Source organism: Nymphaea colorata, chromosome 3, assembly GCF_008831285.2.
Source record: "Nymphaea colorata isolate Beijing-Zhang1983 chromosome 3, ASM883128v2, whole genome shotgun sequence".
NCBI lineage: Eukaryota > Viridiplantae > Streptophyta > Magnoliopsida > Nymphaeales > Nymphaeaceae > Nymphaea > Nymphaea colorata.
Genome location: NC_045140.1, coordinates 11,351,448 through 11,423,536, shown reverse-complemented (window position 1 = coordinate 11,423,536; position 72,089 = coordinate 11,351,448). Strand labels below are relative to the sequence as shown.

At 38.5% G+C, this 72,089-nt stretch overlaps 2 protein-coding genes across 3 annotated transcripts; both read left to right on the top strand.

The window, feature by feature from the left end:
* Positions 1 to 35,952: 35,952 nt before the first annotated feature.
* Positions 35,953 to 40,790, top strand: LOC116249650 (uncharacterized). 2 transcript variants are annotated; one of them, XM_031622833.2, is made up of 6 exons: positions 35,955 to 36,441; positions 37,448 to 37,548; positions 38,721 to 38,818; positions 39,366 to 39,565; positions 39,980 to 40,049; positions 40,532 to 40,790. In XM_031622833.2, the coding sequence occupies exons 1-6, from the start codon at positions 36,090 to 36,092 to the stop codon at positions 40,536 to 40,538; spliced, it is 828 nt and encodes a 275-aa protein (XP_031478693.1). In that variant the 5' UTR covers positions 35,955 to 36,089; the 3' UTR covers positions 40,539 to 40,790. The 2 variants fall into 2 exon arrangements, with proteins under 2 accessions (XP_031478694.1, XP_031478693.1); XM_031622834.2 differs by lacking the exons at positions 39,366 to 39,565; positions 39,980 to 40,049; positions 40,532 to 40,790 and having other exon boundaries at positions 35,953 to 36,441; positions 38,721 to 38,822.
* An 892-nt stretch (positions 40,791 to 41,682) lies between these two features.
* Positions 41,683 to 70,810, top strand: LOC116251241 (uncharacterized). Its single transcript, XM_050076871.1, has 12 exons — positions 41,683 to 42,149; positions 43,226 to 43,383; positions 44,471 to 44,693; positions 44,777 to 44,919; positions 45,026 to 45,225; positions 57,813 to 57,947; positions 59,788 to 59,916; positions 60,394 to 60,788; positions 67,396 to 67,612; positions 69,700 to 69,893; positions 69,997 to 70,171; positions 70,279 to 70,810. The coding sequence occupies exons 1-12, from the start codon at positions 41,749 to 41,751 to the stop codon at positions 70,309 to 70,311; spliced, it is 2,403 nt and encodes an 800-aa protein (XP_049932828.1). The 5' UTR covers positions 41,683 to 41,748; the 3' UTR covers positions 70,312 to 70,810.
* The last annotated feature ends 1,279 nt before the right edge of the window (positions 70,811 to 72,089 follow it).

Genomic DNA, 72,089 nt, shown 5'->3' with positions numbered 1-72,089 from the left:
TTTGAGCCATTGCAAATCTATCCACAAGGGATCAACCACCATAGGCAAGAGAAATTATATATATATATATATTGAAAAAGAGACTGATCAGCAAGACCAAACTTCCCACACAGCCACGTTAGATGCACAAGAGCAAGCAAACCACTGTCCAACTGTTGACAGCAACCCACGACCAACAAAAAACAGCAATCTGAAAAAAACTGATCGCAGGCAGAACAGGGCTGAATCTTCTACAATCCGCCAAAATTCATCCAGAGCTCGGATCGAGCTGAATTTTGGATTGAAGCTTGTTAGGATGATTATCTACTGACGCCCAAAATATGGGGGGCAAATGCCCAACCTAAGGTCCACTCGTTGTCAAGTCAAGGAGCTGGACTGTCGCCTGTCACAGGCTGTTTCAGAACAGGGCAGGGCAGCTCCTCCTCACGATCTCAGCAGGAAACAAGCAAATCCAGTCTTAACCAACCAACAACTTGTCTATTTATGTAGCTAATGCAGCTGTACCACACATTAATTTTCACACATCATGGATAACGACATCAGATAAATGTAGTCAACGTAAACTGCCACAAAAAAATCATAAAGAGCAGTCCTCCACTTGGCTGCCTTGATCATAGACCACATCAACCTATAAGAGTCCAGACGACTGGAGTCTATTCATGCATACTTCCCAGCGAGAATAGACTCCTCCACCTAGTTCTGTTGCTGGAAATCAGTCAACTAGAACAGATGAGAAGAGAAGAAGGAAGAGACGGAAGAAGAGGAAGGAGAACAAGACGGTGGAAGAGATAGCCTGAGAAGGAGAAGGAGGGTCGCCGGCTGTTCACGTCACGTTGCCAGATTCACGGACGTCTGCAGCCTATCGCCATCTGTTCAAGTTGCATCGCCAGTCACATCCCGCTCTGATACCATGTTGCAGCCTTGAAACGTGGAGAGAGAGAGAGAGGGCTGAAGACGTGAGAGTTGAGAAGAAAAGAACCCTTCCAATTCACTAACCCTAATCTCTATTATAAAGAGATAATAGAGATTAGGGTAGAAATAAGATTTACAGATTACATCAATTTAAAATAAAGAAAATATTAAAGAGATCTTATAACTCTTTAATATTACAAAGAACCACCTAGAAACATAAACATTCTTATTTCAACACTGTAAGATTTATGAAAACTAAAAAAACTCCATTAGTGTATGATGATAAAGAAACAGTCATGACCTGAAAGTAATAGAAAGAACACAGTACCTGCATTGCTTTAAAAATGTTCAAAGCTTCTACAGGTCGCCTTGCTTTTCCAAGGATTGCCAAGAGTTTTGTGTATACATATCTGCCACATAAGATGATATGATAAAGTAAATGAAAAAGAAAAAACATAGGTTCAGGCGCAAACCCCACCTTGCTAACTGTACAAATCACACAACCACTTGTTAACAAAAAGCACCACTCTAAAATCAGGTTTGAAACCATAGAGTGATTAAGCATGAAGGTCACAGACAAAAGTAGTATCAAAAGTTCAACTAGCGTGTGAGATTTTATCGATGCAAGCAGTTCTTCAATATCATAAAAGAGTAAGTTCAGAGTTTCCAAAGGATGTATACCTAAAGAATGAAAATGATTGTAGTGATGCAAGCACCTTCTTAATCTCAGAAAGAGAAAAGTTGTTTAGCTACCAAAGTCTAGGTCCCTAGGTTACCTATTGACCTGAAAGCTACAAAAGGCTTTTTACCCTTTTCAGACTTTAGTTACCATTAAACAACTAAAGCTACAGATATACCTCTCAGTAGAATCATTAGTACACTCATATATACTAATACAATGTCTAACATGTAGATGTATTTATTTCCAAAACTCAACATGTCGAACGCTTCACACAGTGTCTCGAATAGGGACCATGCACGTATGCATTCACAGTGCTCATGCACATCTGCACATAAAAGACATGCATGCAGAGAAAATTAATATTAGTAATAACTTGAAAAGCGGGACCCAATGCCTATACCACCTTCCTTAGGAACTTGCATTCAGGTATCTATTCCTTGACCAGAAAAACTAACTAATTGATCCCCATATAATAATGATATAAGCCATTGTGACATATTGTTCCCAGATGTACACAATTTTTAACAGAATGAGCCAGATAAATGATTTAAACATGATTCAACTTGTACTGAATATCATGCTGAGCAGCAAAACCATAAGACAGCAAAATTTGAACTTTAATTGCCAAAAACCAGGAATGGTCATGCTCTGGTAGACCTCGGGCAATGCGCGTCGCTCGGCTACCTCAACATTCAGTTTTTTGAAAAAAAAAAAAAATAATGATGTCGGGCTTCTCGGGCCGCCGACGATCACAACGGCAGGCCCGAGCCCGACCCGTTAATTACCGGGCCGGGCTGAGCCCGTTAACCTCAGCCCGGAAATCATTATTTCAAGGCCCGGGCCCAGGCCCGTAACGGGTCGGTACCGGGTACCCGGCGGTGGCCCGGCCCGTTGCCCAGGCTTAATTGTGAACATAGACCTATGGTAGAACAATGTTAAATTCATCACGTGTTTCTGTTTTTTTTTTCTCTTTTTTTACCCTAATAGATTAGTGACCGAATTTTGTCACTTGTTGTCTATTACTCCGATATCAGAGCTTACAACAGAATGGCGTAAAATAAGCACATGTTGTGATCACTTTTTTGTCAATAGCTAACTGCGTATGCCTTATGGTTCAGGTTTTTTTACCTTAGAGCTAATCAGGCAGACACTTCACATGTTCATTTTGCTGACTAGTCTCATTACAATATCACTTTTTGTGAGGGAGTTGTGTTTTTTGGGGAACTTGGCTGCACTTCTAACTTATATGTAATGCCTCATTTTGTTTTGTACATATATTTTTTGGAATAAAAGTTTGGGGTTCTATGCCCATGTAGTGTTTGCTGGACATATGTTTATTTAGGTTAGCTTTCTCCTCATGGCCTTCATAGTCCTGATTTAGCTTCTGGCTAAGTTGGATCTAGATAGTCCTGGTTCCGACAGAATAGATCAATATCATATTGCACGGATCCTTACACTGAACTGGAACTAGCATCCAAAACCAAAGGTAACAAAAAAATTAACATCATTATGAAATTCTAACTCATATATATATATATATATATATATATATCGCTCTTGACTCCAATATGAAACTGGTTTGGGTCTTCTCTATATCAGATCTTAAGATTTTTCTCTGGATTAATACATCATTGACACTGGAACACTACAAAAAAAGCATGGAAATCACGAACGTGGATTGGAGGCCGTCGGTGTGAAAGTCTCTTTTTACCAAGACGAAACTTGATTGTCGGTGAAGATTGGACTTCCACCGACGTTCGAAGAACGGCGTTGATAAACATTGGCTTGCACTGATGTGTCTAGACTACATGTCAGTGAAAGTTGATTTGTAAGGCCGGGAAGTGGCCGTTGGTAAAAATAATGATTTCACCGATGCCTATGGCTGCTCGCATCGAACGACAAAATCTGCCCTTCCTATTCTCTCAAACCTTAAAGTTATCCAAATTCCTACCAATATTAGAATCTGCCAAATTACTGATTTTTAATTAAAAAAGAAAAGCTAATGCAGATGAGCTTTCAAATGACTATCATGCATCGTTCCTGTTTTGCAAAAGAAGAGAAAATTGATCATCTCTTCCTACAATATCCAATTACTATTCCATTGTGATTTTCCAAAGTTGATGCTGGCAATAACATTACGTGCATGGGGGCATCAAATGACCAGGATGGCCTTGGTATGTAAAATGAAAGGTCGTCCGCAATATAAGGACAAAGTAAGAAAGAGAAAAATTGAATCCTTGAAATAACCATTTCTTTTTCAGAAATTACAAAAATGCCTGGGTGGTGCATTTGCATCCATGCACTAGGGCCATAATACACGGTCTACTCAAAAGTACAGAGAATATTGAGATCGAGATGCATGCACCACCTCATGCATGTAATAGATATACATTGAAAGAAAAAAGAAGAGGATTGGGGTATCTAGAAATTTTTTATGAAGAAATGTACATTTTAAGCTTTTAACTTTTTCACAACTCCTTTTAGTCCTTAGTTCTATTTTTTTAATTTTAATCATTACACACCCCTGTGCACAATTTTTTTGTGCACATGGTATGCGCATAACCAGTTTAAGAGAATCTTTCAAAAAGTCTCAAAGTTGATAGTATGAAGTCAATATGTTGGTTAAAGGATTGAATTCGATCCTTCAGGGGCATTTTTCCTTTTATTTCTGGTTATTTTTCCTTTGACAAGGGTAATTTTGACTTTTTTTGAAAAAAAAAAAACTCTTTTGGTCGTCCCCATTTTGTCCTTATAATAAAGGGCTTCTTGAATTGAATCTCCTTTACAAAGTTGGACAGGTCTGATGCATTAATGTCGAACATGTTGGGTTATGAACATAAGCCATAGCCACACATACAAAAAGAATGAGAGGCTACCTCATTCTTTATGTGGGTTATTAGAAAATTTTAATGTATTAATAAATGAATAAATTCTCTATAGTTGTTCGGCTTAAGACTGGGCTTAGGGAAAATAAAGGGGGTACTTAATTTCCAATTTATAGGTCCCAACACTCATCATATGCAATATTAGGTTGGAACATATGATGGCCCCCTTAAGCAAACCCTATAAAAGCTAAGCTCATCTTTGTTTCTTCTATTCTATCTTTTTCTCTCCATTTTTAGTGAACGGCTCCTCCTAAAGTTCAATTGTTGAAACAGAAACATATGATTTTTTTTTTAATCTTTTTACTCTCTCTCTCTCTCTCTCTCTTTAACTTATTACAACGTGGTGCCAAAAAAATATATGAAATTTGATGTGAATAGGACATTCTATCCAATGTACTGTTTTGGTGTCTGGTTGTTCTTCATCAAGGAACATATGGTTGTTCCTTGTTATTAATGCACTACAGTGTGGTAAGGGGAACGATCATCCCTGTCCTCATAGGCCGTGCCGTTCTTGAAGAATCAAGCTTCTTAGCTACATACTGCATGCATGTGTCTATGCTGCTGCACTCCTACAGTCTGACCCAGAAAAATATATTGTATGAGCCTGCCTGGAACCCTAACCCGCATCAAAACGATGCAAGAGCTGGTAAACATTGCAGAATTGATATATAATAGTTGTTGTATGAGGAGTCAGCTAGGAAGAGCAGTTGCCAAGCTAGGTTGTGTGAACAATTGCCTATACACACCCATGCAGATTTCTTGTTCATACATTAATGTCTCATTGTAACCATTTTCATTTTCTTATTGGAGGCAAAACAGCATTTAAGACTTACATACTTGAGCGACATAAAAAATGGTTTATGAAAGATGACACAAGATGATAACAAAGCTCTGTTTGAGAATCTTAAATCAACTGCAAAGTCATTCCTCGGTTTGGTATGAGATAGGTCTACATGCTTTGCATCTGCGCTGCGTTGCACTTTGTCCATAAAAGATCCCATGCATGCACCAAAGTGACCGACTTATATGAGCAGAATTGCTGCATTTTGTGGAAATGAACTATCAGTTTACCATAGAAACTAGTGCCAGTAATGCCATTCAGGTTTTTAGCAAATCTCTAGAACAAACGGAAATGATTAGGAATTCTAGAAAATTGAAACCTTAGTTAATTTTGATAAGTGGTGGAGCTACAAAAAAAAAATTCAAAGGAGGCATATAGATATTATTTATAAATTTTAGGCGGGAGAAGTGGCTGCTCATAATTTTGTAAATTCTAAAGGTCAATTTCAGCAAACCGAAGTAGATTTTAAATATGTTGAACATCCAAAGGAGGGCTGCCCTCTGATATACATTTGGCTCATTTTGTATGCACTGGCAAAGGTTTAATGAAGCGCCTTCTTGTAGATTAATTTTGTAGTCATGCTTTTCTTAACATACTGGTCTAACTAAACCCATGAAAGAAAAATATTTCCGTTTTGAATTTCAAACAGGTAAGACATATAGATCTAACTTCTTATATTGTGTCCAAATCTTTTGAACCAGTAGTCGATACGAAAAGAGATCCAAACGAAGTTTTCTTGAACACAAACAAAATGAATGTCAATTTCAATCTGGGGCCCCGCTCGTCATGAGCGGGGCTCGGGGGCCTTCAATAAGACCCTTGGGCCCAAGTTTTCGCAGGCTTGGCCCGGCCTAATACTCATTCTGTTTCTCTCAGTACATTTCTCCTCTGCCTCAGCACCACACGGTCCACACTAGTGAGGCGGCGACCAGAATGGTGATAGTCTGATAGAGATTCGGTCAGTGGTCGCCCTCCTCAACCATTTTGGTTCTGTAGTAGGACTCGTGATTTGCGTCTCTAACAAATGTCACAACCAAGCTGCTTAACTGAACAAGCATCAGTGAGACGGTGAATCCCCATTCTGATGTGAAGCCCATCTATTGAGGTCATTGATGCTAGCCAATGAAACTTGTTTTAACTGAGAATGCATGTTTCGTTAACCATATCCTATTTATATGCAAATACGTTGCTAAGATCAGCAAGATAGCTTTTTTATTAATTGCTACTATTTCTGTGTGTAATATACCACACACCCTCATTCCCAGTCCTCGAGCTCTACCATTCGTGTCATGTTATTTAACAGTGTCTGTTAGTTTCTTCCTAGGTCCTTACAACCCCAAATATCAACGTTGACAGACACTTGTACAAGTATCATTGTGCTTCATGGTAAGAAAGTATGCTATTTAAAGTTAAGGCGCCATTTTGAAGCATGGTTATTTGGTTTAATGTTTTTGGCGCTTCGAACAATCATAGTTTTAATCATTTTCTTTTTTTGCTTAAAAAACACAGAAATTTGTTCTTCAAACTGTGCAAGGCTCACATGTTGTCCCGTTTTTTTGTTTCAAATCTTGGACCTTGTGATGTAAATGCATATTTCTTATAACAAGAAGAACACAATGGTCTTAATAGTAAGGGTCAAGAAAAGAAGCTGCACTTAGCAGCCTTATTTTGGTTCTGCATGCAACTAATGTCAAAATAATGTGCTTAATCTTGGCCGACTTACTGCTATTTACACACTTCTAAGCTGCATTTGGGAGGCAGGGATATTAGATTCAATTAATGAACATGGAAGTGCTAATCATGAGACAGTAAACCAGTATCCAAGTTTATCATGCAAAGAATTAAGATCTGAACGTAGCCTAATTTAACTGGATCCAGTTTCACATTAACAAGTCTTTTATTTGAGATCAGATGGGCGAAGGCCTGACCTCAAATCTAAAGATCTCAGATCAAATTCAGATCTGACATAATCAAACAGACTCCTTTTGCTTATGAAAGAACTAATTAGTTGAAAGAAAAAGATTGGACACACCCAATGAGGCTCCTTTTGCTAGTTTAGAGGAACTGATAGATAAACACTGCATCTTAACATGGTCTGCAGAAAGTTAAACTTCCCACTCTGCCTTTTGCAATACTATGCTTTATACAGCTGTTGACACCTTTGTCACCATGGTTTCTGTTCTAAGTTTCAGTTCCTCGTATTAATGCAGGGTTGTGGACAGTCATATCACCCCATTGGTCGAGTGCTTGGGCCAGAGGTTGCTGCTAATATTGGCTTATGTTTCTTTCTCGGGAATCATGTTGCTAGTGCCCGGTAAGCTTTTCTTAAACTATTCGACTAACACTATTAAGAACAGTCTTTTTAATTGGTAGCATATTCTTATTCATTATATATATATATATATATATATATATATATATATATATATATATTATACTTTTATTCTTTTAATAATTCTGTTATATGCAGCATGACCTTAGGTATTTATATTTTTATCTAGTGTCGCTAAATTGAAATTGATGAATATGCTTATCATGTTGCACGTTTATGTTTTTTTCTATAATGTAGGCAGAATTTTTTATTACAACATTGAAATATGGCTTTTAATGGCAACGAACATGGTCTAGCTTTGGATGATGCTGAGGTTGAGGTGGAAATTTCTTCTAAATGAAAAAAAACTGCAGATGCATGGGTTGATTTTAAGCTGGTTAAGTACAAAGGAGAAGTGAGAGCTAAATGCATTCATTGTGGTGAAAGGCTTAATGGAAAAATCAAAGATGGTACTAGTCACTTAAATTGACATAGGATTGCATGTAAAAAAAAAAGTGTGAAAAAAATAACTGATGTTATCATTTGGGGGTGGTGAAGAAGACACAACACTTTCTACATTCAAACTTGATATGGATCATAGCCGAAAACTAATAGCCAAGGCAGTAGTACTGCATGACCATTCTTTTTGAATGGTAGAAGTGAAATATGCCAACAAATCTTATCAATCTTGCAATCCAAGATTTCTTCCTTTCTTAAGAACACTTAAGAGAGAGATTGTGTCAATGTATAAGATAGAAAAGCAGTGATTCAAAGAATTTATAAAAGACTATTTTTCTCGAGTTTCATTAACATGTGATATGTGGACTTCAATGCAAACATTGGGATATCTATGTATTACAAGAGAGTATATTGACAAAAATTGGAAGTGGCATTCTCATCTTTTTAATTTTATACATGTGCCACCACCTCACACTGCAACTAGTTTGTATGGGGCACTTTTAGAATGCAAATTTTCATGGGACATCCAACCGAAGTTGTTTTTTATAACAGTAGATAATTGTACTACAAATGATGGTGCAATTTCAATGTTAAAAAGATCCTTGGGAGGCACAGGTATTTTTCCATGCAGTGGAAAGTATTTTCAAGTTCATTGCAGTGCACATATCTTGAACTTGATTGTCCAAGAATGTATGCAAGACATGCTGAAGCAATTTTTAAAGTTTGAGAGAGCGTAATGTTTGTGAAAGGATTGTCAAAAGAATTACATAGATTCATGGATTGTGCTGGACAACTGGGATTGAGTCAACTAAAAAGATTATCATATGATGTGCCTACTTGTTGGAATTCTACTTTTTTAATGTTGAACCATGCATTATATTACAGAGAAGCATTTGAAGTATTAGCTGTGATTGATGCTAATTATATAGATTTATCTTCTATAGCTGAATGAAATTGTGTTAGTTCTCTTTGTCATTTTTTGAACATATTTTATGATGCAACTATTGTTTTCCCTTCCACTAAGAATGTGACAGCCAATTTGTTTTTTATCAAGTATATAAGATTTATGCACATTTAAACCAGCAATCGTTTTTCTTTGAATGAATATATCAAGTCTTTAATGAAAGAAAATTTTGAGAAGTACTGGAATGATTATAATGTCATACTTGCACTTGCACTCATTTTAGACCCAAGGTATAACTTGGTATATGTGAGACATTTGCTTGATAAGTTGGATGATGATGATGAAAGAGACCAATTTAACATAATTGAAAGCAGTCTTCATGAATTGTATGCTGAGTATGAAAATGTGCATTCTACAAGTCAAAGACGATCTTAAATTGCAAGTGCTAGTACTAGTAATCATGTATCTCAAGAAGATAATGATTTCAAGAGGTATTATATAATTTCTTTCTCTGCCCAAGTGCTTCACTCAGATTTAGAAGTTTATTTGGATGATAAACTCTGTAAGGTTTAGAGTGGTGAAGAATTTGACATACTATTATGGTGGAAAAAATGAAGACAACTACTAAATTTTGTCAAGGAGGGTGCAAGATCTATCAACAATTTCATTATCTATAGTTACATCAAAATCTGCATTCAGCACAACAGGAAGAGTTGTAAATGATTTTAGATGTTCAAGCACTCCTCAAACTGTTAAGATGCTAGTTTGCTTGTAGAGTTGGATTTGAAATCAATATAATGATTTGCATGAATGGTAATCTAATATGCCTAAAATTTTCTTTAAATGAGAAGATTGTTCTCGCGAAGCAAAATTTGATGCGACATAAAGTTTTATTATGGTATATATATTTCAATCATATGCTAAAACTTTGTCATGTATTTCATTATTTAATATATTTCTTTTCCATGTAAAGTCTTGTTTATGCAGTTTATTGGAATTGGAATTTTTCTTTAGTGATGAATCATAATGAAATATTATTATGGTATATATATTAACACATACTAAGTCTTTGACAATACATCTGTTTAATTCTCATTATGTATGCTTTTTTATATTTGTGTTCTCTTTTACATGTAATATAAGATAAAGAAGGATCTCAAAGTGTCCCTCAAGAATTTTAGAAGAGATTAATAAGTGATCGAAAAGGTTCTCAAGTTTTTTTTTTTAGAGTTGTTTAGAACTTATACCAGATGAATAAGAGATCAAAAGGATCTCAAATATTCTTTAAAAGTTGTTTACAAGTCAGACAGATGACTAATAGACCAAAAAGGATCTCAAGTAGTCCTACAGAGTTATTTTTATGTTCACTTTGTCAAATTTGTATAGAATCATTTATTAATATTTCAATTCTAACTCTTTTAGATGTTTGATTAATTTATGATTTGAATAAGATTTATATGCTAACAATTTTAGTTTTAAATATGTGAAAGAGATTCATTTAATCAGATTTATATGAATGAGAGATGTGTACATAGAATATTTCAAATTTTTAATGTAATTTTTATTGTATTCTTCTCATATTCATGATGTACGTAAGATATTTTAGAGATTCATGTGATTCCCATGCCATATTTTTAAAAGTCTTTGCACTGTCTAGGCGTGCAGGTCATATCCAACACAGTGCCATTTCCATGAACAACTCAACCCTCTATAAAGTAACAAGTGGCCAGAAAAGCTCAAGCCTAAACCTATTGCTATCTCAGGTTTGATAGAAATCTCAGAAATTGTGAACAAAGAACAACAAAAGAAGGCTTAAGGCAAATTTTTTCTTTTGACTTCGAACTGTAACATCACTGGTTTAATGTTATGCTTAGAACTTCAATGGTTCCAGATTGTAGGTTTATAAAAAAACTGTGATTTTACTAACATTGCTCGAGTTGGCTTGGCAGGCCCAGCCTCAAATGGCCACAATTTTCTCGGGTGGGTACTAAACAAAAGGTCCAACCCACGACCCATTTATATCTGGTCTAGGCCTGGCCCTGCCTGGCCTGTTGCCCAGCCCTAATTTCAATGTGCTTTGCCCTTTGATGCCAAATAGGATTAGCAGAATGATACATAGCATGCAAATTGTCACATATATGGATATTTGAAAATCCTTCAAAAAATAAGTAATTGATAGAACATATGTAATAGAGGCAAGAGCATGCTGTTCAACTTCGATACTGGGCCATGCCACAATGTCCTACTTTCGAGCAGACCGAGGGAAGAGAGAATCACCAAGGACAATGGCAAAAACCATTTACAGAGTTTTGGTCATTTGGATTGCCTACCCAATCTACATCTGAATATGTAATAATAGTAAATAAGGGTGATGGGTGTAGAAGAATACCATAATTGAGAGTACATTTGTCATGACGTAGAATCCATTTACCAGTATCTCAATGTGTATTAGTGGGATTTTGCATAAATTGGCAAACTTTATTAACAACATATACAGGGTTTTCCTATGAATGTGAGCTACTGCAGGGATCCAACAACTTGTCGATGTGTTGCAAGGTGAGAACGTTCTTCACCATCATAGTGAGATAAAGCAACCAAGGAGAAAGGGATGTAGTGACACATTTAAAATTGAGAAAAGCATATTGCATAAGGAAATGTACTATATACTTGTTTTCGGTGAGAAAGGGACCCTCTAGTGTAAAATGGGGTTTCAACTCCAAGGAAATAGTGCAGACAGCTGAGATCCTTAAACAACAAATTTTAAATTTAGTTGTTAAATACAAGAATTAACAATACCATGGGAGATTCTTGGAATCAAAATGTCATCAACATATCTAATAATAAACATTGTATGAACATGAGTGGTCTACAAAAAAGGGAGAGATGTCAATCTTGGATCCAACAAAGCCCAATGAAACAAGGAGGGAGCTTAGTTGACACCATGCCTTGAGAGCCTTCTTAAGGCCATAAAGGACCTAATTGAGTTTGCAAACATGGTTCAGGAATCGAATCCCTCAAACATACATAAATTTCTATTTTGCCCATTTTGAGCTTTTAATTGATAGTGATTGTGCTCATCTATTTCAATCTAATGTCTCCTTCATAATGTTTGACTATTACAACAAATGAAATCAAATTTGGATCCAACCACACTTTTTGAAGCCTATTGAAGTCAATTTAGAATCTTTCACCAGAATTAATTTCATCACTTTCTCAAATTTGATGTCTCTTAGCTTATGGATCCCACTTATCCTTGGTTAAAAACTTCAGTACATATATATTTCAGACAATTTGCTCAAACCTGGTTAATCATGTCTTGCTATTGATTTTCCCACATTTATATATATGCATATGTTTTCTCATGATATTACCTCATCAAACAACCACACATCTGACACATACCTATATCAATTCATCCAAGGGAAATACACTTAGCCCTACAAGCTCATGAGCAAAACTCAATCAGCCGGTCATTTCATTTACACTCTCCATTCAATATGAGACATATGAAATGTTCTACATCTTAAAATCCCTGCCTAAAAGGGACTTGAGCTCAAGTGTCTGCACACATAAACATTATTCCAAAAATTCACTAAGCATGGATGAGGTCTATTTAAAGTGATTTTTGAGTCACCAAGGGCTGACAGAGTCAATAAAACTATAAACAAATATGTCCATACAAACACCTATGGCATTTCAGCACTGAACTCGTGAATTCTTGCAAAATATAGCTCAAATCATCAAGAAAGACTATTGTTTTACATTTATTTGTACATGCTTGCATTGAACTCTCATAACAGCCTGCTAGATCGTGATCCCCATGTCAATCCAACACTCCTGATGAAGGAAATAGTGTTAGGGCATGTAGTAGACCTAGACGCCACTTTGGTCCAGCCCCAAACAACCTATTTTTTTCAATAAAATGCCTTCTAATGTTTGAAGTTTCTACTGTGCAAGTCAACAAACCACTAAGCCTTTAAATTTAACATGAAGAAAGCAAGAACTCCCTCTCATTTGTGACATCCTATTCATACAAAACATAATGATAAAATCAATCGATTAACGTAATAGATCTATGCTTACCTATCTTTAATGAAACAAAATTACCATCATGCATCATAAATCCATTAACTTTCAAGTCCAGCATGGTGAAATGATAATTATTCACGTTCTAAGGGAGACATTAAAAAAATAAGCAAAATCATATCCACCACCCAGATTTTTGGTCTCTAGATGCTGTCGGAGTCCTCGACAATCACCTTACACTCCACCAATGATGCAAAATCAAAGATAAATGTGCTAGAGGATGCTCAAACTTGCTGCTGTAGAGCTTTACCCAAAATATGGCATTAGCCAAGCATGAAATTGGGAGAGAGAGAGGGAGAAAGAGAGAGAGTAAACCTCCTCCTCTCCTGCCATCTCTCTTCCTCTTTTGTCCTCCTTCCTCCTCCGTCTTCTTTTTCCCCTTTCCTCTCATCTTCTTCCTCATCATCTTTGTTCTTCTTCCTACTCTTTGCTTTCTTATTTATTTTTTTTCTTAGCTCATAATGCCTAATAAGAGAGTTGGGCCGTTTTCTCTCAATGCCTGAGCTTTCTGTAGCTACGGGCTACTGTTAACCATGCACAATAGTGTATGTTTTGGATCCACATCCAAATTCGATCCAGATTCAGAATTTATCATATCTTAATTCAATTGCACACCAAAAATTTATCATACCCTAATTTAATTGCACTCAAATATGCATACCTAAATGCATGAGCCACTGAATTTTCTCAACAAATTTCATCTACTACACCCAACACAAAATTTATCTACACATGTCGGTCCAAATACTTTTTTTGCACATTTAAATTTCAAAAAATACCTCTTATATAACTGGGATTCAAATCCCACTTAGATATAGAAGTTTTTATATCAATTAGCATGCTCACATTGACATAATAATTTTAAGGCACCAACAATGGAACCTCTAATTATCTAGGTTTCATATAGTTTTTCAGTTTTTTCCCTTGAAAGGATGAGTAAATTTCTCATTCGAGTTGTAAGCCAACATCTTGCGCTAATTCATGAAACACAGCAAAATTTTCCAAAATTCCCTTAAGTAAATTGTTAGATATTACATCATCCGCCTTAAAATAAAATTTCATCATCGGAATATAGAATGTCTCTCATATCAAAGTAAATATGGGTACTTCCTTCTCATGTCGGCCTCCGGCTCTCAGCTCCTCAATCTTAAAAGGACATATATTCCTTGGGCTCAACTTCCCCTCTATGCCTAACTGGAAAACACCCTTAGTAGGTGAACTTTTTAAAAATACATAATCACTGACCTCAAAAGCCAAAATCTGCACTGATTATTGGCATAACTCTTTTCTCTACTTTGAGCTGCTAATAACTACTTGCTTATCAATTTCACTTGTCAGTATAATACTACAAAACCAGTACGGTTTTTTTCATCTTACTATCTCCCATCTCAGTCCAACAATTTGGTGATCTTCAAGGTCTTCCATAAAATGCTTCAAATGGTATCATTCAGATGCTAGTGTAATAGTTCTTAATATTTACAAATTCAATCAATTTCACATGTTTGTTTTATTCTCCTTTCCAATGCAAAAACATGTGTGCATAGCATGCTAGTAAAAAGATAGTTCTCTCATACTACCCAGGAGTCTCGGGGTGGGAATGTGTACTCAAACTGCACTTAATACCCATGTCTTTTGGCCTCCAAAACTTAAAGGTAATGCATAGATCTTGATCTACAATAATAGACTTTGGTATCCCCATGTAGTCTCACTATCTCATTAATGTGCAATTTGGCAAGGATTTATAATGACTAAATGATTTTAGTTGATAAGAAAATTGTTTAATCCAAATAACAATTACTCATATAGCATTGTGTTCTCTTTTGGTGAAAAGCAACATTATTGTGATGTCCATCATGATATCTTCCTATTTCTACATAGTAATGTCTGTTTTTCTACAACAAACCATATGGTCGCTAATGTTCCACTTTGATCCATTGGCAATTCAAGCATTTAGCTATATACTTTGTAATCTCATGCTTCTCTTTAGGCCACCAAAAATTCTGCTTCATGTCCTAAAATATCTATAAAATTTTGATTTACATGCTTCATCTAGCAATTGTTTCTTAATTGCCTCATCTTTGGGGACCATAATATTCCTTGAATCCATAGGGAATCATCTGCATCCTAATACCATGAGGAATATTATCTTTTTTTTCTCTCATATTTTTGGGATAGTCATTTTGTATAAGTTTATCCAATCGTGCACTCTATATCAAGGTTGTCATATTTACTTTGTTCCAATCACTTAGATAGGGCTGCCATGATATCACATCATGCAATGGCTTTCATGAGTAAGTTAAAGTACTCCACACTGTTGCATCTACATGTCTACTCAAAGTGTCTACCATGACATTCACCTTATACGGGTGGTAAGATACCTTGAAGTTGAAATGTTTCAAATATTCTAACCGCCTTCTCTGTCTTAGATTCAAATCACTCTAGGAGAATATGTACTTCAACAACTTATGGTCAGTGAACATTTCAAATTCGGCTCTATATGTATAGTGACTCTATATCTTCAACACAAATACAACTACTCCCAATTTTAAATCATGTGTGAGATATTGTTTTGCATTGTTCTTCAGCTACATAAATGTTTAACCCATCACCTTCCCTTGTTACACCAATATGTAGCCATAGCCAGTTTATGATAGATTAGTGTACGTCACACGTTCTGAATTCCTAGATAGAAGTGTTAAGATATGTAGAGGTAAGCTTATGCTTCAAAGTTTTCAAACTCCTATGAACTTCACTTTCTTTCTTAATAGTTTGATCATGGGCATAGCTATTTTTAAAAAATCATGTATAAACTTGTGATAATACTCTTCTAGTCCCAAGAAACTACAAATCTCTGTCACATTTTGTGGCGTCTTTTAGTTATGTATAACTGACATCTTAGCAAGATCTACAAAACACCATTTTTATATACTATGTGGCAAGAAAACATTTTCCACTTGTATCAACAACTAGTAATAACTTACCCTCATATCAATCTTAGAGAACATCTTAACCGTTTTGAGAAGATCCAATAAGTGTTCTAGGAAGAGTATACTTATCCTTAATTGTAACTATGTTCAACATGTGGTAGTTTTTATATATATATATCTATATATATATATATATATATATATATATATATATATATATATATATATATACCCACCTTTCTTTTTCACAAACAACACAAATGCTCCCAAAGGTGACACACTAGGTCATACGAAACATTTATCCAATAGTTCATGTAGTTGTATCTTCAACTCTTCTAGCACTGTCGGTGTCATGCGAGTTGATGCTTTGGATATAGGTATTGTTCCTTGTAGAAGCTCTATCATAAATGCCACTTCCCATGTATGAGGCACACCGAAAAACTCATCAACGAAGACACTTTATATTTGCTGCCTCATGGGCAATAGTTGTATATGCTTCTTTCTACAATCTATGTTGGCATAATGTGTATAAAGTCAGTCCATGCCTAAAATCACATTGAATTCACTTAGGCTTATGATCACCAATTGTACATTTAGGTGATACTTGTGAATAACCACGTCCACATCTGGCAAGGAGTCTTAAGCAATCATAGGGATAATCACTTTCAGAATGTATATCATTGTCTTAATTATCATGTATAGTGACGGTACAAACTCACTATAAATGATAGAGTGGGTTACCTTTGTATCAAACAACACTTTAGCAACATGATAACCCAAAAATAGAGTAGCTTCAATAAGATCATGGGCTTGTACTCCTCCACAGTAGTCGCATACACTCAGCCAAAAGAGTTATGTACTCCTGAGGGGCCAGCCTCGTGCTTATGCAGTTCCTTTTCTTTCAACCGAGAACAATCTTTGATGAAATGTCTCATCGTTCTATAGTGTAAACACACTTCAATTTTTCTTTAACAAGACCTTCCTCGATGCTTCTATGAGTAAGTGGAACATCTAGGTGGAGGCATAAGGTTGCAGTGGGCCTTAACATGGTGTCACTCCTCATAGGTCGGTTCCTTTTGTGAACTTAGTTGTTATGCTTCCCTTGAAGCTTTTTCCTTTTCATGTAGCCACTACGTATGGTTTGAACTCGGCCACCTTGCACTGATCGGCTCGACCTTCTATCATGGTCTTTCGGTGTTTAAGCCCAATCATCCTTCATGAACCTTGCGATGGTGACAACCTCATCCAGGTCACGAAGTTTGTTTACCATCACTCTACTTCATTAACCATCTTCGTAGCCCATGTACGAACTTGTTAGGTCATGCTTCATAAGTGGCAGAGGCATGCGGGCTATACACCTCTAGGTGCCAAAATTTTGCCACGTACTCCTCTAGACCCATGTGATTTTGCTTCAGTTCAAGAGATTTTTGTATTTTATGTCTCCAGCAGGCACGAGAAAGGAAGTATTAAAGAAGGCCTCTCAGAATTTCTTCCACATGATTGATTATCGATCTACGAAACATATGTCGTGAGTCGACTATCATAATCTATTTGCATCTCCCTTCAATTGGCACATAATTAAATTGCCATGGTTTCTTTAGGCACCAAGGAGCTGAAAGATACACTACACTTTATGAACCCACTCTATGCTACATCTAGATTCTAATCTCCTATGAAAAAAGGTAGTTTCATCACCATGAACTACTTATATGATATTGGAATCCAAGCCTCCTTAGGTGAGACATTAGATTCTCCAACAAGTGAACTCCTAGCATAGTCAACTGATCCATCAATGGGGTCTAGGCACCCATACCAGTTTGGGCAGTCTGTTGTTTGGCAACTCAATCCTCTAAAGAGACGTGTGCATCAGAATGGGCCAAACTAATATCTATTTGCATCACATTAGCCGGTCCATCTTGCTTCTTCATCCTTCGCTATACTCCATTTGTACATGCAAGAACCTTGGTTCGTGTTACTACATCTGTGACAACACTCTTATGTAAAACAAATGATACAAGTCTAGGAGAATCTTGAGGAGACATAGTCCATCAGACCCACAAATTCAGGAATGCATGTATACTATCATGCTCAATGATATCAAAGAGGAGACATAGTCCATCAAACCCACAACATTTAATTTTATTTTGCTTCGCAAGAAATCGGGATCTAATTCCATAGAGATGATCAATCATTCTCCATCATTTTGAAATTTAATGGGATTAATTATATCCCGATGCTACTGAATCGGGTTCTAATATCATGAATAACAATATCTAATCTATCAAATCAATTCATTGTCGAGAATTGAATAATATAACATAGGAAGATCTTTCATCCATACTAAATCGAAAAATCGCATTCCTGACCCCCACCCAAGAATCCCTTTGAATTTCTCATATTTTTCTACTCTTTCGTTCCTTTCTATAACCCGTAGTCCTTATTCTTTATAAAAGGATATCATATAAATGAGGTTCGACCAGTATTCCATTTGTCATAGATCCAAACAGTAGAAGTGAACTAGAAAATGAATTAAGTTCTAAGCTCAGTTTTTGTGATGACCTAATCTTCTTGAAAGAAAGAGAAAAATGCAAAGAAAAAAAAAGATTATTTGTTCTATTTTCTATTCTCCACCCCTAGAACAGCAAGACAGGATCTTTGATTGATCTTTTATTAGTATTTGCATCATCCTTCTTTTCCTTGATTCAGACGTATAAATCGAGAATCGAACATGCAATTTCGGTGAGATAAAGAGATTTCCCCAATTCAATTAATAATTGAGATTACCTTGCCCGATGATAAATGTGAAATATGGATCCTTCCACCCGGAATTAGACATTGCTCTTTGTTTTCTCCCCTTCACAGAAGGTGGAGAGATTAACCAATCGATTCATAGGATCCCAAGTCGGTCCAGGACTGACAGGACTCGAACCCACAGCTTTCGCCTTGATAGGGCAGTGCTCCGACCAATTGAACTACAATCCCAATAAAATGAGGTGTACAACTTACATTTTTTATTATTTATTTTGATTTTATTTCATCAAACCATAACCGTATAGATAGATCATATAAAAAAATTGATTGTAATTGACGCTTGTAACGGATATACTGATATACATATCTACATAGATAGAAGAGATGATGGATGGATAAATAGCAAAGCAACTTGTGGTTCTTGCCAAATTGACTGACAATCCATCTTTCAATGAAAAACAGATCTTTTTTTTTCATCTTTTCATTTTATTTCTTAGATTAGTTGACAATAATTCATAGATCTAGATTGTTAGAAACATCAGAACATTGAGGAACAAATAGAATCAAGTTGTCTCTTTATTTCTCCATATCATCATGTATTTTTGGAGTACGGATTGGTTATATCATCCTCAAGGGTCGGTGAATTCTTGGGCAGAGATGAATTTGAACCAACATAGACATATCGCCAATGAATTTACAGTCCATCCCCATTAACCACTCGGGCATCGACCCAAGAAGAATCAATTGTCGGTTTATTGATAATTCATGGTCAACTTTTCATTCGTCATACTTTGCTACCCCCAGGGGAAGTCGAATCCCTGCTGCCTCCTTGAAAGAGAGATGTCCTGAACTGTTAGACAATAGGGGCACGCCCAGCTGATCGCCATCATACTATACTCATAGTATGAGTAGTTTTTTGGAGTTGTCAATGTCAATATAATGAATGCTAGGATACGAAACCTTTCGTGCTTTGGTGATTCCGTATACATATAATATTAATGTAACAAAATATCTCTAGTTTTCATTCAGGAACCTTTCATTACATTATATATTCTTATATAACGATAACAATTCTTATATAACAAAGATGAATTATATAATCTAATCATAATCAAAATAATGGAGTATAGGGGATGTCTTGCTTGATAGAAAAAGTCAAACCCATTCATTCTAATTCTCACTCATTGGCACATGCATCATTAAGATATAACAGACATAGATTGTTATATTACTATTCATTTCATATATGTATTTAATTGAATTAACTATTCATTGTTCCTGAATGAGCCCCTATTTGTATATGTATATTGTATAAATTATATAGAATACATACAAGTTATAATTGTACAAGTACATCCAGTAGATTCTTAGTGGGCTAAATTTGTGAATTAAATAGGCCCTTTTAACTCAACGGTAAAGTAACGCCATGGTAAGGCATAATTCATCAGTTCAAATTCGATAAAGGGCTTTTTCATGAAGCTGCAATGGTCATTTTTTCGCATCTGATAGAGATAGCATAAAAAAGGGAACTGCCTGTCAAAGTTATAATGAATTATGGGGTTGAACACTTGTTCATTCATTATGATAATAGGTTGCCCCACATTAGGAAGACTACTATGTTACTAAGGGATATACTTGGTTACTATAGGTTATACTCTCGTTATTCATATTTTTTTGTCTTCCGACATAGACATTCTAGATTCCCAAGTAGCAAATACTTCTCTCTTGTTCTAATCAGAACCAAATTCAGTAGACAAATGAGAAATAGAGAAAAAAAGTAAAGTGGACCTGACCCATTGAATCATGACTAGATCAGCTATTTTGATACTAAGACTGATTGCAAGATTCGATATAAATGAAATTGTGCAAGCAGATCCGTAATTTCCTTGGACCATGCAACATATTGTGGGTTGATTGAATCTTCTTCCTCCTCCTGGGTGCCCCATAGGAATAAATCGCTATTTATTTTCTCTTCTCCACCGAAACCATTCATTCTGAGTTACAAGAGCAATCTATTTTTCAATACCATTGACTGATTCTAGAAGAAAAAAAAAAGACTACGTTATGTCTATAAAGGATTTATATGTGCTAGATGTGTGGTTGTTTGACAAGGTAACATCATGAGAAAATATATGTATGTATACATACATACATACATACATACATTATATATATATATATATACACTTGCGAAAGTCAATAGCAAGATGTGATCAGCTAGGTCAAAAAAATTGTCCCAAAATCTATGTGCTCAAGTTTTAATCAAGGTTGAGTGAGATTGATAAGCTAAGAGACAACTAATTTTAGAAAGTCATGAAATTGATTCTCATGGAAGACTCTAAATTGACTTCAATTGGCCCCAAAGAGTGTTGTAGGAGTTGAATTCAATTTCATTTAGTGTGGTAGTCCAAAGTTGTGAAGAGGACACTAGATTAAAACCAACCAAGCCAATCATAATCAATTAAAATCTTGTAATGGGGGAAGAGAAAGTTATGTATGGTTGAGAGATTGTCTCCTCTGTATTGCTCAACAATTTTGACCTTGATATTTGCTGCTTTGATAACTCAATGAGTTAGTATCAAACTAAGCAACTCAAGAATTTATTGATCTGAGTTTTTATAAGCGGACCCAGAGTGTTGAACCGACCTTGAGCAAGAGGATTCAGGCCTCAAGCAATCTTTTGTTCTTTGGGACATGCATTAGCTTTGGTGAACAAATCTCTCCTGGTGTCATTATTAGTTAAACGTTAAATCTTCTTCTATTCTTAATCTTTTAGATGCTGGACCACAAAATGGTCTCTTATTGATGATAGGCAAGTTGAAAGGTGCATCGTTTGAAGAAAGGATGTTGTGAATAGTTACGGTTTATGTTATTCCATTTTTATTTAACCTACATCTTGTATATACATGCGAGTGAATAATTGTTTATGACAGCCTTAGGCAGATTATCAAGTGGATCATAAATCCTCAAGCCTGACTATGCTTTACTAAACATCCTACAGCTGCACGATTTGTGATTGTGAAAGGATAAGTATTGAATGAATCAACTATATAAAATTTGTATTTTGTTTGCTCAACTTGCTAGGTGTGTGTGCAGCCTGTGTTATACATATATAATTTGAACCTTGAATTGTATGTTAAAAGTCATAGTGTTATCCTTTTGTGTATTTCCAATTAACTCAAGGGCAGTGACTGAATATGTGACCTCCCAACAATTGTATTTTGGGGCTGGTTTGGGTTCAAAGTAGTTGAGTTGACGTTGTGTTCCAGCTAGAAATAGTGTCATTGTTGCTCAGATAATTAGCTCTTAATAAATGTTAATTTATAGACAAGGCAATTCATCTATGATACATGTCACCTATACTGTTGGTTTGGCTCTTCATAAGTTTTAATTTAAGTGTAAGGCCCATTGGACAAAGCAATTCATCTGTGATACATCACTGGTTTGCTTCCTTGGAGGCAGACAGTGCAAAGTCCTAGAAATATCATTGTATGTTGTGTTTAGAGCATCGAGCTCCTGCATTTCCAACTTCAATATCCTAGCAAAGACCAAACAATTTCACTTGGAACAAGTTCTTCCTTAGTATTAACCACCGCAATAAATACGAATCCATACTATCTTAGGCCACCAGGAGGGTTGTCCCTCAACTTTAAGTCACCCATGATATGCATACACCTTTGTTGCATCCCAGGAGCTATTCATTCAAAAAATATAAAGGTGAAAAGTTTGTAGGTGGGCTGGGCAATGATTATGCTAAGAACTTATAATTGATGACGTAGAGCCTTCACATGAGCACCATCTATTTGTATTTACGATTTCTATCCTATTGGAGTAGCTGAACAAACCCTAGCAAGTGTAAGCCTCTTGAAGAGGGAAAAATCGGTTGCTTCTTTCAATTTGTACAGCGTACTTTACATAGTGTTTTCCATGTTTTTGTATCATTACTATAGAAAGTTAGAGATTTACATGACTTGTTGTCATACTTTGAGAGTTCAACTTTCTGTTGTTTCCCTTTTTTAGGACCCAACTGACTTTGGCAGTGGGAGGCCAAATTCTATTACGTAAATTTTTACATATTACAGGAAATGTTAAGGTGTAGCGGCAGCATGCTTACTAACCATGTGTAATTACCCTAAATTTTTCTAAAAAGAATGTCATCTTTTATTAAAAATACAAAACTCAATTTTTGGATCTAAATTGGTCCAAAGCCACAATCCAAATCCAAATTAGATCCAAAAACCCAAATTCAAATCCAAATCAAGCATTTGAGACCCATTTGCTCTTCTTTTTAACAAAAAGGCATCCTTTTAGAGGGTGATTTTGGTCTTTTTAGTAAACAAGACCTATTTGCCCCTCTTTTTTTATAAAGAACTTCATTTTAGAGGGTAATTTGGGTCTTTTTAGTAAACAAGACTCATTTGCCCCTCCTTTTTTACAAAGAATCTCCTTTTAGAGGTTAATTTTAGTCTTTTTGGGTGGACAAGACCAATTTGCCCTTCATTTTGACAAAAAAACATCCTTTTAGAGGGTGATTTTAGTCTTTTTTGGTGGACAAGACCAATTTGCCCTTTCTTTTGACAAAAAGTCTCCTTTTAGAGGGTGATTTTAGTCTTTTTGGTTGGGCAAGACCAATTTACCTTTTTTTTACAAAAAGTCTCATTTTAGAAGGTGATTTTAGTCTTTTTGGGTGGACAAGACTAATTTGCCCTTCCTTTTGACAAAAAATCTCATTTCAGATAGTGATTTTAGTCTTTTTATGTCAAAAAATTCAAATTTAGGGTTTTGACTCCAAAATCCTATATAAATACCCCCCACTTCCCCCTTCTTGGGCAAGAGTGGCCCTTGGAAGAAACCCTAGAGTATTCTCAGTTGAAGATTTAGGGTTTCTCTTGAGCTCTTTCTCTCTCCCTCTTCCTCTTTTCATTTCTCTTCTTCTCCAACTTAGAGCAAGTTACAACCCTCTTGGAAGCATCATCTTGGAGCTTCACTCAAGAGAATCTTCAAGCTAAGGTGTTCATTTTCTCTAAGTCTTTCTCATTTAGAGGTATGTAATTCAAACCTCACTCCATTCTTTATTTTTTTTCATCTCTTCTTCATCTCCCCATGGCCATATGAGATAGCTCTCACTCTCTATTTTAGAGCCAAGAGACTATACTCGAGAGCACCGGGATGAGAAGATATTTATTTTCTCAAATATAATCTTGTTGTTGTTGTTCTTTCTTTTCTCGAATATAGACTTCTTTTGCTTTCCTCATTTTCTTCTCATCTTCCTCTTCCCATGGCCAAAGGAGATAGCACTCAATCTCTTTTTTTAGAGACAAGAGGCTATGCTCAAGGGCACCGGGAGTATGCAAAGATGATATAATCTTTCATTTCATAGTTACTTCATGCCCTCCCTCCTATTTGAATCTTTCTCTTTTCATCTTTCTCTCTCTCTTTCCTTCCTTGAATATTGTCTATATATTATCAATGCATAGTTGTTTGGTTTTCCATTTATATGTGAATGTATGGTGGGAATGAGAGTGTGGTTTGGGGATTCTTTATCTTCATATTAATTTTTGATGTTGGACTTGTCTAACCGGGAGAAACCCTCACAAATATGTACATCTTAATATGCATTTGCATGACATTTCGCGTTAATTTCTTTTTAATCATCACATTAAGAACCCTAATGAGCATCTTATTGTATGATTTGTTTTCTTCCATACCCAACGGTAGAAGAAATATATGCCTTGTGGCAAACCAAATCATAACATTCTATGTTTTTATATAAATCATATTTTCCAAAACATTTTCAAAAGAAATCTCTCTAATGCGACCTTGAAGACTTAGCTTAGGCTCTTGCATGAGTCCAAGCTCCATTCCGGCCGATATCAAAATTTGAAGTCGGCTATTTTCAAATCATTCATTGATTTTCATATTCATGAAAATGTATGCGTATATACATGTTATATACGTATCCATGCACATGAATATCTTTCTTTGTTGTTTTTCTTTCTATGATAAACTCTCGTATACGTATATATATATATATATATATATATATATATATATATATATATATATATATATATATATATATATATATATATATATATACATGTATTCCATTTTAAAATCTCTCTTTCTCTTTCTAAAATGATGTTCTCTTCTCTACTTGATATAAACATCATTTTCATAAGCTTTTATATATGTATACAAATACATATCTTTCTTTTCCAAAACATGTGATTTTATGATTTTCAATATATTTTTCTTTATCTATATCCCTTTTTGGATGTAGTCCTTCATTTTTTTCATTCTTCCAATATCTTACCATTTAATATTTTCATTTTTCATTTACCGACTTCATTAAGACCACAACTCAAGTAATGACCCAATATTGGATTCATGCTTATGATTTACAATCTCAATCCATTTTCAAAAACTTTTCTTTCTTATATATGATAACTATAAAAACAAAAATCTTAGATGTATGTTATGGTAGGAATGCCTTAGATGAATGTTGTGGTAGGAATGAGTCATTTTTCTTCCATTCATCTTAGGATTGATGCATCCATGCATTCACTTCCACTCAATATCACAAATGAGCACAAACACATCTCTAAAAGAATTTAAGAAAGATGAGATGGAGCTCTAACTAGGTGGTAACAGAATTAGAGCAAAATCTCAAGCCTACTTAAAGTCTTAAGAGAACACTAAAATAACTTCAAAGTGATTCTCAAGTTTTTCAAATGATATTTAAAAGATTTCCCAACTCTAGTTTTCATCAAAATGTTTCACATTCTCAAGCAATTGTTCAAGAATTTTTTCAAAAGTTTGAAACATCAAACTTCCAATATTATTCTATACTGCATATAGAAAAGATGTTTAAGCCAAAATGAAATGCGTCAATAATAAACATAGCCCTTGGATTGATTACTCCCGGTAAAGGCGCCGGGAACGGTTGATCCTCGTACCGACGGGCGAGTCCCTTTCTCTTTTATTTTCAAATAAAAATCTCATTTTTCTGGAGCACTCTAAAAAAAACAAAAAATTTTAGGGATGCAAACACCATGTTAATGAGAAACTAAACCAAATGTATGGCCCAAGCATCAGTATTTTTAAAATGAAATGAAAAAGAACAAGGAGCATGATTTGAACAAATGAATCACACCGATTCATTCTGATTTGTTTCCCCCTAAGATGAACTATACAACAATAAGTTTCCCTTTGATGGCTACCTACTTGCGAACATATCACCTAATGTTTCACTATCCTCACCCCACACTATAACACATGTTCAAGAAGACATTGGAAAGTAAGAATGCAATTAGAAGTTTACCCTAGCTAAAGTGAAAATAAATGTGTTACCAAATCATATCATTGGAACCATGTTGTCATGAGTAAAATAGATGTTGTTAAACAAAATCAAATCATCGAATAACTTTAGAGGGTTTTACCTAGATGAAACAAAAAAAAATTAACAGGATAAAAATTTTCACAAATGTAGCTATAAGCCATGTTGCATGGGAAATTTTTGGGCTTGGGAAAAACTTATTCATTTGTTTTTTCTTTCATCTTCTTTTGATATCGTCTTGAACAAAATCTTTCTTTTACTTCTTCTTTTCTACCTTCGCAGGCAGTTTTATTTTCTTATGTTTTGATGCAGATCTTCTTGTTGGCATGTAAATGTCTATGTGTCATGTAGAATTTGATATCACTAATGGTAAGAAATGAAAATAAAATAAATATCCTTCATACACAAAGTTGAACACTTCACTATATTGTTTATGTTTGCTTCATACATATCCATGAAGATAAGTTATATATAAGTAACCTTATTGGCCAAACATTATATGGTACACTTAAAAATTCTATAGTGTATTGAACATGTCACTTGTTAGATTACGACTATCTGATGCAAAAGTTGGACACAACTCATTAAAAGATCTTTAAGCCTACGCATAATTGGGATGTCTTATAACTCCATTCCTACTACGACCCTCCTCATCATGTCATCTCATCACATCTGATGTTTTCATAGACATAATATTTTAAGTTTTGATACCAGTGAGAAGTGTCACAAAATGTCAATACAGGTTTTACATATTTTATAGAACTTGCACCATCTCATGTATGCATTTCATCATCCTCTAACTTATTCACCAAAAATCACATTTTTCTTATGTATGGGCTCATTCTAATATAACATGCAATTATTTTGATGGACATCGATCTTCTAGTAATTAAACCCCACATTTGATATTATTTTTTTGCCTTTCTAGTATGACTTAGGTAGTTGGACTGGTTGCCTAAATGCTTCAATAAATAATTCTAAAATTTGATCAAATCATTTGTTGTTAAAACTTTTTTTTTAAACATTGAACAGAAACAACCACAAGTATATATATATATAACCTTTTCCTACAAATGCAACCCATGTATACTTCTACATTAGCATCACACAAAAAATATTGTATTCACATCAGCACTTGCATTTTGCTCTTTGATATTCCCTATCTCATCACACTTGTTAAAAGACATGCAAATGCATTTAGCTCATTTATTTCATCAATTCCTACTTCACATCATCATCAACCTTGTTTTGAGGAGGCAACACTAACTCACCATGATGGTACCATTTCACAAAAGTTTCAATGAAAGGATGATATGACATCATCAATGTATTGGTAACAGCCTGCCAAACACATGAACAAAAAAAAGTTCATTTTTGGGATTTCAAACATGACAATCAGACAGACTTGACTTTTTATAATGTGTCCAAATTTTTAGAACCAATGGCGAAGACTTATTAAAAAAATAAAACCTACGTCAACATCATATTGCATTAGTAAGATGTCAAGGGCATCAATGAGAGAAAAAAGGGTACATATGGTGGCATGAAAAGTATGAAACAAACTCTATTAGATGCCCTTTATTTAAACATTTTAGAGAAAAAAATGGACGACCTTAAGCCAAACCCCTTTTTTTCAAAAAATTCAATTGGCATGCTATAAAGCGAGTGAAAGTTTCAAGTGAGCATGGGAAAACTCCCGGCGCAGGCGAGAGTTAAAGCTCTCTCCTAATCCTCCTAGGTCTATGACTACACTGATGCCTCAGGCGTTTGATGGCAAAGAAAAATTTGACGTGGTAAATTTACCATTGAAAAAAATGCTGAAAAAAAATATAAGATGAAATTTTATCATTTTTCAATTTGAGACATTGTTTGATTACAGGGAAGTTTTTTGCAGAGTAAAATTAACTGTGTTTGGTGCACATGATAGTTTTTTAAAGGTAAAATTAACTGTGTTTGGTGCACATGGTAAAAAATATGAGAGACTTTTTTCCTTACCATTAGAAGTTGTTGTTTAGGAGTGAGTCATCTTATCAAGAGTGATCGTCATCATTTGGGCGATTTATATGCATCCAAGTCGAAGTGCATTAGTGCTCCAAACTGAGCGTTAGGAGTATGCATGCAACTCCCAGCACCAATAAATCTAGTACGTGGATTTGGCAAGAGGCACCTTTGAAGTGAAGATTCAATCAGATAGATTATAGAGACAAAATGTTTTGATCAATTAATCTACTCTCCATATATAATCGGTAAGGGGTTCCAGAAAATAAGAAAGATGTCCACACAAGCATGAGCACAAAGAGCTGCAGAAAACATGGAAGAGTGTTTGAAATATAAATATCCTTCTTAAACTAGGTCGCACGTAACGATAGCTGTCATAAATGTACAAGCACTGTTACAAGAAAATTGTTCCTTTCCATTTACATAAAAGGCTATAAAATTATACAAATGATGGACATATATTACATCACATGTCATGCCAGCAAATTCATTGAGGGTAAAGATCACAAAGATATTTCAGCAAGGTGGAGAGAACAAATTGAGTGCAGGTCGAAATCACCCAAGGGCGACAAGAGACAAAGTTGGCACCTTTGCTCTCAGGTGTGCTGCAGATAAAGCAGCATTTCCTCTCAGGTTGCTAGCAACTGCAGCCTTCATTCCCACCCACCGTTCCCGAGTTGATAGAAAATATGGCCAAGGAAAAAGATGCAACGAGCATGTCATGAACCCTTTTGAGCTGTAGGTCTCATTCACGCATGTAAATTTAACCACGTTCTTGCTTATGGAGTTGTGATGCTGCCTACCAACCTTGTTAGTGGTTAGTTTTGAATCTAATGAAAGAAATTTGAGAAGTTTCAAGGATGCCTTCATGCAACTTCTGCACCTTTCGTTATGCAACTTCAAACTATAAGAAGGAATTTTAGAACCTGTACAGCCAGCTGACCACCATTTATATCAGCTCCAAAAGAGACCTACTGGAACAAACATTCAGCAAGGTTGCCCGTCAGTGACTTATGTGCAGTCATACTCAAAATGGGAGCTCACTGGCATATTTAGGCATTAAGTGGTCCATAATGATTTGCTCTTAACTCATCTCCTAGTTGGCGTGGATACGTGTGAGCTATGTGGCAATTCAACAACACTAGAAGATGGGGTCTGCGGCTGTGGTGGTTGTGAGATAACATCACCGATGCCAAACCCATCCACTTCCATTCTATCCTTCCCATTCCACATCATTTCAGCTGGAAAGAGTTAAGCACTTAACAAAATAATAATGATCAATATCGACATTAAATAACAGGATAACAATCACCTTAAAAAAATGATACATTCTGCCTTCCACATATCAGTGATGCTGATACCAGGATCCATTTGCAGCCAATAATCCTCGCTCTGCAACATGCAAATCATCCCCTCAATGTGACCATAAGTATGCTGCTATATTAATAAGGTACAACATGATTTTCTGCCTAAGAAAAGACATTGCAATTAGGATTCTGGCTTGGCTTTATATTCCAGAGCCCACGAACACAATCGCCCAAATGGATTCTGCAATATAAAGTTGAGCCCAAAACAGCCAGTTTACTGCTTCAAAAAAACAGATAAGAAATACCAACAAACAATCACCATCAACACTGTTTTCTTCCAAGTTGTAACCTAAAAACAAAAGCACAGCAGGCACCCACCAAGCAGAGCACGATAGAGGTGAAAAGGGGGGGAATTGTGAGTAGGGCTGAACACGAGCCGAGTCGAGCCCGAGCTCGGTCAGCTCGAACTCGGCTCGACTAAATAAGACACGAGCTCGACTCGACTCGAACTCGATTATAACTCGACTATCCTGGCTCGAACTCGACTCGATAGTCAATGGTCGAGCTCGAGCTCGGCTCGATTAAGCTCAATTAAGCTCGTTTAGTTGCATCCTAACTTGTTGAGCTCGAGCTCGACTACGGCTCCAATACGTGAAGCTCGATAAGGCTCGAACTCGTGAGCTCGATTAATATTACTCATTTCTGTAGTTTTTCAAGAATAGTTTCTTTTTAATGATAGGCAGCCACGGCGAATGGACGAAATGACTTTGGTAATAAACGATAATCAGACGAATACTATGTACTTAAGGAGGTTGAGGATAACCTCATATCTTTAGGAGTTTTGCACACAAATGTAAACTAAAAACAACATTAGAAGTGAACTTTTTATCATTATCCATGCTATACAGGTTAGAGTCCTAAAAGGCAACAAATCAACAATTTGTCATTGACATATTTTGTTCAAATAGTTGTAGAAACAAACCCGAAGACCAATACAGTTTCAAATCCCACCTGTGCACATATGGCTCCTTTCAAATGCGTCCCTGTAACCAGATTGCCACAGAAGTTTTATAATGAATAGCATCTAGAAGGGAAATACACTTGGGGAATCTCCTTGGTAGCTATTACGAGCAGCAATCAAGTAAAACCACTAGATGCTTCCAAATAAGTGCCTTTGAGAAACACATGTCAACTGTAATAGATGTTATATGCAGATACTCCCTATGATGCTTGATCTGCTCTAAGCGGGAACAGAGGAAAAAGCACAGAAGTTTGCCAACTTTTCTATATCAGCAATAAAGGATACGAAAGTAAGAAGGAGGACGTTGATGCTATTGGCTACCACATGCCCACAGAGTGTGCAGAAGCATACTACGATCCCAATAGCAAGAAATGTAAAAATGAACCTGCAAAAAGTCCAATAGATCTGCATTTAGAACAAACAAAAAAAATTAAGAAAAGATGCTTAGAAATGCAAAAACTTACCCATGAAAACATCCAATAAGGTGGATAAAAAAAATACTATACATCAGTCAGAGGGATTCACGCAGGAAAATACACAACATATTGCATAACAAACTTTAAGTGTGCAGGACAAGAACAAAAAAGAAGACAGATAAATGTCAACAGCAGCAGGACAAGAACAAAAAAATGCTTGCAGAAAACACCTTGGTGATGCTTCTAATACATAAAAATGTTCCTTACTAACTGATGAACCAAACTTTAAGTGTGCTTATGATCTTTCTCATGAATTTTAAGCAGTTCAACAACTCACAATGCAGCTTTAAGAGAAACCCAATTCTTTAAATCAATTCCTACCTGTCAGATGCCGATAAGGATTTTCCCCTTTTTTCCTCGCCTAAAAGACTATCAGCATAAGATTAAATCATTCTTCAGAAAAACAAACATGAGGGATCTGGAAACATTCAAGATAAAACATGAAGAGTGAACCAATCAGGAAAACTAATCAGCATTTTGGGGAGTGGGATTTAACGGACCAACTGGTTAATTTGGAGTAGCATTACGGTCGAATGTCATCTTCCAGCTTCTCCCACTTTCCAACACAAACGAGGAAATCAGATTTCCACGTTCTAGAATTTTGTTTATCAACTTAGGCAGCAAAGAGAGCAACACACGTGCACGTGCAAATAATCTAAGTGCACTAATCTAACAAAAAATAACCTACTAGTGATACTGACCAAGAAATTCAACAGCGTTCAACGTCATTACCGACCTTTAAACTTTTCAAACAAGAAATCCAGATGATCCCCACGTGATCACAAGTATGAGGTTCAAAAATAAAAGGGAACTCCAGTAGCAGAAAAAGCGAACTCACCTACCAGAGTGCATCCATTCCTGCGGAGCACCTCGATTTTTCTCCTGAACGGAAATAAAACCAGAGATAGCGAGAGAACCATCAAACAAACGGCCCAGAGGGAGGGGGGAATATAAGAAGAAAAATTAGGGTTTAGGTGTCGGTTTGGATAGAGAGAGAAGGAGACTTATGTGAAGGGATGACTGATGAGGAGACCACGTGGTAATCGTCGGGAGAGTTGCGCGAGGGGGCGAGAGGCGTCAGGCGAGAGACGGAGAGAGGGAGAGTCGGACTCGGAGAGGAGAGAGCGAAAACGAAAAAAGGAAATGATATGAGAAACCCTAAAATTCTTCCCGCCTTGGCGCTTTTTGAACCGGTTTTAAAAAAACTGGTTTACTAAATAATCGAGCCGATTCGAGTTTAACGAGTTCCCTCACATCAACTCGAACTCGACTCGATTAATTAAACGAGTCGGCTCATCAACTCGAGCTTGACTCGTTTAACTAAATAAGCAGCTCGTTTAAACGTACGAGTCGAGTTAAACGAGTCGAGTTCGAGTAGCTCGACTTGTTGAACAGCCCTAATTGTGAGAGGCATACCTGAGTAAAGGAGCAGGTAAGAGGGATAAACCCAAATTTCCTGTTGAAGATGGTGCCTGAAGACGGTGGAGAAAGAGGAGAGGAACGAGGGAGCGAGAGAGGAGAGGAACGCGAGATCGAGAAAGGACAGGCAGCGAGAGAGGAGAAGAACGAGAGAGCGAGAGAGGAGAGGAACGAGAGAGGAGAGGAAGGAGAGAGCGAGAGAGGAGTGGAAGGAGAGAGCGAGAGGGGGGGGGGAAACACGGCGCGTTAAACTTCTCCTTCTTCCCGTACGAATGTCAACCGATGCACAGGATTTTTCCCGTGCATCAAATCAAACAGGACTCAGGGATGCGCCTGCGTTCCATGTTAAATAGTGCATCATTGCATCTGTGTTTGCAACACAAGGGGCGAAGTAGCAACTCGATGCCTACCGGCGACTAACCTGGTGACTAGTGCACCAACACACCTTTCATCCAACCAACTCATTAGTTTGAGCTCTTTAACTATGCCCAATAATATATAAATGCAAAATTAAAGAGGTACCCTCGAAGCTCAATTATCTATTGACAAAGTTGGTACATATAACATATGTCGGTTATTTTTTTTTTTTTTTACTAACAATTTATTTGACCCAAATAATCTTATGAAGACCACCATTTACCATAAAGAACTTGGCCTTTTGGCTGACAGAGGACAAAAATTGGAAACTAGGTTTTGGTCATAAATTAGTTTTTTGCAAATAACATTTGCTTCAAACCTGGTTTTTTAAACTTTGCTTGGTGTCAAAAAATACGTTTGGCAAGAAAAACTAAATCAAAAGTGAAAAAAAAAATAGCAACAAAATTTTGGGCACCCACTGGCCAAAAAGTAATGCAACCATTAAAATTAGAGCATTTCGATTCTTATCGGTCATTGATAAACATCTTATCAAACACATATAATCATTTATATTTTAAAATTTTCTAAAAATATTCAAATGTTTTAAACTAATTTTCTAAATAAAAAAGAGAAATAGGTTGATATGGACTGATATCACCCAAGACATAGTGTCTAACTGAGCAGACATATCGATACTGATAAAAAAATTATGCTTAAAAACCTAATTTTGAATCTCATCCAAATGCCACCAAATTTTGCTTTTAACAAAATTGAAAATGGTAGATATTTCTGTACTTGTGAAAATTTTCATTAACTTATCAAGTAGAAAGCCCAAATGGGGTTAGACCCTCTGACCTAACTCCCTAACTCTAGCCCTAAACTATTTGGCAGCAGGCTCTAGGCTCACTTACTGAATTCAGCATGAATCCTTTGATTTTAGGCTACAACATTTGATAGTTTATGATTTGAGATATGAGTTGCAAATCCTAAATAATGGGTGGGATAATTTTCTTCTTCTTTTATTAGATGTTGGTGTGCATATGCAATCAGCATATTCAGATACAACCTAATTCTTCATAAGAAACATCACTGTATATGACAAACCCAACTCCTTCAGGTTAAGTAAGCATTGGGGCAGATGTGAGTTTCCTTTTCAGTTATTTGAAAGCTCTCTTCGTAAGTTGAATCTCACTCAAACTTGGTAGTCTTTCAAGTCAAGCGGATTAAGGAAAAGGCAGTGACCCAAAAATGTGTAATAAATCTTCTATATATCCTACTAAGCCAAAGACTTAAGTACTCCTTTATTTTGATGGGTCTACGCTTATGCCTTTAACTGAAATAATATGTCCCAAAATGATAGCTTTCTCGAATCAAAATCCACATGTCATGCAACTTATTTTCTCTTAATAAGGATGCAGTGCTCGTGAAGCCACATATCTTCAAGGGTTTGGGGAATTGAGGAGATGAATGAGTTTGACACTTTGGGCTGTCAAAATTAATGATTGGTTGATGAAAAACTTAATCAGTCACTTTTCCGGGCCAGGATCGAGAACGATAGGATCCATGATTTTGTAACGTGATGTGGATCTCAAATTTGCAGCTGCAAAATCTACTGTTCGCATTTCGCCTATCACGGATATGAAATCAGCACTGGATCTCATGATTAAGCCTATGAAACATAGTCACCAAACCCTGGCTAAAGCAGGCATGTTAATTGCTCATCGACCCTTGTGCCTCCCTTTTAACCGTTTGCAACATATTGATTATCATGGGCGTAGCTTTCGGAGGTTCATGCACTATGATTAATTATTAATAGAGTCATGTGCGTAACATATTAATTGTCACCCCTGCCTTTTTGGTCACTCAATGTTATGAAAACACGCCAAAACAAGGAAAAGATACTATAAACTTAATATCAAAAGAACTAGAAGAATATTCTCGACTATAATCAAATAGCAAGTCTATTAGACATACTAATTAGGCTGTTTATATATATATATATATATATATATATATATATATATATATGTGAAAGATGACTCTACTAAAGTCAGTCACCCATTTAACCATGGTTGTCCTATAAAGTAAATGAATCGTTGAAACAAAAACAAGAAAAAAAATGCAAATTTTTTATATAATAATAATAATAAATCAAACAATCAATTAAAAAATCCTTAATATTACATAATGGCTCAACAATGAAGCGGTCAAATCACTCTTTTAGAACAATTGCATACAAATGTGGACTTTTTGCCCTTTAACTTAGAGAGGCTTGAAACTTGCATGCATGGCACCTAACGGCTAGGTTTGACTGTGAAGAAGGGTATTTTTATATTTGAGAAAGTATATGTGACATCTTATAAAAAAAAAAGTTTTCTTTTTCTCATTTTTTATACTGAAAGAGATCTCCGTTTCACATCCTGGAGGAGATTTTTATCATTTGATGAGGCTAGAGTTCAGACAAAGACTTGCAGCTTCTACCATTAAAACAAAGGAAATCCGTTTAAATCAGTTTATATGTCAAGTTAAAAGGGGCAGGCAAACTGCCCCCCCCTGTTGCGTGACTATTTTTCCATAAAATATTCAGAAAATATTAGCTTATTAAGATTGAAATTGCCTTTTAAAAATGATTTTTTCAATCAAAGAATAGAAAGAGGGACTTGTGTGTTACAGGGGCGTAGAAGCATCTTCTTAGTAAGAATACGTAACTTATTTGGTTTTTGTGTAGGCTGGGCATCTCGACCCGATAACGAGTCAGGTTCGGGTCGACCTGACTCGAAAAACAAAAGTCCGAGCCTGATTATATTTAAAAAAATTATTTTTTAATATAAAATAATACATTGAAATAATTATTACAATAAAATATTATAAATATATATATATAAATTAATAAAAATTAAAAAAAAATATTATCAAGCCCAATCCCAGCTTATCGGATCCACCCGGGTCGAGCCGGGCTGGCCCGGATCTCGCTTTTTTGGGCTTAACTTAAATCGGATCGATATCGAATTCCCGATGGCCACCCGACCCGGTGCCCAGGTCACACCGGGTGCAGCTATTTCCACACCTCGCAATAAATAACACAAAGGAGGAATGATCGTACTGATGAGTGACATTGTATTGATCAGTGACAGTTTTTGTCAATTTATAAAATGTGCAGGGAACGGCACGGGTTCTATTCGGACATATGATGATAACGTAAGGACGTTTTTGCGAAAACAAATTTGGGATTTTACCGGGAGAGGGAAACGGTGATTAGCTTTTCCCTCATTACAATTTTCCATCTTTGGCGTTCGACTCTTCAAATTTCTCCAAATATCGGAAATCGAGGGAAGCCCCTCTCTCCATCCCTCCTCTCTCTCGCGCGGGGTGTCTCACCATCCCTCCTCTCTCTCTCGCGGGGTGGTTTCTACCATGGATTCCTGGTTGCAGAAGGCGAGGAGCCTGGCAGAGGAGGCCGCAAAGAGGTCACAGGAGCTGACTAAGGAGGCGGCGAAGCTATCTCAGGGCATCGCCTCGGAGACGGCTAAGCGATCGAAGGAATTTGCAGTGGAGGCCACCAAGCGCGCCGATCTGATCAAGGCCGAGGCCCTCAAGCTTCCCGATCAGATCAAGACCCTCGCTGACGGCATCACCCCTCAGATCCCCACCCTTTCGCCCGCCTCCGCTCCACCGCCGGACCTCGAGAAGTACGGCATCACCGATGAGCTCCGCGAGTTCGTTAAGGGCCTCACTATCAGCACCTTCCGTGATTTCCCGCTCGAAGGTGAGAATCCGATCCACTTCATCGCATCGATCTTTCTTGTGATGCTGTGATGTGCATTGCTTTCCCGTGGGTGCTTTCCATAATTGTCTTTGAAATGGAAATGAGTTCTTGATCTCAAATCGTGGTTTATATTTTTTTCTAGTGATTGTGGAAGTTAACTGGCGAAGATCCGAGACCACAAAATTAATTAGAGTTCTTTCCATGCCAACTGTACATTTGCCCTTCCTTTATGCGTTGTGTGATTTTAGTATTTGGTTGGACTTAAGGGAGGCCTTTCCAGTTCGTTAACACAGATCTCGCTGTTTAATTTTCTCGTCAACGAGGGTTATGGTGCTCAGGTCGGATGTGACAAGTTGACTACATTGTTGTTATCATGGAAGCAATACTTACTAAGTTCTCTTAAGTGTATACTTTTAGGATATCCAATTTCAAGTGTTTGTCTCATGTTGAGCGAATTAGGTTCTGGAAGCCCTTCCTACTATCAACATGGCATCCTTGGAAGCAAATTACCCGCGAAATCATGCTGTTATTATTATTAATATTATTATTATGTCATCATCTTTTTCGGATTTGCATTTCACCCATGACGCATGTCATGACGTGGATGCAGACGGTCATTGCATGGAAATCGCAAACGATCGCTAATATAAGCAACATTTTCTACTTGATTTTAGTTGTCTATTTTTGTGATATTTTGCTTGTTTTATGTTCATCTGGGTTTAAGGTTTAACGTTTGTTTGATGTTTCGTACTTGCGATTATTTTCATGTGTCGGTTGTTCTAGATTGTGAAATCTTTGAATCCACATATGGTTAGATTCTGGTTGTCCTAAGTTTTGAAAAATACCATGTTGCAATGTTCCATTACATGCATGCACATTGCACATGAGTGTAGATTCTGGTGTCCTAATGTCATAGTTTGGAAGAAGGTCGGAAATTTGTTTGCAACATATTGCTTAAGCGTTATGTTTAAGTTATTTCAGCTAAGCACTTTCTTGTTGTTTGCAGATGAACCACAAGCATCAGATGTACCCACCGTTTCCAATGTTAGACAGGATTTGACAGAATGGCAAGCAAGGCATGCTACTCTTGTGCTTTCTACTGTCAAGGTGATCATTATTTTTCAAGTTTTTCATTTGTTTACTTCATCTTCAGCTTCATGAGTTGGTCGCTGATCCTCTCTCATCATATGTGTATTTAAGGATTTCCTTTTGCAAGCTACAATTACATCAGGCACAGAACCTCCCTCCATATTTCCACCCATGACACAAAAGAAAAATCTTTCTACTCTTTCACGTGGAACTGATAGTAAAGGAACACTTAGTTTAGAAGGAAAAAAGGATCTATGGCCTGCTTCATTAATGGAGAGATGTTCAATTGTTTTCCCAGCATTGTTGCTTGCTTAACTCCAGTTATTAGGTTGATGAGGTTTAGGCGTGTTGCTACTAAGGTGCATTAGTTCCTTTTGGTCTATTGAACTTAAAAAGATGCAGTCTCCTTATAACCTATATATTGTTCCTGGTGTCGATGCTGCTGAAAAGTAGAAATTATTAAGAAAAAATAAACTTTTTAAGCCAAAGAAACAGACTTCATGAAAGCTGACAGTAAAAAGTGGTTATAAACTTGCTGTTAGGTAGCCCGACAGGGAACTGAATCACGAAGGAGACTGGCTACAAAGTGGCAAAGGATGATAATATCTAGTATAAATTATAATAGTCCTTCATGAAGATGAATATCCCTCTTGTAGTATCATAATCCTGCATTCATGTGAATGTCCCTCCAGTAGCAGTAGTCGGGCATGGATGCTTGTGTTCATGTTCATACTGCAAGATATCCAGTACTCTGTGTTTTCACTTCATCTCTCTCTCTCTCTTTCTCTCTCTGAAATGTGATTTATATGGCACTCATATATAATGTTCTAGTACATCTATGATATGCTTGGTGCCAAAATCTGAAGTTGGCAGGTTGACAAAGTTGCTAAAAGACCCTAGTCGTCAATGACTGACTAGGCATTTTGACTTTTTGTCGTAGGCAGGTAATTAGTCAAGGAACTTGTCCTTGGCATGGGACTCGTTACCAAACCAGTGAGTGGTCTGACTAGGTGACTTGTCAGACCGACCAATTGCTGGTTTTATCTTTATATATCTGTGGGCATATGTGTCTATGTCTGCTTGTCAGTGTCATTAAACTAACTGCAAGGTACCTTTTTTGAGTTTATTTTGGAGGCCGAGTTTGTGCCTGTGTTTCAGATTTTGATATTCTTAATGTTGGCTGTTTGCAGGAAATTTCTCATTTCAGATATGAGCTGTGTCCACGCCATATGAAAGAGAGATGCTTTTGGAGAATATATTTCACACTTGTACAAAGTCATGTTGCACCGTAAGTGTTTCTCATTTATCTAGTGGCTGCATGTTAGGTCCTTGGAGGCAAATCACCTTGCATGTGATGATCTAAGCTGTCTAGCTCAAGACTGTTGCTCTGCTGACCTTCCTGACAGACCCTAGACCCTTAACTGGACCTATTTGATTCTGGTTGGGTTAGCTTTCTGCAAATCTGTAAATTTTACACCATACTCAAATGCTTGAAACTCCTAACCTTTTGAGGTGATCTAAATGTAATTTATTCATGTGGATTTTTTTGCTGAACTGGATAATTGATATAACTTTGGTTTACTGGAACAAACTCCTTTGAAATCTAAATGTGCAAGACTTGAACAAGGGGTTCTGAAGGCCTCGTTGCAATTGTGATAACATTGAAACAACTTCTGCCATCTTTGATTTCTGAAATCTTCTCTAGTGCACAATTTCTCCTTTATTTGCCTTTTTATTATTTTTTATTAAGAAATCTTTTCATGCGCCAGATCATAGAGATTTTAAAAATCGCATCTTACATCTGCTATCATTTTTTTTCATAATATAATAATTAGGTATGAGAAAGCTTTCATGGATGAAGTACAGTTCAGATCCACAGAGCAGGACAAGGACGTTACGCCACGAGCAAATCAACCTGTAACTACACCTTCTAATCCTGAAATATCAGAGTCATCAAGCCAGCGTAAGGTGCCTACAGAGAATGACCTGGACGCATTTCTTTTGGGAGATTTGGGAAGCAGTGATGAGGAAGCAGGTGCGCAAATTCTTACCATTTGTTGGGATCTTTGATATGTTTGGCCTGTCTTCAGTATAAGTGGCTCTCATGCATGTGTGATCTTTCATTTTTGTTATCCATGGATTCCTTCTCGTATCATCTTTAGGTGCACTACTTTTTACTAGTTTCATACTCGTTATTGAGTTTTTTAATGCCTTTTTTATTTTTTCTGAGGCTCTCATGCACTTTGTGATCTTGTATTTTTATTATCCATGGATTCCTTCTCATATCATCTGTAGGTGCCCTACTTTTTACTAGTTTCATACTTGTTATTGAGTTATTTAATGCCCTTTTTTATCTTTTCTTGTGCTGCACAAGAGTGACCTTTGTACTGTCAGTCACCTGGGTTTCCAACTGCTATTGTTAAAGTCATTTTTGTGCTATTTTTCTCAGATGGTGATGGTGGTGGTTTTGATGATGATGATGACCTGGACAGTATTGTGAATGCCTCTTCGAGTAAAAGGTACTATTATCAATTATTGTTTTCCATTGTCCTCTACACAGGTGATGAAAGCATTCTTAATCTTCTGTGACAAAACAACTTGGAGTTCTTTGTGTAGGTTCATGAAATTAGTGCTCAAGTTTTGAATAATTGAGATTAGATGATGACTGCATGTGTATATCCTAGAGTTGTATAGTTTCTCTCATGTATGCACTTTTCAAAATGACTTAAAAGTGAAAGAAATGACTGGTTGGAGACATGCTGTTGTGTTGATCTTCAGATTTTGGTAAGTAACCTGAAGTATGGTGGAGCACCCCTTCATGATTCCCTTCCTGGGAAACTGGACATTAACTCCAAGTTACTCCGCCTGAACATGGACGGGACCAAACTAGATTTAATCTCCAGCCCATAATTAAGATTCAGGCCATTAAATTGTTGCATTAAACTGCCATTGTTGTATTATGATGCTATCAGAAGTTAAAACTAAGGATCTTGACTCGCAGGTCTTAGCAAGCGAGGATGGTGCTGGATCAGAATCATCTAGGGCTCAAAGCGTGCAATGTATGTTGAAGCCTCTGGCACAGAATCCATTCCGCCTGCAGAGGCATCTCTTGCAAATATTCATCAGTTGTGCTTTTAAATCACAATAAGGTGTTAGGATTTTCCGTGTAGCTAAACATGAAGCTTTAGTTGATGGACTAGTTCCAAGTCCATGATTTGTGCATACTTTATGAATTAATGAAGCTATTCTTTTGATGTCAAGTGAAAAAGCATGTCCTTTGGCATGCAAGGGCTGTCAATACTCTGTCTTCGAGTTAGATATCCAACTGAATCATTAGTTTGATTCATTCAGGACAAATTATTGCTTCGGATTCGTTTAACGATTGGAGCTCGACTCTGTATCAAGGTTTCCTTCCAACGACAAACCAAACAGAATTCTACCCAAATATGAATGTGAGGATACATTTTCTTGGGATTTTCAGCCTTGTTGGATTAGGAGTTTTGGTCTGGAAATGATTCCAAACTTGAATTTGGCTACCACCAGTACAAATTGGTTCACTAGATCTAACCAATTGTTAGGGCTGTAAAGAGGTTTAAATATAGCGATTAGTTGTTTTGACCATCCTACTGGTTAGATATTGCTTAATCCAACTGTGAGTGGGGATGCCCAAGGAGCAGAGGGTAGCTGGGATTGGCCATTCAATTCTCATGGTTATTATTCTTCACGTAGTACCGATCCATCTCTTCACACAGCACCAAAGAAGCCCACAACTCTCCAAGGAGCAAGGGGGGCCTTCAACTGTTTCCCTGAGCACCAAAGAAGCCCAAAACTCTAGAGAGGCGAGGGGGGAGAGACTCTTTCCAGGACAAGACTGTGGATCATAATCCTCTGCTCAATCAAAACTTTGGGTGGAATGTTAATTTGGCCATATAAAATGCAAAAGTAAATCTGAAATTTTTAATGTAACTGACAGAATTAAACGTGGAATCCTGGCAATGCTGTTGTATTCCGAATTATGAGCTGTCGGCTTCTCATGCCCTCCAGTGACGAGCGTTGCCGAGGACGAAAATTTTAAAATTTCAAACTATGGTTCGGGTCTCCAAGTAGAGAGATCCAAAATCCAAAGGGCTCCTCCCCGTTAAAGAAACGGACTTTCGCCAGCTCGTAGTGGGCTCGGCGGTATCTCGGCCGGAGAGGCGAGGCGGTCTTTCCCCAGCCATGGTTGGCTGTCTCCTCAGACTGGGGCTCGGAGGGAAGCTGCCCTGCTCCTCCTTCCTTTTCCCGCCAAAGCACATCCCTCCCGCCATTGCTGCCTGCTTCTTCTCTTCCCCCGCCGCCGCCCGTTGCTTGGGCGGCCGGTTCGCCGGTCTCCTTCCCCGGCCTCCGGCGCCCAAGAAGATCCCGTTCCGCGTGGCCGCGCACGGCAGGTCGTGGGACGATCCCTACAACTGGATGAGAAATACGGACGACCCGGATTTCGCGAGGCATCTGGAGGAGGAGAACGCCTACGCCGAGGCCTTCATGGCGGGAACTGCGGGACTCCAGAGGAAGCTCGTCACGGAGATGAAGGCTCGAATGCCGCCTGAGATTTCCACCCCTCCCGAACGATACGGCCCGTGGTTCGCGCCCCTCTCTCTCTCTCTCTGTCTGTGTGTGGTGTTTTGAGGGTGGCGGGGGGGCGTTAGGGGAGGAGGGGTTTAGGGTTTTTGATCAGGAATTAAAAAAATCTTGCAAGCAGGAGAATCTGCCGTCTGCCGTTTTAGACGTAGATATTGCGAGGCTATTTGTTTTTCGATTTTTAAAGCCATTCTCGATCATGTTTCCGACATAAACGAGAGATTCCATCGAGGTCTTTGCCGATCTTAAAATGACGAATGAGAGCCATGATTTACTTCCTTTGTTTTTTTCCCTTCGTTGATCCTAATTCGATAAGATGCATAAGATTTTCATGGTACTGTGAAGGAATGTAGTTTCCGGAAAATCTATCGGACATCGGAGGTCTGTTGTGAAAAATGAATATGAATGTACTTCTCCGATTTGGATCACTTCTTATATCCAAGCGGCAAACACAAATCCAGGTGTTAGTCGGGTCAGGTATAGCCGTTACTGGTTGATCCAGAAATCCATGGCATCCGATTCAGAAATTTATACAGCCATGCCCGAGACTTCGGGTTTGGGTCATGTGTCTGCATCAAACCTAATCCTTTGACCCTGGTCTGGGCTGGAGCTGACGAGAATCTGGGAATTGAACCGAAAACCTTGCGGGCCGAATCGATTCAGCCCATTCTGAGGTTTATATTAATGAATAGCTTGGCTCGGTTCTGCCAAACGAACACTGTACATCATGCCTGCAGCAGTTGTAGCCATGTAGGGGTTATAGCCATGTAGGGGTTAGACGGCCGTTTGGTTAGGAAAAAGGTAAAAAAAACTGAAGAAAAAAGAAGACACCAAATTGTACCCAATTATCTAAGTCAATATTCCATCCCTTTCTCTCTCTCTCTCTCTCTCTCTCTCTCTCTCTCTGTGTGTGTGTGTGTGTGTGTGTATACAAGTAATTGCGACTTTTGAACAAATCACACTAACTTGCAAATTGTCCATGGAAGGCAACTTTGAAAAAGGATGAGAACTAGTATTTTTCAGAAGTTTTTCGACTGGCTAAGTATGTTTACTGTTTTCACTGCTTCTGTCTTTTCAGGTTATATTATCAAAGGGTGCCGACAGGAAAGGAATATCCCATACTTTGTAGGAGACTTGAGAGCAATGGTGGTTTTGTGAAAATGATTTTGGGGTTAATAGCAGGAGATCACAAAGAAGAAATACTGCTTGATTGGAATGAAATTGCAGAACAATATGGCACGTCTCTTCTTAATTTATTTTTTCCTATCTGGACAAGTCAATAGTATCACCATATTTTGTATCATTGCTTTTTGTTGGGCATAAACTGTTTCTTTTGAAAGATCTTAGTAGCTGTTGTGTACTAAAGATTTTAGCTTTCTGGTGCATCTTTGTACTTATCTTTGTATACAATTTTTAGGCTTGAACTGCCTTCTATAACTGAAGAAATTAGAACCTTATCAGATCGCAAGAATGTTTCTGTCTAATGGTATTGTCAGAGATGAAAAGAACTGTCATGAATATCATTCTCAGATTTCTAACGGTGAGGCTTTTCTTGAGTATTTTTCAGTAGAGTTGTTTTCTCGGAAACTATCATCAAATTTTTAAAAAATGAAAAATATATAAAAAATAGGTAAAATCAAATAAGTGAGAAACTAATTGAAAACTAATAAAAACTAGATAAAATAATAAAAAATGATGTTTTAATGATGATAAAAATTATTATGAATAATTTAATTTAAGTAACTTAATTTAAGTTTAAATTTGAATCCATGATGATGTTTACATTAAGAAAGAGAAAAACAAAAAAGTGCAAAAAAGTGACATAAAACACTATAAGTTTACTTTCCCGTTTTTAAAAAACATGTATTTCACATTTTTAGGGTTTCTCTTTTTAACGTTAATATTGTGATATTTTATAAAATATCATGATATTGGTGGCGATGATGAAAATAAAATAACCATGGTTATTTGGATACTAAACTATCAACTGTTGCTGTTGGAAATATCTAGTTTGTGATCGCTTGTTTATCCATTTTATACTTTATGTCATACTATCTTAGCTAGCATATGCTGAATGTCATATAAGGGTGCATGAAATGTATTTTCATCTTTTAGTTTTCTCTGAATGCTGTGTATGAAATGTTTCTGTCACATCATGTGATGTATTGGTATCTCATCTAGTTTTCTTTTCTTTTTTTTTTTTTTGGTACACATGCAATGTTTTACACTTTTTAGACATGTATCATTGTTTCCAATATGGAAATTTGTCACATATTGTATCTAGTTCTTGTATGGTGTCATAGTCTCATGCAATTTCTCACAGGTTATGTTCATGTCGGCACATGTAGAGTTTCTCCTAATCATAATTTCCTTGCTTATACGCTGGACATTGATGGTAGAGAGCTGTTCACTCTTTGGATAAAAGATCTAAAAATGGGCTCTCTTATTGAAAAATCAAGTGCACATGGGGTTGCTAGCGTGGCATGGGCTGAAGACAGTAATGCCTTGATGTACACAGTAGTAGATGAGACTCGAAGGCCTTACAGGTAACATCTGTGTTTCTTACTGCATTGGCTGACTGGCTCTTAAATGATTTACTGAGGTCACCTTTTGCTGCTATGGTTGACAGAGTACTTTACTCGATCCTGGGATCAAATAATGTGGATACTTTGCTATTTGAAGAAAGTGATTCAAACTACTGCACTGAGGTTACAAGCACAAAAGATGGCAAGTTCGTTACCATAAATTCCAACTCAAGGACTTCATCCGAGGAAGTCAACTTACCTGCATCTATTCTCTCTGTCAATTATTCTCATTGAAATGCAGGTCGTGTATATGGTTGTGCTGTTCCTGATGCAGTATTTGTCACATCCCCAGGTGTATGTGGTTAGCACAACCAAATTGAAAGAAGGGCTGCAACTAGTTCAGAAACGTGAATATGGTGTGCAGTGTTTTCTGGAGCACCACCATGGGTACTTCTATGTCCTCACAAACTTTCAGTCGGATAAAGCTTCAGCTTCTGAAGGTTATCATATTGCTAGGTGTGCTGTGGCAAATTTCCCGTCAGGTGATTGGCAGGTGCCTGCATTTTGCAGTCGTGCTTCAGAGAGTTCTTTCTAATCTGTTGGTGGATGCATAACCACTTTTCAAATGCCTTAGCAACCTTGAAATTGCATGTTCTCGTGAATTATTTTCTTGGGGTTATTTAGAGGAAATAGGGTCACAAAGAAGAAGAAATTGCAACCTGTGGGGTCAGCCAAACATCATCAAAGTTTGGTTGACCTGCAAAGAATCTACATGTATGACTGTTCAACTCAATAAATGGCCACTTAAAGAAAACACGTTAGCCATGACCATGTTGTACAGTCATTAAATACACATCCTAGTTCTAGGGTGCCTTCTGAAATTTAAAATTATGGGCAGTTTTCCTTCAAGGAAGCATTGGCGACTCTTGGTTAAAGTAACATTTTATTGGCATAAGAAGTGCATAAAAGTACCAATTGGTTATCTTTTTTGAGTTTCCTTTGGGAAATATTGATTGAGTCCAATGTGGGTACTCTTCAGAAAGAATATTCAATGTCTACATTTCTCATGTTGCATTGAATTGAATGATATGGTGGCACCTTTCTTTAATGCATTATGCTAATGAGTTTCTTGTATTCTCATGTAACAAGAAAGAATATGACTTACCAATTACCATGTAAGATCTTTTCTTCTCCTTTTTGGCTTTTCCATGATGTACTGGATTTATGCGTGAATGGACAATGCTCATTTTCCTTCAATTGGAATAGGCCACAGTACATCTGGTTCATTTCAAGATAGGCTACAACTATATGGGCATTGTTTGCTCCTTTGTATCTCCTTTGTGCATGACACTGCAATCGTTCCCCTATGTCTAAGAGTCTGTACAGTGACTACAGTCCTTTGCTTTGTTTTGCAATGTACTCCATTTGCTTTTGTTGAGTCATTTGCTTATGCTTGTTTACTTGTAAAGGAGTACCCTCACACCAGTCTAAGTGTCATGTGTGGGGATTCTATGTTTTGGGTGGTCGGCATTGGAATTCTTTGTATGCGGCTTCGGCCATCTGGTAAGTAAAGTTGAGATATCATTCTTTTCTTACCTCCCTTGTGATGTGCAAGTTTTCCAAGATGAATACATTGCGAGCTTTCTTTATTCACAATCTCTTTTCTTTATGTACTTTGTTTTCCAAAACGCTCTTTGCGCCCCTTTCGGTGGTTTGAAGGCTGACGACAACTAGATTCTTACCATGCCGCACGGACTGAAGGAGTCAGTCCGTGACAACTGGTATCAGAGCCACGTTCGGCTCAATCTGTGGAAGCGGTTGGAGAGTCGGTATAGAACAGCATGCCGACGAGCGTTGATCGAAGAGGACGTCCTGGCGACTCAATACAATCTGCGAAGCGCCAAGGGCAAGGGAGTGGCCCAGTCCCACGAGATGGGCACATCCCACGGTCAGGAAGAACTGGCCGAAGTGGTGAACAAGCATGGGGCAATGAAGCCGAGTCCTTTGAGGAAATGTGGGACGAAACGAAGACCCTATAGGAACAGATGGTTGACCTTATGGCCATGAATCGGTCACGTACTGACACAGTGACCGCCCTGCAAGCTGAAGTCAAGGAACTTCAGGCAATGAACCACACACTACAACAGACAAGTTATTGTAGATGGAGGTGACGATCGACCAGCAAGGGTCGATGTTCAGAGGCCAGCAAAATACAATGGAAATCAAGATAGTCGTGTGATCGACAACTTTTTGTTCTAAGTGGAATACTACCTAGACCTACAAGGCGTTGTGGGGGACGACCTTCAAGTCAAGACTGTAGCTATGTTGCTTGAGGGCGATGTCGTGGCGTGGTGGAGAAGAAAACAACTTGACATTCAAAAGGGGATCTGCACAATAGACACTTTCGATGATTTTCAGTGAGAGTTAAGGAATTACTTCATGGCCCCGAATGCGAGACGCCATGCTTATTAAATGGTCGGTGAATTGAAACATACAGGATCCTTGCGGGACTATGTGAGGACCTATCAGAGGCTAGATGTACTAGATATGCAGGAACAAGATAAAATAGACTGGTTTATTTTGGGACTTTAGCCGTGGGCACAATCCGAAGTGGAAAGGTGTAATCCAGAGACTTTGGAGAATGTTTATGTAACAGCAGAGCGCTGGCCGATACCCAGCGCAAGAGCTACACTAACACCTTCAAGCCTTTGAAGAAACCCAACCATGGAGGAAAGAAGGATGATCGACGGGACCATAAAGGTGAATCATCGACCCAACATCAAATCGAGAAGAAGCCTTTATTTCGTGAGAACAACAATTACCAAAATAAAGTGGTAAATTGTTGGTTCTGGAGAGGCACCCCTCGACAGGCAGTGTCCAAAGCACCTAATAAAAGATAACAGGCAAGTTAATGCTGCAGTTGCAGAGGCCAATGCTGAAGAAGCGCAATCGCGCATGGGAGCCGTTCAAATGCTCAATGCTGTACAGAGTCGAGTAGCATCAAACACGATGGTGAATACAAAACTGATGTACATGGATATTACTCTGAGGGGCAAGTCTACTACAACCATGGTAGACACCGGGGCAACACACAATTTCGTTTCGAAAGAAGAGGCTGAGAGATTGGGATTGAAGTTGGAGCCGAGATAGAGAACCTTGAAGACAGTGAACTCTGCGGCGAGGCCTATCCTTGGAGAAGCAAAGGGTGTAGCCATCCAGATTGGGAGTTGGGCTGACACTACAAAGTACAAACTTCTCAGTTGTTCTCCTAGATGACTTCAAAGTAATCCTTGGTATGAAGTTTCTTCGAGGCCAGGATGTTATGATGTTGCCAAAGCTCAACTCATTAGCACTCCTGACTGCACACACACAGTGCATTGCCATTATGCTAATGGAAAATCACATTCTATGTTGTCTGCTATGCAACTAAAGAAAGGCGTGAGACATGGAGAACAGATGTTCCTCGTGTCCATCCGTGCAGAAGAAGAAGCCAAGTCAATTCTTCTTCCACCAGCCCTAGCTCCTTTGTAGAAAGAGTTTCAGAAAGTAATGCCACCTGAACTGCCAAGACGATTACCGCCAAGACAGGAAGTCGATCATCAGATTGAACTAGTCCCTGGAGCTAAACCCCAGCCATGGTTCCTTATCGTATGGGGTCGACCGAATTGAAGGAACTGCGAAGGCAGCTCGATGAGATGTTGGCAACAGGCCTCATCCGACCGTCTAAGGCACCGTTCGGAACGCCAGTGTTATTCCAAATAAAGCAAGATGGCTCAATGCGTCTTTGCAGTTTGCATAGACTACCATGCATTGAAAAAGGTAACAGTCAAGAACAAATACCCGTTACCACTTTTTGTTGACCTATTCGATCAGTTGGGCAATGCACAGATCTTTTCAAAATTGGACCTTCGATCGGGTTATTAGCAAATCAGGATAGCTGAAGGAGATGAATCGAAGACAACTTGTGTCACTCGTTATGGTATTTATGAATTCCTAGTTATGCCATTCGAGTTGACTAATGCCCCAGCGACCTTCTCAACACTGATGAACAAGATCTTCTACCCATACCTTGACAAGTTCGTGGTGGTCTATCGTGATGATATCGTGGTTTTTAGCGGAAGTATGGAGGAGCACGTTAGTCATCTGCAAACGGTGTTTCAGGTATTAAAGGAAAATGATCTTTGTGTGAAAAATGTCTCTTTGGCCAACAAGAGATCAGCTTTCTCAGCCATGTTGTAGGTTGTGGCCAGTTGTGATTGGATCTGGGGAAGGTGAAAGCCATACAGGAATGGAAGCCGCCAACGACAGTGCCTGAATTGCGGTTCTTCCTTGGCTTGGTAAATTATTACAGACGGTTCATCGAGGGGTATTCTCTGATTGTTGCTCCTCTCACTGACTTGCTGAAGAAGAACAAGGCTTGAGCTTGGACACAATCTGCTAGGAAGCTTTTGAAGAACTAAAAAGAGCTCTTGTGAAAGAGCCAGTACTTAAGTTGTCTGACTACTCGAAGCCATTTGAGGTCCATACAGATGCTTCTGAGTACTGATGCAAGAGGGTCATCCGGTTGCTTATGAAAGCCAAAAGTTGAAGGAAGCGGAAATGCGCTATACTGTGCACGAACGCGAAATGGCTGCAATCGTGCACTGCCTTTGCATATGGAGACACTATCTGTTGGGAGCTCAGTTCACCGTAAAGACTGACAATGTAGCTACAAGCTACTTCCAGACACAAAATAAGCTATCTCTGAAGCAAGCTTGTTGGCAGGAATTTTTGGCCGAGTTTGATTTTGCTTTAGAGTACAAGGTAGGGAAGACCAATGTTGTTGTTGATGCGTTGAGTCGAAAGGTGAAACTTGCGACAACTCGGGTAGAGTCCTCCGAAGTACAACTGGAGGGTGCTCTCGAGCACATTTGCGAAGGGATGCGGCAGGACCCGACGACACAACACTTGGTGGCCTTAGCTGAAGCAGGGAAGACTCTACAGTTCTGGCTACGAGACGGGCTCCTTCTCACCAAAGGCGGATGTGTATTCGTGCCACGATTGGACAACCTTCGACGGGAGCTTTTAAAGGAGTGGCACGATACCTTGTGGGCTGGCCACCCTGGCCAGGATCGGACCTTAGCATTCCTTGAACGCGGATATTATTAGCCACAGATGCCAGATGATGTCGAGGCCTACGTGAAGGCTTGTCTTATCTGCCAGCAAGATAAGGGGAAAGATCAGAAGCCTGCCGGCCTACTGGAACCATTGCCTATTCCAAAACGCCCATGGGTAAGCCTATCCATGGACTTCATCGTGAGCATACCGAAAGTAAATGGCTACAACTCCATCCTTATTGTGGATAGGTTTTCAAAGTATGCTACGTTTATCCCAACTTCAATGTATGCCCAACAAAGAAAACGGTGGAATTCTTTGTGAAGAACATAGTCAAGCACTGGGGTGTGCCAAAGAGCATTGTGAACGACTGCGATGCTCGCTTCACGGGCAAGTTTTGGTGTGAAGTATTTCGATTGCTTGGATCAGACTTGTGGTTTTCACCAGCTTCCATCTATAGACAGACGGCAGACAAAGCATATCAATGCCTTGTTGTAACAGTACTTATGGCACTTCGTCAGCGCAAACCAGAAAAGTTGGGTGAAATTGCTCGATGTTGCCCAATTTTGCTATAACTTGCAAAAGAGCGAGACTTCTGGGCATAGTCCGTTTGAAATAGCTACGGGACAACAACCTTTGATGTTGCACACTCTTGCTGTTCAGGAGAAAGGAAGGCCTACATTTGCCTATCAGTTTGTCAAAGACTGGCATGAACAGATGGAACTCGCCAAGGCATTCTTGCAGAAGGCTGCCAAGAAGATGAAAAAGTGCGCTGATAAAGATCGAAGACCGGCCGAACTTCGAGTTGGAGACCAAGTCCTCATGAAGCTATATCCTGATCGCACGGGCATCTTTTGTGGGCGACATCGTGCCTTGATTCGGAAGTATGAAAGGCCATTCACCATGACAAAGAGAATTGGGAAGCTAGCGTATAATCTAGACCTGTCGCCAGACTTCAAGGTGCATCCAGTGTTTCATATATGCAACCTGAAGCCATTCTATGCCAATGCCGAGTATTCGGTGCGGAGTCAGCCACAGCGGGAGCCAATCCTACAAAGGGCCCCTACAGGTAAGCACGCAACCGACAGACAGCTGGAGCAAATTCTTCGACAAAAGATCAACTATCTTGGAGAGCCGAAGAAATATTTTGTCAAGTGGGCGGATGTAAAGCAACCTACCTGGGAGTATGCATTTCGGTTGAAGTTGCGCTACCCAAACGAAGTCCGTGCCTACCACGAGTTGGCGCCGAGGACGACGCTTGATTTGAAGTGGGGAGCATATTCTTTTGTGTCTAAGAGTTTGTATAGTCCTTTGCTTTGTTTTGCAATGTACTCACTTTGCTTATGTTGAGTCTTTTGTTTATGTTTGTTTACTTGTAAGGAAGTACCCTCCTACCGGTCTAAGTGTCATGTGTGGGGATTCTATGTTTTGGGTGGTCGGCATTGGAATCCTTTGTATGCGGCTTCGGCTATCTTGTAAGTAAAGTTGAGATATCTTCCTTTTCTTACCTCCCTCGTGATGTACAAGTTTTCCAAGATGAATATATTGTGAGTTTTCTTTATTCACAATCTTTTTTTTATGCACTTTGTTTTCCAAAACGCTCTTTGCGTCCCTTTCGGTGGTTTGAAGGTTGACAACTAGGTTCTTGCCATGCTGCACGGACTGAAGGAGTCATCCCGTGACAGCAATGGTTCTTTCTTTAACTTAGATTTAGAATTACTATCAGAACTTCTGCAATCTACATCACTTCTTTGGGTGCCTGAGGCATGACATCTGTTTGACTGCATAAAATAAGTTTAATCTAATAAATAATAACTAATAACATGCTCCATCTATATCTGTGTATGACTTTGCTAATCTTTCGTTTGCCACTGCTTCAAGGGTATAAGGACTTTGGTTTAAAAGTTAAAACATTAAACAAAGGATTCTATGATCGTCTAAATGCAACATGCTCTATATTGGTTTAACACCAAAGCTACAACTATTTGCCAAGAATAAGGAGCCCAATGTTTCATGTGAAACATAGGAAGTAAAATCTTGAACTTTTAACTCCTGGCTACATTGGTTTATGTGATAACAATTGCAATTATATATGCAGTAACATATATGTTAAAGTTCTTTTTAGAGTCAATTTGAGGCTTTGTGTAATATTAGAAAGTGGACTAGGGACTACTTATTATTTTCTAATATTTTAGTGCACTGTGTAGAAACACGAACCACAAGGAGAGAGTAGAGAAAACACACACAGTATACGTGGAAAACCTCAAAAAGAGGTGAAAAACCACGGGGAAGCTCTGACCTAGGGGCAAACCGCAACCCTAGGAGAGAGAAAATAACATTCACTTAACTCAACAATTACATGTAAGTGAAGAATATATAGGAGGGAGAGAAAGAGTGCCGCCTAGGATACCGAGCCTGCCTCGGTATCCGTGCCCCATAGGACCGGGTCCAGATATGGACCCGATTCCCCATTACAATATATTCTAACACTCCCCCTCAAGCTTGGCATACATGTCAAACATGCCAAGCTTGCTAACATTTTTCTCAAATTGAGATGTACATAAAGACTTAGTTAAGACATCTGCAACTTGATCTTCAGACTTCATATAGGGCAGAATCAACTCCTTTGAATCTATACGTTCCCGTATGAAGTGGCGATCGATCTCCACATGTTTCGTCCTGTCGTGCATGACCGGATTATTTGCCAGGTTAATAGCAGACTTGTTGTCACAATACATCATCTTCTCTTCCATTTTAACCCCAATATCTGCCAAAAGAATTTTGAGCCATAGCATCTCTGTAACCCCCATAGCAACCGCCCTGTATTCAGCCTCAGCACTGGACCTGGAACAAACTTCTTGTCGCTTACTTCTCCAGACCACAAGGTTACCTCCAAGAAAGATGCAGTATCCTGTGGTAGACCTCCTAGTATCTGTGCATCCTGCCCAGTCGGCATCAGAGTATCCTTCAATACTTAGTCGATCTTGTCGAGTGTAGAGCAATCCTTTCCCTGGGTCATTCTTTAAGTATCCCAATACTCTTTCAGCACTTTTCCAATGACAATCAGTAGGGGCATGCATAAACTGACTTAACACACCCACAGCATACGTAATATCTGGGCGAGTAAGAGTGAGATAAATAAGTTTACCAACCAGCCGCTGATACCTCCCTTTTCCTTCCTCATCCAAGATAGTCCCAGATTTGATACTTATTCTTGTGCCAGACTCCATTGGGGTAAGAAAGGGCCTGCATCCCAGTTTACCTGTCTCTTTTAAAAGATCCAGAGTGTATTTTCTTTGGCTCATAACAAGCCCAGTCTCAGATCGCGCGATCTCAATTCCCAAGAAATACCTTAGTTTGCCCAGATCTTTGAGATCGAATTCTGCAGCTAACGTTTCCTTCATCTTCCTTTTTTCCCTTTCGTCGTCACCTGTGACAATCATATCATCAACATATACAAGTAGAAGGTTCACCAGACCATTTCTCTGCTTGATGAAGAGGGTGTGATCACCATTTCCCTGTTTATACCCATTAGTCTTCATTACAACTCTTAGTCTTTCAAACCACGCTCTAGGGGACTGCTTGAGACCATACAAAGCTTTCTTGAGATAGCAACACTTCCCGTTCCGAGCATATCCAGGCGGCATGCTCATATAGACTTCTTCCTCAAGGTGACCATTCAAGAAGGCGTTCTTGACATCAAGTTGGTCCATGCTCCACTTCTTCTGCACTGCAAGACCTAGGATGACCCTTACGGTCTTCAGTTTCGCCACGGGAGCAAACGTCTCAAGATAGTCAATCCCATATTTCTGGCTAAACTCTTTAGCAACAAGGCGGGCTTTATAGCGTTCTACAGTGCCATCAGGTTTGTACTTCACATTAAACACCCACTTGGAACCAACTAAGTGAGTTCCCTTGGGGATGTCAACAACCTCCCACGTACTGTTCTTTTCCAGGGCGTCCATCTCCTCTGTCATGGCCTGTAGCCATTTAGGATCCTTCCTGGCATCTTCCACTGACCTGGGAATAACAGCCACAGATAAAGAGGTAACAAAGCACTTGTAGTCTTTACTGAGTTTAGCATATGAAACAAATCTCTGAATAGGATGAGAAGTACATGACCTGGTGCCCTTGCGCAGGGCTATGGGAAGTTCTTCATTCATTGGACTTGGATCATCCGGGGAGGTCACAAGATTGGGAAGATTGGGATTGGCAACATCGACATCTTCCATCACATCCTTCTTCTTCCTGCTGTAAACCTGACCAAATAAGTGACCTCGAGACTGCTGTTCTTCCACAGGGCCCCCCTCCATCTGACTGTCTCTGTCCTTCCTGACAACGTCTTCCACACTTGGAGAACTAACTTTATAATCCAAGAAATCCATGAACTGAATCAACTGATGCGAAGAATACTCTTCCCTTCTGTCACCTAGACACTCCCCCTGAAGAGGAGTCGCAGGAAAGTATGCCACATGTTCATGAAAGGTAACATCCCTGGAGACATATACTCTGGAAGTGCTAGGGTCAACACACTTGTATCCCTTCTGAGTGGAGGAATACCCCAAAAAGACCGCTTTGATGGACCGAGGATCAAGTTTCTTGAGAGTGGGACTATGATCATGGACAAAGCAAACGCACCCAAACACTCGAGGGGTCAAAGGCCAGGGATTCTGAGTAGGCCACAAAACAGAATAAGGGGAATGACCATTCAACACACGAGTAGGCATACGGTTAATGAGATGAGCACTAGTGAGAAGTGCATCACCCCAGTACCGCTTAGGGACATGACGTTGAAACATAATGGCCTGGGTGACATTTAACAAATGACGGTTCTTCCTTTCAGCCACACCATTTTGAGGAGGTGTGTAGCTACAGGATGTTTCATGTATAATACCCTTGCTTCGCAGGAAGTCATCAAGGGATTGGGAGACATACTCTCGAGCATTGTCAGTACGAAGGGTCTGAACAGGGGTCTGGAATTGAGTTTCAACAAATGCCACAAAGTTTTTGACAATGTCGGGAACTTCACTACGTTCTTTCAACAGATACACGAACGTACACCGGGAGTAGTCATCAATAAGAGTCATGAAATAGTGAAAGCCACGACAAGTGGGTACTCCCGAAGGACCCCAAACATCAGAATGAACCAAAGCAAAAGGACGGTTGGCTTTATTGAATGAAATAAGGTACGAGGCCCTAACATGTTTAGACAACTGACACACTTCACAGACGAAGGTGTCCAAAGAAACAGAATGAAACATCCTAGGAAACAACTTTTTAAGCAACGGAAATGGAAGATGACCAAGTCTCTCGTGCCAACGCATAATGATGGATCTGTCCTCCATGCCAGGCAACTGTCCACTGGTGGCTGAAATCAAAGCAGAAGCAACTTGTACGGGCAGTCTGTAGAGGCCATCAATAACCGAACCAATCCCAATCTTCTGCCCCGTTCCCAAGTCCTGCAGTAAACAACAATCAGCAGAGAAAATTAGATTACAGTTTAACTCTTTGGTAATACTGCTGACAGATAACAAATTGACAAGAATGTTGGGAACATTGCATAACCACCTGGTTTTGAACGACAGAGGGAGTGTTCCAAGGTATGCAAACTAAAAAAGGCTATCTATGGACTTAAACAAAGTCCCCGTGCATGGTTCCATAATGATATAGTGATGTTGATTGTATATGTTGATGATATTGTGATATTGACACATAAGTTAGCAAGTTCGTCAGCTATTGCTATAAGGGAAGTTTGAAGACATTCTTGAATGAAAGAAAGTGTCGCTGATGGCACCTTGGAATTTGTTATATAGTTTAATGTTGTCATAGGCATGCACGTAGTACATGCCATGGTAAAGTTATGTGCATATTATAATGGACTTAAATGTGGATTTCAAAGATCTCAGCTTGATCACTCGTTATTTATCAAGAGAGGGACTTCTGGTATAGTGATATTGATTGTATATGTTGATGATATTGTCCTCACTGGAGAAAGTGCTCAAGAGATAGCTCAAACAAAGGAGTTTCTACAAAAACACTTTGTTACAAAAGATCTTGGTTATTTCCTTGGTATTGAAGTGGCTCGTAGTAGTAAAGGGATTGTGATGTCTTAAAGGAAATATGTTCTTGATCTTCTGCAGGAAACAGGGTTATTGGGAGCCAAACCTGCTACACTTCCTATGAATCCTCGAATTCATATGCGCAATGATGAATCAGAGGCTTTTGACTCTCATTCTTACATATCCCTAATAGGAAAACTTTTATATTTGACCATTACTCGTCCAGACATCTGCTTTGCTGTAAATAAGCTGAGTCAATTCATGGAGAAACCTCGAAAAGTTCATTGGGAGGCTGCTTTAATGGTGATAAAATACTTGAAATCGGCCCCCGAAAAGGGGTTATGGTTCAAAAAAGGAGAATGTGTGGACATAGAAGCATATAGTGATGTTGATTATGCAGGATCAATAAATGACAGGAGATCTACTACAGGTTTTTGCATCTTTATTGGCGGGAATCTTATCTCTTGGAGGAGCAAGAAACAGAATGTGGTTGCTAGATCGAGTGCCGAGTCTGAATATAGGGCAATGGCTCAAACGGCTGCTGAAATGTCATGGGTTAAATCAGTTCTTCTAGAATTGGGAATATCAGTGAAACTTCCTATGAAGATGTATTGTGATAACAGAGCAGCTACCTATATTGCAAATAACCCTGTTTTTCATGAGAGGACGAAACACATTGAAGTGGATTGCCATTATGTTCGAGACTTCGTACAAGGAGTCATTAGCACAATTCATGTTTCCTCTGAAGATCAAGCAGCTGATATGTTTACTAAGGCTCTTTCCATTGGAGATTTCTTGAGAGGATGTAACAAGTTGAGCATGATTGATAACTATGCTCCAGCTTGAGGGGGAGTGTTAAAGTTCTTTTTAGAGTCAATTTGAGGCTTTCTGTAATATTATAAAGTGGACTAGGGACTACTTATTATTTTCTAATATTTTAGTGGACTGAAATTGTAAATATGTAGTCTTTACCCTAATCTCTTTTAATCTGAGATTAGGGTTACGGGATCAATAAGAAAAACGACTCTCTCTCTCTTATTTCAACAATATAAAACAACTGGACACTTGCAAGGAGGTGTCCATAAGGTAGACATTTTGTGACCAATGTTGCATACTTATTTTCATGGGTGTGTTTAGTGAAGCTTAGAGGTGACTGGCACTTTGACACCTGTCTCCAGTTTTTAAGCATGTGGTTCTTATATAGTGAAAAGTTGCACATGGTTTCAGCATAATCTTCCTGGATGCAAGCCTTGCACCAAGCTGTGTCTGGACTGCTGCTCAAGTGGAAAGCACCCCAAGGCCCAAGCTGTTTTCTTGTTTTGGTTTTTACATGAAAATAAATCGGTTTCAAATTTTTGATATGTGAGCTTTTTTCTACTGTTTTTCAAAGTTCAAGTTTATTTTATATATTTTACAGTTATTTTTTTAGCTTTTCTTCCTTTTCTTGAGTCTCGACTGTGCCCCAGCTAGGGCTTTTAGGTGCCTAGCCATCTAGGCACTAGGCAGTAAGAAGACCTTAAATTGATGTGTTAAAGTTTATGCTGGGATGTGTCCAACATCAACATTTTGTGCCTCCTGAAGTTTCATGAGACATAGTGGGTTTCCATTTGTAAGAATAGCAATTTTTATGTGAATCTGTTGCATGGGTATTTTGTTCTTTTTATATACCTGTTGCATATTAGTTGTGCCTTGGTATGTTATTTTGTCTGTAATTAGTTTAAGAATTGCCGTTAAAGGGCCTGTGCCTGGTTATGTTTGATGTTGAATGCTATCTAATGGTTTGGCTGGCTTTACACTAGTTGAATTCAAGCTGCGCCTTTTAGATCATGCATCTCAAGTGACAATAAACATTATCTCTTTATGTTGTATCATGTTCACTGGTCTTAATATTATGTTTTTTAACCATATAGTCAGTATTTGTGTTTGTTAATTAGGTCGTAGTATAGTTTATACTTGCTGAAAGGCTAAATTTTTGTTCTTCTTTCAGGATGTCATTCATGCCGGTCCAGATGTTTGCCTTGAAGATATGGATATATTTGATAGGCACTTGGTTCTCTTTATCCAAAAAAATGGGTCTCCTATGATTTGTTCCGTAAATATGCCTTTGGAAGTTGATTTCAAGGTACTGTAATTCTTAAGCTGAATAAAGTTTGATCCCTACAACTTGTTTCTATTGTGGGAACTTTATTATCATGTTACTGTTTAGGGGTGGTCCATCACCAGCCCTATTTTCCCCAAAAACAATATCCATGAAACTTCAATGTATTAAAAGATAAATCACTCAGCAAATGATTCTAATTCCCATATAATTCTAAGGTAATGCCAGATCATGCAATTTAAAAGAAAAAAAATTCTCAAGAAAAACTTTTGCAATGTGATTTTGCTTTGATGGATACAGGTGGAAGTTCTATTAAAAAAAAAAAGAAACTGGTAATGCACCCATCGTTAGGTCTTGCTCTTTGTGTGCATCTTTATGTTGAAGGCCTTGTTTCTGGTTGGACCACGTCTTTTTTTCTGCATTTTGATTATTTGATCAATATAAGTTCATTTCAGCTACATGTTTGGGATTCTCCATTTCTGGAAATAGATGATGACCCTTGACATTTTTCTCCTGAAGAATCTTGTTTGTTCCTAGGGATTTGAATTTGAGAATGGTTGACACCTGTGTTTCTCTTTGACATAAGTTAGTTTTTTTTTTTTTTTTTCAGAACCAGTAGTAATAATTTTTTTTTATTGTCCATCTGAAGAATTTCAGCTTATGGTCCTATGTATTACTGAGTGCATGATTGTTCAATGAGAGTAGTTAATCTGCAGTCTTTGCAATTATTCTGGAAACGAACCAATTAAACACCATACTACCATAGAATAATGTTCGCCTCTAAGAATGCATCAAGATCTGCTTCGAGTCCAAGGTCTTAGATTGAGGGGGTGATATAATAGAGGAGGAAGATCAAGTCAGGAGTTCAGCTCCCTCCAATTTATAATGTGGAAGGACTAAGGAGTTCAGGTACTTAGATATGAGAACCCTAGATCCAGCATTTGCTTGAGGCAAGGACTCTTATAGTAGGCCCCTTGCCACATCAGCAGCATCACACAAATTTTTGCTACAAATTATCTCAGGCCTCTACAGACTTCATACTGCACCTTATAAAGTTCCAGCCTTTTCATCAATATGATAATGTAACAACAGATTTTTGAAAAAAAATGTGGTTTTTAACTCCCTCTTTGGTGGTTCCTCTTATTTGACACGGGAAACCAAATGCCCCAGTTATGAAAAGTTAAAACTTAAACTTGTTCAGTTATAGATGTCGCTATGTAGACATTCCTAAGAAGTGGCTTTAGCTTGTGTTGGAACCATGAGTTTGTAGTCTTGCTGTATCATGACCAGGCACTAGATGCCATTAGCATGGACCCAATATCAAATTTGTCATGGCCTAGTCAGTTTTTCAATACTGTTTAATTTTAAATTTCATTGAAGGGAAAGGAGATTGGTAACCATATAGCTACATTTGCTCCAGTAATATGCTCACAGTGTGCATTGAATGCTAGAAACGGGAAAACCATTAGTTCTAGTACAGACTACAATATGCTCTACCGCACTCCCTTGGAATTAATTCCAAGTATGGTTTATACTTCCAAAAAATTCATCACTAGCCACAGATAAGCCACTTTGATGTTTTGGTTGATTGATATTCAGGGACCAATTCACCTAAAAGTTTTACAGCTTTAATCTTGGCCTCTTCAGAACCAAATTGAAAAGTTTTTAGCTGATGCATCACTTCTTGTTAGTAACATCTTTGTTAGAACTCTTATGGAATGATGTTATAGTTTCCTCTAAAATTTCCTTGTATATTTGATGACTAATCTGCAAATCAAAAGCTTGTGGCATTCAAAAGCCATTTATTTCCCTTTCAGTGCTCCATTATATGGTCACTGAACTTTACATCCATGACTTTTTGCAGCGTCCACTGTACCTGGATGATTTCAAACCATGGTTCTTTCCTCTGCCTCCAAATATTTGCAGCATAACTCCTGGTTCAAATCATGACTTTAAGATGCACATTTATCGTGCAGTTCTCTCTTCTCCAGTGGTAAAAAATGCTATATCCATACTGCAATTGCTATCTTTTCTGTTGCTCTGCATTTTCAATAATCTTAATGTGTAGTTCTTTTTTCTATATCCATCTTTTACCAAACCAATTAGTGGATTAGTAAATTTTTAAAGTTAAAATGGTTACAAGATCAGGTGGGATAGATGCAAATATCACTGGCTTATGGCTTGTTAGTTGGCATTTGAAAATTAAAGTTTCATTTGTTGGATTTTTTTTGGTTATGTAATGAAAAGGATAAAAATACTTTTGAGGGTAAGTTAGAGGTAACATAGTTTTGTAGAGCTTTTCTTTGATTACTTTAGTTGTGCCTGTGGCTTATTTGGTAAGTGTCAAGGGCATGATTCTCCACTTCTCTGCTCAATGTTTCATGGAAATGTTGATGAGTTCCAAATATGCATGCCAAACCTACAATTGTAATACAGTTACTGCTCTCTCTTTCTTACTTTGAACATGCAGATGCCAGATCTGATAGTTGATTTTGATATGTTAAACCAAAACTTTATTATTGTGGATGAAGAAAAAGTTGTTGGAGTCAACAGTGATGCAGGATGTGATTTACAGTTCAGTCATTATCTTCACAAGGATCTGTTGGGTATTTTCAAACAAGTAGAACAACAATGTTGGAGTACTCTGTATGAAGCATTTGTTTGTGAAAGAAAAGAAGTAAGTTCACTTGATGGTGTTTGTGTACCTTTAACGATTGTTTACTCTAAGAGGTCAGCACAATGTGGTAAAAGGCCAGGCTTGTTACATGGCTATGGGGCTTATGGTGAAGTCTTAGACAAGAGCTGGTGTTCTGATCACTTGAGCTTGCTTGATCGTGGTTGGGTCATAGCATATGCTGATGTAAGGCAAGTTGTAAAGCTTCTAGTGGTATAGTACTTTGTGTTTTAACTGCTTGTTGCTCAGATGATACAAAAATTTTCCTATTATTGCAAGCACTTTATCATTTTATTCTGATAGTTTTGCTCATTTGTGGCCATAGATTCTATATGAGATTCTGTTGGCCATCTTTCTCTAACCTGATATAATATTGGATGAAAGTGGATAATGTATTTATGATGACACTCTGATTGCACTACAAAACTGATTCGTTCTGTTCTTGCATAGTCCTTGAGCAAGAGGAGCCACTGTTTTTGTTCTTTGGCAAGTTAACTGTTAGCAGGGTCCAATATTTAATATTGTTCCTCCTTGTCAAGTATTTTCTATAGAATTAATTGCTAAATCACTTCTGTGTTTGAGAAAATGGTCAAAGTACTAGAGCCCTAAAAAGAGCATCAAGTGGTGGAATTGTTGATTGGATGTGCAAAACATTTTATCCAGTTCGAATTTCATACTTGGTTGAATATTTGAATCAGAACCTAAAGGAAGAGAGAGAGTGATGTACTTTTCTTGAGTTTCATATTATCTAGTGCAATGCTTTAAGATGTAATCAAATTGGTCTAATTTTTATACATTGCCATCTTTTATTATGTCATCTTCCCTTATCCCGAACTCTTCCATGCTTGCAATAAACTGGCCATGTGCATCATATCAACTGCATGCATAAGGACGTAGCAGACAATACGAAAACTACTCCAAAGCATATTTAATGGCACTTGAATGCATAAAAGTTCATCATGAACAGTATAGTTATAAATGACCTTGTTTGACATTCTTCCTAGCATGAAGGATATTCTTCTCTCTCTCTCTCTCTCTCTCTCTCTCTCTCTATATATATATATATATATATATATATATATATATATACATACATACATACTGTTGAAGTATGTTAGATGGGTCTCGGGACCAGGTCCGGATCCGTATCCGATCCAACTTGTAGCCCTTGTTGGGCATTATTTAAGTCGTGTAACCCTAATCCTTATGGTGTGAATGAAAGACTAAGGAGAGAGAGAGTCTAGCAGCTAGTGGGCACCGACTCCTCCTCATTCGTGGTTTTTTCCCTCTTGTTGAGGGTTTTCCACGTTACATCGTGATCGTTGTTTCTCTTCCTCTTCTTGTTCGTGTTTCTACATGGTATCAGAGCCGACGAGTTTGGGAAATTTTTAGGGTTTGTGAAGTTCCAACCCTAATATCTCTCACCGCTACCATCGCCACCACTGCAGTCACCGCCGCCGCTGCAGCAGCCACCGCCGACGCCGCTGCCACTGCTGCCGCCGCTGCCACCGCCGCCGCCGCCGTTGCTTCAGCAGCCACCGCCGCTGCAGCCGCCGTTGCTTCAGCAGCCACCGCCGCTGTACCCAATACCACCGTCGCTGTTTCCGCCGCCGCCGGTGTCACCCTTTGCGCCATCGCCATCGCAGCCACTCTTGCGACGTCGCTCTTGCGTTGTTGACCGTCGCCGTCACCGTTGTCCCTTGCGCCACTGCCTTTTGCGCCGTAGTCTTGCTTCCCGGAGAAGAAAGAAGATATGCGTGCTTAGGCGCTTCCTAGGCTTGCCTCCCCCTATTCACGTCACTTCCTAGGGGTCTTTTGCAAATCCGGTGAAGTGCATCCACCTCTTACCTGCAATATATTGCTTGGTTGATCTTTGATTCCATCTTCTTGTTTTTTTTGGCGCCCACCGTGCAAGAAGAGGTGGCTGGTCCGTGACTTGGTAGAGGACGTAAAGGAGGAGAGGAGCGTAACTTGAGGATTGCCTCAACGTCCGCCGGCGCTCCGGCGATCGCATCCCCCTTTCCTTACAAAAGACCGGGGTTAAATTAGTCTTACGGGTGAAGGCTTTCCTCGTCTCGAAGTTGATTTCCTATTCACTTCTATACCTTGATACTTGTTGGGTTTTGCCTCTTGGATCTTCATTCCAGCAAGGAGAACGTGTGGTGCAACCTCTACCCGTGGGAGATTGCAGCCCGAGAGAGAGAAGGCACCGCTTCCGTCGAGCGACATCGACGAACGTGTCCCCCAATCGACATTCCGTTCACTCTTGGGGCTGATTGGGAATCCGGATATTACTGCCCGTTGGTGCTCTCCGTTGTCATCGGTGCCTCCCTTGTTGTATCGCTGCTCGTGCCTCCTATTGGACTATCTGTGATTTTGGCAGCTTCTTCATCTATAGACGTTATGGCGGATTGCCGTATGGGAGAGTGGATCATTGACAGTGGCGCTACTCACCACATGACCGGCGATCTTAAGGTCTTTCATGGGTATAAGCTTTCATCAGGAAAGGATCGTGTTTCCCTTGCCGATGGTTCATCTATCTCTGTGGCTGGAAAAGGGAGTCTCCCACTTTTGAACAAGTTCTTAGTCCACAATGCTTTGCATGTTCCTCATATTCCCTTGAATCTCTTGTCGGTTAGCAAGATCACGAAGGAGTTAAATTGCGAACTTATATTTTCCGCTGATCGCTGTGTTATGCAGGACTTGGTGACAGGGAAGAGGATTGGGATTGGTCTAGCTTCTGACGGGCTCTATCGTTTACCTATGCGTGCTGCTCAGGCTCTCATGACGGCAGTCAGCCAAGCCACGAAGGATAGAGAGGACTCCCTTCAGTTGCTTCTACGGTGGCATGAGCGCCTTGGACACTTGCCTTTTGGCCTTCTTAGACAGTTGTTTCCTGATATATGTTCCAGGTTAGATATGACTATGGTGTCTTGTGATGTCTGTCACCTGGCCAAACATGTTAGGGCTTCATACCCTTTGTCTAGCCATCGGTCTAATGAGGTATTTGCCATGATTCATTCTGATGTGTGGGGGCCTGCAGGGATTCCTTCTTGTCATGGTTTTCAATATTTTATCACCTTTATAGATGATTATTCTCGTAACACTATTGTCTATTTGTTGAAAGACCGTAGTGAAGTTCCTACTGTCATAGAGACTTTCATTGCTTATGTGGAAACTCAATATGGAGCATCTGTTAAGACATTTCGATCTGACAATGCTCGAGAGTATATGTGCCAGTTTGTTGATAGCTTCTTTTGAAAAAAGGGAATTGTTCATGAGACTTCCTGTAGTTATACCCCTCCTCAAAATGGAGTTGCTGAACGAAAAAATCGTCAGTTATTGAATATGACTCGGGCTCTTCTTTTTCAACGTCATGTTCCAAAAAAGTATTGGGGGGATGCTGTGCTGACCAGTGCGTATCTTATAAACCGGTTGCCTAGTCGTGTGTTGAATGGGAAGACGCCTCACTCTCTGTTACCGGGGACTCGTGAACCTTTCTCTCTTCCACTCAGAGTTTTTGGTTGTGTTTGCTTTATTCACAATCATAGTCCTCACATTAAAAAGCTTGATCCAAGATCTATTAAGGGCATTTTTTTAGGGTATTCTCCCACTCAAAAAGGGTACAAGTGTCGAGACCCTTCCACTGGTCGGGCCTATGTTACCAAAGATGTCACTTTCCTTGAACATGTTTCCTATTTTGGTGAGAATCCTCTTCAGGGGAGTACTCTATGTCACGGGAAGAGTATTCTTCGAGTCAGGAAATTCAGTTTACTGATTTTTTGGACTACAGGTGTGACTCCGTTGGTCCATCTAGTGAGGTGCATGAACAGGAGAAAAATGGTCCATCTAGTGAGGTGCATGAACAGGAGAAAAATGGTCTATCTAGTGAGGTGCATGAACAGGAGAAAAATGGAGAGTGTTCCACTGAGGCAGAAGAGAAGTGCAATCGTTTATTTGGGCAAGTTTACTCTAGGCGAAGAGTTTGTACAGATGAGATGACAGGTGGTGAGAATTCTACTCCCAATCCAATTAGTCCTTCCCTGGATGACCCAAGTCGTGCGCAGAAGCAACCTGTTGAAGAATAGATTCAGACTGTTGCTGCTAGTGAAGAGCTTCCCATCGCCCTGCGAAAGGGTGTCAGGTCATGTACTCAACATCCTATTGGTAACTTTGTTTCATATTCTAGACTGAGCAAGGACTACAAATGCTTTGTATTTTCTCTTTCTTTGACTATGATTCCCAGGAATGTTGCTGAGGCTCAGAGTGATCCTAAGTGGACTTATGCAATGCAAGAAGAGATGGAAGCCTTGCGAAGAAACATGACATGAGAAGTTGTAAAGATTCCTGAGGCGGCTCACTTGGTTGGATCTAAGTGGGTCTACACCATCAAGTACAAACCAGATGGGAGTGTTGAAAGATACAAAGCTCGTCTTGTGGCCAAGGGGTTTAGTCAGAAATATGGGATTGATTATTTGGAGACCTTTGCTCCTGTTGCGAAGATGAAGACTGTCAGAGTCATTATCTCTTTAGTTGTGATGAAGGAGTGGAAGATGTACCAACTTGATGTCAAGAACGCATTTCTCAATGGAGACCTTGAAGAGGAAGTATATATGTGTATGCCTCCAGGATATGAGGAACCTGAAAAATGTTGCAAGCTAAGGAAAGCTTTATATGGGCTCAAGCAATCTCCTCGAGCATGGTTTGAACGACTCAGACTTGTCATGAGACAATGTGGATACCATCAAGGGAATGGAGATCATACACTTTTTGTGAAGAGAAATAAGCAAAAGGTTACTATTCTGTTGGTATATGTTGATGATATGATTGTCACAGGTGATGATGAAGATGAAATAATGAAGTTAAAGAAACTGTTGGCGATCGAGTTTGATCTTAAGGACCTTGGTAAGTTGAAATACTTCCTTGGCATAGAAATTGCTAGGTCTGGGACTAGCCTTGTGCTAAATCAACGGAAGTACACTCTAGATTTGTTAAAGGAGGCTGGGAAACTAGGGTGTAGACCAGCTTCTACTCCTCTAGATGCTGGCCATAAGCTAAGTCTTAGAGACGGGGAGCCACTCTGTGAAGAGGCAAAAAGAAGATATCAATGTCTTGTAGGGAAGTTAATTTATCTTACTCTCACTAGACCTGATATTACCTTTGCTGTGAATGTGATGAGCCAGTTCATGCATGCTCCCACGGATGCCCACTTGAAGGCTGTTGACAGGATCTTGTGCTACTTGAAGAGGAATCCTGGCAAAGGTCTCTTATATGTCAAGCAAGACACTCTTGGGATTGAAGGTTATTCAGATGCAGACTGGGCAGGCTGTATTGACACTAGGAGGTCCACCTCTGGCTATTGTATTTATTTGAGAGGGAATCTCATAGTGTGGAGAAGTAAAAGGCAAGATGTTTGTTCGCGTTCCAGTGCTGAAGTAGAATACAGAGTTGTTGCTATGGGAGTTTCTGAGTTTTTGTGGCTGAAAGTATTGTTGACTGATATTGGTATAAAGGTTGAAGAACCAATGAAGATGTATTGCGATAACAAGTCCGCAATTAACTTGGCCAACAACCCTGTGCTTCATGACAGAACAAAGCATGTTGAGATTGACCGGCATTTCATTCGAGAGAGAATTGATGCTAAAGAACTTGTACTTCCTTACATGAGATCTGAAGACCAAACGGCTGATGTTCTGACGAAGGCTTTATCTTCGACCTCATTTGAGAGAAATGTATCCAAGTTGGGCATGTTTGATATGTATGCCCAACTTGAGGGGGAGTGTTGAAGTATGTTAGATGGGTCTCGGGACCAGGTCCGGATCCGTATCCGATCCAACTTGTAGCCCTTGTTGGGCATTATTTAAGTCGTGTAACCCTAATCCTTATGGTGTGAATGAAAGACTAAGGAGAGAGAGAGTCTGGCGGCTAGTGGGCACCGACTCCTCCTCATTCGTGGTTTTTTCCCTCTTGTTGAGGGTTTTCCACGTTACATCGTGATCGTTGTTTCTCTTCCTCTTCTTGTTCGTGTTTCTACACATACATACATACATATACATACACACACACATTGAAAGGAAAAGCAAGAAGCATCATATTTTAAATCTGAAATGCAAATCATGTCTGTCTACTGAGTTAGGGCTTTAATGTGTGTCATGAACCATCTTGAAATACGAGATGAATATTCTACTCTTTGGAATCTATATGATAAACCTTTTTCATTACCTTGCTCATCATAATTATCTCTTTCATCAAACATTATCCATTTCCGCAAAATTAACTTCTTCCTCCTATGCTACTCAATTTTCATCACCTTCTTCTCTTTTTCCATTTGATTGTCTCCTTTTCCTTCTTAGAACAAGACCTTGTCCTTTTGCATGTTTTGATGATCCAGTTACCTTGTCAAGATTGGCCCTTGTGACTGAATCATTATCATTAAAATTCCACATTAACCGATGACTCATGATTTTAATTGACCTCCTTCAATGCAACAAGGTAGGTCAAGAAGAGAGAATTTGTCTTAAAATCATGGTATCTTGTTGTACTGATCCAGATCACCTCCTAGATGGTCCTGAAAATTTGAGATTTTCCATCATAAAAAACAGTACAGGGTCCAAGCTTTATAGTTTCAAGTTCTCAGAGTGGATCCTCTATATTGCAATTTCGTAGTTTGATGTACGGTAACTGCAGGCTAGCTTTGAAATGTTACTGTTGGCATGTCATTTCACATTTCAATGATCCCATAATTTAATGTTTTTTTATCAACATAAATTGTAAAGAATGGAACATGCTCCATGGCAGGGGTGGCGGAGGTGGAGGCATTTCATGGCATCATTCAGGTGCTGGCCTGCATAAGCTTAACTCTGTTCAAGATTTTGTTGCATGTGCCAGATACCTGATTGGTGAAGGTTATGTTCACAAAGATAAACTTGGTGCCATTGGCTTCAGTGCTGGTGGTTTGCTTTTAGGTGCTGCTATTAATATGTTCCCAGACTTATTCTGTGCTGCTATATTAAAGGTAATATAGAGATCACCATTTTCACTTATTTTCCTACCATTTCATTGGCTTAAGTTGGCTTTCACGTTGAGTATCTGTACCTTTTATTGGTTCCACTTTGTTAACCATATTAACCTTCTATACACTGGAGAATTTTGACAAGGACTCATTATTTCTGGGCTTGGCATTCATCAACTTTGAGTTAATTGGTGGGGGTATCTTAGCAAGCATGTCCTGGTTCAAGTTAGCAAGTTCGTCAGCTATTGCTATAAGGGAAGTTTGAAGACATTCTCGAATGAAAGAAAGTGTCGCTGATGGCACCTTGGAATTTGTTATATAGTTTAATGTTGTCATAGGCATGCACGTAGTACATGCCATGGTAAAGTTATGTGCATATTATAATGTGCCAAAATGTTAAGTCTAACTGTATAGGTGCCTTTTGTTTTGGAATGGATTATTTGTGATCTACGTCTGTTTTCTTCATCTTTTACAGATAATAATATTTGATTTCAAGAAAATGAAAAATCAACTTTGCGCAAATTTCGTGGAGATGGGGATGGTCGAAAAGTGGTCCATGAAATAAACTGTTAAAATTCAATTTGAAGGTTATATTCTTTTTGAGTTCATAATCAAGAGTAAATCAGTACCATCAGCAAGTGACGGTGATACAATTTCAAAAAAAGGCATGCTATCTGCATGTATGCATGCAAAATCACATTTGTTGGGTCTGATTCACAAAACATGGTATGAAATGTTAGAAAATCAATGAACTTTATTGGGCAGTTCAATGCTTTCATCAGTGCTAGGTATAAACCCTGTCTCAGGTATTATTAGAATTATGGAATGGTAGAGCTGCACAGCAACCTATGAAATTGTAGGCAGAACCTTTTTTAATCCATTTGCTTGACTCTGTTGAACAGCTACCTAAGTCACACGGGTGCGGGTGCGATGCGGGTGTGGATACGGGGATATGGGTTCGGACACGACAATTTTCACAATTCTCGGATACGTGGATACGGCAAATATAATATTATCAAAAATTATAAATTGAAAAAAAACATTAAATTAATAGTTCACTATTAAAGTCACAAACAAAACATTGTTTATCAATATCATCATTCTAGTCATTTATCAGAAAAATAGAAAAAAAAAACCCAAAGAGAAAGGGAGAAGAGCTCAACTTAATTTAAAATCTGTTTTTTTTTTGTTCGGATCGGGTCTAATCCAGACCCGATCCAAAACGTATCCATGCCGTATCCGCACCCGTATCCCCGTATTGACACGGATACATGGGCCAAGAATGCCGTATCCTATGCTATGTCACAGGAATACTCACGGATACGTGGACCCGATCCAAAACGTATCCGTGTCGTATACACACTGCATCTTGAATATGCATACAGAACGGACACACACGCACAATCACTGAAAGTATTCATATTAATTCTTCCGTAGGTTTTTCAAAAGTGTTCTTTTCTCAGGAAGATCTTGCAAAAATCTCGAAAACTTAAAATTTGAAAAATATGTAAAATTTTAAAAAATTATAAATAATATGTTTATTGGTGTTCTTTTGTAAAATCTATAACCAAAATCATTTGAAGCTTTTCAAAACATAAAACAGGCAGAAAGGGAAACTTTTTGCTTAAAATGTATAAGAAAAAAAGTTAAAAAAAAATCTGCATAAATATCATGGTATTATGATGACTTCATAATGACATATACCTTTGTGCTCTACTTTACATTTCTTGCACTGTCTTCCAGATATTTTGAGGAAATTGTCAGTTGGTGATATTATTACTATGTCTGCAAATTGTCACCAAATTTGGCGTTATTATATTTGTTATTTGTGTATGTTGGTGTGTTGAGAGGGCGAGAGTTTTTTGTTTGGGGGTTGGGGGGAGAGAGAGAAGATCCTACGCTATGTCACAGGAATACTCCATTAGACTCTATGTCTGAAAACTAATAGAAACAATCTTATCTCCATATCTTGGGCCATATCCTTGACAGCTAGATCCTATGTCATAATAAAATTTTCCTATTTAGTCTACTAATTCCTGGCTTTTTAACATTATCTCGATTGTGGGAGATTCATGTTTCTTTTTCTGCAGGTTCCTTTCCTGGATGTGTGCAATACCTTGATGGATCCAAGTTTGCCCCTTACCGTGTTAGACTATCAAGAATTTGGTGACCCAAGAATTCCCGAAGAATTTGAGACGATTCTTGAATGCTCTCCATATGAAAACATTAAGCCAGGAGTCTGTTATCCTTCAATGCTTATAACTGCTTCCTTTAGTGATCAGAGGCAATAATCCTCTTCTCATCGTCATCATGATCTCCTCCATACTCCATTTTTCTCATGTTTTCCTTCATTGAGTTCTTCGAATATTTTATTGTTTTTTTTCCAGGGTGGGAATTTGGCAGCCTACCAAGTGGGTTGCTAAAGTACGAGATCTGACTTGCAGCAGCTGTGCACGGGCAATCATTCTAAAAGCAAACATGGATGGAGGGCATTTTGGAGAGGGTGGGCGTTATAAACACTGTGAAGAAACATCTCTGGAGTATGCCTTTCTGATAAAAGCAGTAGGGATGCTTGATAAATAAAATTTCCTCAAAGACTCGTTGGAGTTCTTCACTACAAAATTGGAAAAGCAGGATATTGATCTGCTAAACTTGCAAAATTTATGCAGATAAATCTGAATGGTACTTCTCAAGATTGGTAGCTTATGCATTATCAGGAGAAGCAGAATGAGGCCTCTTTACAAGTGCCATTATACTTCAACGTTATTTTTTGGATCGTAGTCTCTTCCTGTGCAATGTGCGATATATTTAAATGACTTCAACTTTCAATAAGTTGGGAGAGGATTATGTGTCTACTGCTTTGTACCTGTGATCAAGGGTCGTAGACTGCTTTAAATTTAAACATCGCAAGCAAATTTGACATGCCGATATTGTCAGTCATAGATGCTGGTGAAGATACAGAGAGCACATGAAAGCCCATTAAGTTCTATCCAGTCCTATCCTTCTGCTCATCCACCTGAACATAAACAAAGCGTCCAGACTTTTGTTTGTGGACATGGAAAGTCCTGCCCAGTCCCTATCTAGATCTGATTATCAGTCCATCTTAAATGTATTTGTTATGTCTATAAAATGTATATTTCTGTTTAGTTCATTGTTAAGAAATTCTAATAGGGAGAGCATCACCCTCAGTTGGAGCTGCAATGACGTCTCCTCATTTTCTCTCTTGGTTTCTTCTTGCAACAAGTTATTGTGGTGCACGAATTAAAATCTGACATATTATTGGGCTAGGTTGGAAGTAGTAAAGTTGTTTTCTATGAATTGCCCAGCAAGAGTCAAATTTGATCTGAGTTCCTGCTTATCTTCAGGTCTTCCCCTCTTTGTCATTCTCGTTTCTCTTTTTAGATCCTCTTCCTTCGCCTATATCTTTGTTTCATTTTCTAGATCTCAATTGTTTTTCTTTCCCTTTTGGTATATCTGTCTCTTTCCTGGAATCTGTTATCGCCTCCAACATTGCGTATTTGAAGTTTCTGTCTAAAAACGTGGCTGACACTTGCTGTTTTCTGTGTTGCGTTTTGCACATCTGAAATTCTTGTCGTCTTAGGCATGTCTGTTCTTTGTTTTTTGGTTTTTTCTCATGCCCTAATTCTTGTTTTCATCTCTCGTGAGTTCTCCTTTCAGATATCTAACCCTAATTCCCACCAAATTCTGAATCCCTTATCTATCTTCGTGGTATAAAAGCTGTTCTTTCAGTACTTGAATATGTTGTGTTAGTTTTAAAAACCTGTTCTTGGTTACATGTTTTAACGAAGTCAACATTTCCCACTTACAATCGGCCCAAAAATTGCTGAAAAATCAGCAGTGAACGGATTCAATCTAATCTATTCAGATCATACTCGGACTACCTTGATGCCATGGGGAAAAAAGAGGATGTTTCTTTTTCGTTGATTAAAAAGTTGCTCTGTGTTGATTATTCCTTCGCTATAAAAATTGATTGTTTGCCAAGGAGCAGTGATTGAGATCATGTTTCCCTTTTCCTTCAGATTTTGATTTTCGTCCCCATTTCTACCTTTTATGTTCTTCGGCCAATGGATATTCTTCACAGATTTGGACTTTTGCAATTTTTTTGAGCTATTTTGAAAAGTTGTACGATTCCAATTTCTGAACTTGGAAGAGATATCCGGGGCAAGGACGACAAGATATATTGGTTGGGTATTTAGGTCGATCAACACCCACAATTTCTCATGCAGGAAGAAAGTGAAAGGCCTGCCAACACCAAATTTATTTGTAATTCTTACTTTGTTTCAAGGATAAAATAAGTCAGGTCTTGGTAAGGTTATATTACCTCTCTCGTTCAGGAGGTATTGGCACGCACACCGTATGGTTGTTCTGCAGGACAATTTGTAACAAATTGGTTTATATCTTATATATATGCGAATTGCATCTTTTGATGCAAGGATTGATAGTGGTGGAACATTTAGGA

Excerpts from the sequence above, each read along its gene's own strand:
- LOC116251241 (XM_050076871.1), top strand. The coding sequence starts at position 41,749 with ATGGTTGGCTGTCTCCTCAGACTGGGGCTCGGAGGGAAGCTGCCCTGC. Across the intron at positions 44,694-44,776 it reads GAGACTCGAAGGCCTTACAG|AGTACTTTACTCGATCCTGG; the intron begins GTAACATCTGTG and ends TATGGTTGACAG. Across the intron at positions 67,613-69,699 it reads TCTGTGCTGCTATATTAAAG|GTTCCTTTCCTGGATGTGTG; the intron begins GTAATATAGAGA and ends CTTTTTCTGCAG.
- LOC116249650 (XM_031622833.2), top strand. The coding sequence starts at position 36,090 with ATGGATTCCTGGTTGCAGAAGGCGAGGAGCCTGGCAGAGGAGGCCGCA. Across the intron at positions 37,549-38,720 it reads TTGTGCTTTCTACTGTCAAG|GAAATTTCTCATTTCAGATA; the intron begins GTGATCATTATT and ends GGCTGTTTGCAG. Across the intron at positions 39,566-39,979 it reads AAGCAGTGATGAGGAAGCAG|ATGGTGATGGTGGTGGTTTT; the intron begins GTGCGCAAATTC and ends TATTTTTCTCAG.